Below are 72089 nucleotides of genomic sequence, written 5' to 3'. Positions count from 1 at the left end.
CAGCCGCAAGTTTTAGCGTGAGACTTCTTCGCGACTCTGTTACGTCAGGACCACCCCCCAGCCCATGTTAAAAGATAGAGCCCTCGAGAAGAACAGTATAGATCTTACAATAACACTAAAAGGACCACACCAGCTACAAGTTTTTGCGTGAGACCTTTTTGGCGTCTCTGTTACGTTGTAAACTTTAAAAACATTACCCCACCACGAAAAGTATAACGTTTCTCATTGGATAGACAGAATTTTTGTAGGTGGAGCTTAAGGTTAACATTGATACCCTGATTGGTCAGATGAAAACACAGCCAGATAGATTTTTTAAACCAACTTCGGTAAATTGTGGTAAGGAGAAGTTAGGAGAGAGTTGCTTCCAAAACGGCGAGGTGAGCGGAGCTATGTTGTCCGCCGCCCCCTGACGAATACCGACAAGGTAATGAACGCACGCAATGCCGCATAACAGCGCATAAAGCTTCACTCAGAACTGCAGAAGTCTCATCTGTTACACCCCTTTTTTGCCTAATACTAGTGTTGATCGTCAATTAATGCTCATGGTGTTCACATTTGGCACTTGAAGTAAAAATCTGAAATGCGATGATTTTTCTGTTATATAGTTATTGAGAAGCCACATCAGCCACTGTAATTTACGACAAGTTAGATAAGCAATTAAAGATAATTGAGGGTCACTGTAGACCATTTTGATAGTTTTCTCTTTTGTGAAACTTAATTTAAACCTAGATTATAGGTGTATTATGGCATAGGTCATCCTTCGATCCATTGTAGAACTTGGAAACCCATTCAGGGAATATTCGTTCACATTTTTGTTGAATGCAGTTGGTTTTTACCATCCCGTATTAAACATTTCCTTTTATCAATAGTGCAATTTGTAAACAATGTTTTGTGAGTAGAATAAAATTTCGAATGGTAAACTTAACTGCTTTTTCGACGTTATTTTACCAGCTAACTAGAAATAGGAAAGCCTTGAACCCTTTCCACTAAATATAGTTAGTATTAAGATTCTTTTACAGGGAGTGCAGTGGAGCTGACGCTGAAATAATTAAGTATTTGTTTATATCATCGCTAGTCTCACTGAACTCTTCTGAACTCTACATGTCATGTGTGGTCTGGCGTCTCCTTACCAGGAACAGGTCCCAGGTTCAAACTAGTCAATTCCCTAAAAAACACGCTCAGAGCACCGTTGTGCGAAAGTGGTAGGGAGACATGATATAGAGCAAACAGGCACCATGCAGAATGTTAGAAAATGGCGACCCTGCCAGGATGGTAAAATACCGTGATTGAAGGTCGACCACATGCCTAATTAGGTCAGAAAAATAACCTGTTAAAAAATTTTCGTAATAAAAAAATTTTTTTTTGAAAGGCATAAATAGTTGAAAACAGTAGCTGCAGCGATAGATAGTGAGACATTCTAGCAGAGACAATAGCATAATTAAGTCATGAATTTTAAAAATTGTTACAATTAAGTTTTCTCCTCAATGCAATCGCACAGGTGGCGGATACATCGTTGACAAGTTGGTTATGACCCAACAAGTAAGTGAATGGATTGTCAGTCTTGGGTATAATAAGTGTCAAGTCGGGTGAACAAAAAGTTTATGAAACGCGTGAGATCGTATGAGCGCATGTTGACTCGAAGTAGGGAGCGTGAATTGCTTTTATTACAGAAAATAGGGGATTCGGAAAGATTAGCAATGGCAGATCGAGACCTTGACCGAATTGAAGTAGAGACCCAGCATGAAAATTGACAGAGAATAGAGGACAGTACAACAGACGATGCAGTATCACGAGAAATAGGACATATAACGCACCATAACGAGGATAATGTACGTCAAGGCATAGAAAACATAAGTCAGCATACGACAGAGGAGCAGGAAAGTAGAGAGACGGCCGATGAGGATTCTAGCTTGCGTCTTGAATACGTAGAACCCATAGTACATGTAATCAGAGCTCCCTCACCACAGAGTACAAGGAATACGAGCAGAAACGTGTCACAGTACAGTTCAATGCAATCGGTTGTGAACCAACTCCAGGTCGAAAACACAGAGCGTAGGACATCGGAAGGAAACGCAATAGGACCCACCAATCTGACAGAATTATTACAACAAATTACGGAAACCATGACAAGGCAAAATAAAGACATAGCGAACCAAATTCAAATTCAGAATGCAGAAACCACGAGACAAATGCGTGCGATTAAAGAACAAAACAAAAAAATTCAGTTACACCTAGTCATATTGAAGACCAGCCAAAAGAATCTCGAGAAGTGATAGGAAACTTAATAACAGGTCACAATCAATTGAGAACAGACATTGACAAGGTACAAGCGGACGTACAAACATAATGACATTCAGGACGAGATCAAAACATTACGTAACAACACCCAGGGAGAAGTCAAGAAACTAGAGAAACAGATAAACGAAATTACTAGACAAGCAGCAGGTACAGCGCGTGAAGTTGTTGAAAACAGTGTGTTACACAAACGTATCACAAAAGCAGCCGAAAAGATATGATAACCGCATAGTCAAAATAGAAGCGCAAACGAAGCCACAACTTCAGAAATTGCGAACAGAGTTGTTGCAAACCATTGAAGAGCGTAGTGAACAGGATCGAACAAGCACAGAGTCTGCAACCACATCCGTATCTGTAACAGCACCGGAAAAACAAGCAATTAACGAAGATATTACGCATTTGCGATTCCAATCACAGGCGGAAAGTAACATACGTGAAATCAGACAGCCTGCACAGCAACAAACACGTTTCGAAATTCTTGATGAACAAACGGCATCACAAACACATGCGGAACCACAAATGTATGTTTCAAGACAGTTTGGATCGTGCAATGAAGCAGGAAGGTTAGCCAGACAAGATACCGAACCAATACCTGACAATGGAAAGCCATGCCGCGAGGAGTACAGTACAATGCATTCAGCTACACGTTCACAACCGATGGAAGTAAATTATTGCGTACCACTCCAACGATTCTACGCAAGGGTAGGCGAAAGTTACAGTGGACAATATCCAATGGATCTACCACAACCGGAAAGAACGACGGGAGAAACGATCAGAAACAAAAGTGGCGAAGAATCGCGAATTTCATATGAAACTATGACGAAGTACGACAACGATCATTTCCTCACAGTCAGAAAATTTCAACACTTTCGAGAAGGAAACTCATTACATCCACGAACTTTTATTGATCAATTCCGAGTAGGATTATCAGAACACTGGACGCTAGCACACAAATTAGACTTTATATGTGCACACATGTCAGGAACAGTCGCAGAAACCATGCAGAATGTTGGAGCGTCATGCCGATCGTACGAAGATTTCAGAGATAAGTTTCTCTCACGATATTGGTCCAGCGAAGCACAGAACAGAGTGAAGTACGAATTATTACAGAACCCATATTTTGAAAATTCAGGAGGGAAGAGTCCCGTGAAATTTTTCGAATTAATGGCAAAGAAAAATCAATGCTTAGATGTACCATACAGTGACGGAGAGTTGATTAAATTATGCGCGATGAAGTTATCATTGAAATACCAACAATCATTAGTAGGTCGCGGAGGCAATGACTCGAAGCATTTAAAGGTATTCTAAGGGAACTAGAGTTCATATTTTCGGAAGATGACGCAAGAGAAAGACGAAGAGCACGTGAAAACGAAAGCAAAAAGCAGTGGAATCCACAAGACACAGTACGAAGAAACAATAATTACAAACCATGTGATAACTTCGCACCAAGAAACGACAATAGATTTCAACAAAGAACCGGTTATGGATTTATAAGAGAATATGACAATAACTATAATTCACCCAGGAACGGCAACAACTATTACAGAGGGAATAACGACAACCGGAACGGGTACTGGAGAACCAATAGACCGACAAATAATCAGCAAAGAAACCACTATCAACAAGCTGAACAAGAAAAGAGAATACAGATAGAAGAGGTGGAGGTAAGACCACCAAACCCCGATAAACGTTCGAACTGACAGCTAAGCGCCCATGCCAAAGAGAATGACGCACCGACCCAGGACAATTGCAGCACCTTGAACAGAGAAATAAAAATCTTATCACGAGAAGAGAAGAAGGAAGAAACAAATCCGCAGGGACCAGATGAAAACGAAGACAGGAAAATAACAATATCGTGTTAGGACGAAATTGATTGGGAGAGTACTGACGAGGAAGATGAATTACCAGAGAATGCACAACGAATGTAGGTGGAAAGGACGAAGTAATGAGTATTGCAGAGCTATTTGAGATGGAAACCAGGGAAAGCGAATTCAATACGGATAATGCGCAGTCGACAGAAGTTGAAAATAAGTTACGAGTGGGCACACAACCCAGCGTATATAATGAAGGAAGTTATGAAGCGATAATTAGAGCATTTAGATGCGATTATGTGGAAGTAGCGACGAAGAAGGAGAAGATAGACGAGGATGAGGAAAAAGTAGAGGATGTTGAAGAGAGCGTAAATGAAGGAAGAAATAGAGAAGAGGAAATAAAAGAGAGAGAAGTAGCAGTCGAAGCTTATCCTACAGAAAGTTCGAATTCACAAGGGAAATTCCTAAAAAGACTCATGTATGATTCAGTGGAGGATTCGTTGATGCAAGAAAAAGAAGAACAGAACCAACCCTTTCAAATTCAACCAATTGTGAAGGCCATGGTAAAGCATATCCCAGTCAATATTGTAATTGATAGCGGAAGTGAATTGACTGCGATCTCAGAAAATTTATTCATGTAGTATAAAGCCAATGAGGAATTGCCAGTTCTGAAAACATGTAAGATTAAAGTAAGAGGTCCTATTAGAAACAATGCTGCGGAAGTTACGAGACAAACAAGGTTAACTCTTTCGTGTCAAGGTCAAAAGATCGAAGCCAACTTCGTGATTATACCTAAACTAACTGTAGATTTGATTATAGGTGCAGATTTTTTAAATGAGAGACGAGCGATAATAGATATGGGGAAAGGTAGAGTAACATTCGGGAATGTCACACTTCTCTTTGAGCAAAAGCTAAAATTAGAAGAAATACCAGTTATAAACAAACAATTAAGAATGACGCGAGATAAAGAGGATGAAGAATTAGAATGGTATGCACAAAAGGGTGAATCGCCTCAACTCATGTTAGAAGTCCATAAAGAAATCGACGAAAAACTGCAAGAAGTTCAAGGTATTTCGGAACACAGTAAAAGAGAATTAGAGGGTATTTTACGAGATAAAGCAGAGGTATTTTTACCTAAGACTGGCAGTATTAAACACTTTCAGTACAAGTTTGAAGTAAAACAGCACAAAACATTTAGAGTGCCACCCTATACAATCCCACTAAGCTACAGGAATAAAGTATTCCAGGAGATATCTAAAATGTTAGATGACGATATTATTGAACCAACTACCTCCACATATAACAGCCCGCTCCATATTGCACAAAAACGCGATGGGAGCATCAGGTTAGTGCTTGATTCCAGACAGATCAACACAATCATAATCACTGAGACAGATCGCCCAGAAAAATTAGAGGAATTGATACAAAACTTCCACGGTGCTAAGATATTTTCAGCAATTGATTTACGGAGTAGTTTCTGGAAAATAGAATTGGCCCCAGAATGTAGAAAATTGACAGTATTTATCGTATTCCGTAGATGTTACCAGTTTAAACGACTGGCATTTGGTTTAAACATATCACCAGCAGCGTTTATTAGGGGATTTAACACTATACTCAGTCCTGAAATTTTACAAAAAATTACTTGTTATGTTGATGTGATTATAGCAGAACCCTCTTGGGAACATCACAACGACACATTAAATCAGTTTTTACAGATCATGAAAGAGCATGGGGTCACAGTAAATACAACAAAATCCAAATTTGGAAGGCGAGAGGTCAAATTTCTAGGACACATAATTTCTGAGAAAGGGGTAATGCCTGACCCCGAAAAACTAACGGCAATCAAAGAATTCTGTATTCCATATAATAAGAAAACTCTCAGACGATTTCTAGGTCTCACCGGATTCTATAAAAAAATTTATTTGGATCGACTCTCTCGCAACACCACGCCTATGTGCACTGACTGGAAAAAACACGCCATGGGTATAGGATCAACAAGCCAATGAAGAATTTTTAAAAGTGAAAAACGCACTAACAACAGCACCGACTTTAGCGCATCCTGATCTAACACACAATTTTTGTATGGCCACTGATAGCGCGAAAACAGGTTTAGGAGTTGTTTTGTTCCAAGAATAGGAACAGGCAGGGCTAAGATCATATAGAACAATTGCATTTGCCAGTCGGGTACTCACAAAAAGCGAGAAAAACTATTCAGTCACTGAGCTGAAAGCATTGGCCATTGTATGGGGCTTCCAACGTTTTCGATACTTCCTATTCGGAAGAAAAACAAAAGTATACACTGACCACAAAGCATTAGAATTTCTGTTATCCGCCAAACTAACTCATGGGAGGTTAGCCAAATGGATGTTAATACTACAAGAATTTGACTTCACTATTACACACATACCAGGACCAGCGAATGTATTAGCAGATGCTCTATCACGATGTCCACAGGGTGCATCCAATAACATAGGTTTCGAAGCAGCAGAAGACCAGTTTACAATGTACTATATGAAACAAGTACCTTTCGGAAACTGCATTACGATAGCACTGAAAAACATAGGCAAAGAACAGACAAGGATCCCGAAATACTAGGAATCAAACACAAGTGGAGAAGTAAGGATTTTCCAGACATTCGACAGCACTATCTCGTAAAAAACAACGTTTTATTTTTTAGACGAAATGTTGCAACGAATGAATGGTTAATTTATATCCCAGATGAACTAATTAATAAGTACATATGGTATACACATTTAAGTAATGGCCACGTTGGACCAAAGAAATGCTTTTTAAAAATAAAACAAACAAGCCATTTTCCTAATATTGAAAGACGAATTAGAACAGTATTAGTCAAATGCAAAAAAATGTATGAGGGCTAAACACATCACTTTCCAAACCAAACCACCTATGTTTCCAATAATCCCTAAAAGATTAAAACAAATAGCTGCAACAGATTTGATGGGGCCCCTCCCATCCACAAAAAATGGATATATTTTCATATTTGTCGTTTTGGAACTTACTTCTAAATATGTTACCTTGACACCATTAAAACGAGCAACAGGTCTCACTATAAGTAAAGAATTTAGACAAGATTTTCTCAGACAAGTAGGTCGAGTGGAACGAATAATTTCGGATAATGGCCCACAATACAAATCAGTGCAATGGCAGAACATGTTAAAACAACACAAAATAAAACTCATCTACATATCAAGTACAAACCTAGCGTAAATCCAGCAGAACGATCTATGAAGGACATAGGCACTTTATGCCGATTATATGCAAGCAAAAGACACAACACTTGGGATATATACCTTAAATATTTTCAAGAAGTAATAAATGAAATGCCACATAGCACGACATTACTACCTCCAGTTACTGTACTTAAAAATATTGAACCCGCAAACATAACAAGAGAAAATGTTAGATATCCTATTGTACCACGCAGACAGCACGAACATGTCATAGCAACAGCACTCTCCAACATCAGAAAGGCAGCCATTAAAAGAAAAGAAAGAGGAGATAGAACAGCAATTAAAAGAACATTCTCAGTAGGCCAGAAAGTATCTGTAAAAACACACCATCTCTCCAGCAAACAGAAACACAAAATACATAAGTTTTACGCTGCGTACAAAGGACCTGTCATAATTAGCCAATTGCTCATGATAATGCTGAGGAACTAATGAACCCAAAAACAGGCAAAACCTTAGGACTTCACCATGTGAGCCATATCAAAAAGTTTGAAGATTAATTTTATTACTGGTAAATAATCAGCACAATATTCCAAGATTATGTTGCAGATAAGATCGTCAGGAGAAAGAAGAATGAAGAGAGAGGAAGGTGGGGAAAAGAAAGTAGTTTCAATAAAAACAAAAATAACACCAATAGTACAATGGATTGAGGTGAAGGGTTAAAGCGTAGATAGTCTAACAGCATGAAACACTAAAATGGTAGCAACCATGACACTACACAAAAATAAAAAACGAATTTGAGGATTCTTGTAGATGTTAAGACTCAAAATATCATAGAATTGTAACATGGAAAGGGCGCCGAAATTTGTAAAGCTTTTAAGAAGGTGTAAAACAATGTAGGCACTAAACATATGTTAGATGATTATAAATAAAACTTTTTGTAAAAACTCCAGCAAGGACGAGATGCAATGACCCACAAGTTGCAACGCGAGAAGTATCAAGAAAGGAAAGGACGTAATGAGCAAGACATGATTCCTACAAGGCAGAAGCATCAAGAGAAGGGAAAGGACAGCGAGACCAACAGAAGGCCCTTGTAGCCGAGGTGAGCAGTAAATAAATTTGCTGCCAAGCTGAACCACAGGGTGGCGGAACCCTGCTGGGACAGAACACGGAACCACACAGTGGTGGAACCCTGCAGAGACATGACAGGACACCGAATGCCAGAAGGGTCTCCGAACGCCCTGACTCAGTGGAGCGAGCAAAAAATGGCTAGATGAGAAGACTGTTTGGGCAAGCCACCACTGGCAAAAAAATATGTGTAAAAGTCACACTACTGCTATTAAACAGCACGCTGATGCACGAAACAGAAGAAAACTTCCACAAAGTAAAAATGACATGCCCAAACAATTTATCAAACTGTTACTAAGGGGAGAACTTCAAAGCGACTAGTTATCAATAAATTTTTCCACATCCTGCCCAGAGAAGAACCAAGAAGCAGAGAAAAAGCAGGAAGAACAGAAGTTGAAGATTCAAAAGAGTGAGACCAAGAAAGAAGATGGGTGAAGAATAGACGACATACCTTCCCAAATCCCTATCGTATTGTAAACTAGTCGTCTACGAAGTATTACAACGAAAAACGACCGCTTTCAGCGACACATAACGATGACTTTCTCACATACAAAGTCAGTAAACCACGAGATTCTGCACTCACAGCTCCATTCCATTATGGGACCTCCAAAACAGCAACACACACTTGCAAAGCCAACAAGGAACGACGAACGAAGCTGTACATCAAATACTTGCCCATATCCGTCTCGCTCAAGTCCATCACCTTCATGCAAAAAAATAAACATTCGCCAACCACATGCTTAAGCATTCATAGGATCGTGTGAATGTGTGAAATCAAATTATGTGATATAGGAATTGTGCAAAAGAATTATGTGTAAAACTAAATAAGTTAAGCACACCAGACAGCTAATAAACTACTAAATAACAGTCATAGACTATGGACTTAAGTTAAAAATAGACTATCGATAAAAATAAGTCATTAGTTCTGAAATGGACAGTATATAAAGAACAAAAGTAAGGCATGATAAACACTAAAACTATATGCCACTTATTTTCTCCTTATAAAAATAAAAGAATAACTATATTTTACTTATTTTCTCCTTATAAAAACAAAGAATAAAAAATTATCTTGTTGGATGTTTTCCATTTTTTTTTTTTACATTTGCACCATTTGTTAGGATAATATCTGAATATTTGTGTATGTATATTTCTTTGTCAAAGCAATTCTTGGAAATAATTCTTATTTGTTAGTGTAACAATGTTGAAATGAGTGTCTAGAAACAAAAACATTTTACTTGTGCATGAATTTAGAAAATGTGTTAAGAATAGATTTTACTTAATTACTACATTTATAAAAAACAATATTTCTAAGAAAATCGATGTGAAAGACTCCTCACATTCGACAACAAACTTCTTAAAAAAACAAACTTCACAATTAAATAAAGAAAGAAAATAATTAAAAAATAATAATCATAATGGAATAAAAATATTCTTCCCTTGTCAACATAAACATATTTTTCATAATAATGTGGAAGAATATAGAAATATAAATTAGTAATACAAACTAGCATAGAACAGAATAACATGGCTGAACAGTAGGCAACAAAATTTAGATAACAGAATAGTTTTTTACTGGCTTAGGCAACGATTCAATCATTGCCTAACTTCCTTACATAAATTGAGTTCGAAGGGTGGTGATATGTAAGGTGTCAGGCAAATCCAACACCTTCCATGAAAACCCTGACATGATAAGCAAATCCAGTAATATGTCACATAGCTCCGAATAAATCGTGACATTAAATTAACCAAAGTAATACGAGTGAGCAAATGGAATACCACAGACTAACACAAGAATGCCTAAATGCATGTCATACCTTCCCACCGTGAGACAGACGCAGTTCTGAGGGGAGAAACGAGAACAGAAGCCGAGAGCAGAACCGTGTTAAGCTGAAGGCCCTACGATAAGGGTCGGACACCCACGCTGCCAGCTAACCGCTAGGACCACCCCCCAGCCCATGTTAAAAGCTAGAGCCCTCCAGAAGAACAGTATAGATCTTACGATAACACAAAAAGGGCTACCTCAGCCACAAGTTTTAGCGTGAGACTTTTTCTCGTCTCTGTTACGTCAGGACCACCCCCCAGCCCATGTTGAAAGATAGAGCCCTCGAGAAGAACAGTATAGATCTTACGATAACACTAAAAGGACCACACCAGCTACAAGTATTAGCGTGACACCTTTTTGGCGTCTCTGTTACGTTGTAAACTTTAAAAACATTACCCCACCACGAAAAGTATAACGTTTCTCATTGGATAGACAGAATTTTTGTAGGCAGAGCTTAAGGTTAACATTGATACCCTGATTGGTCAGATGAAAACACAGCCAGGTAGATTTTTTAAACCAACTTCGGTAAATTCTGGTAAGGAGAAGTTAGGAGAGAGTTGCTTCCGAGACGGTGAGGTGAGTGGAGCTGTACTGTCCCCCGCCCCCTGACGAACACCGACAAGGTAATGAACGCACGCGATGCCGCATAACAGCGCATATAGCTTCACTCAGAACTGCAGAAGTCTCATCTGTTACACCCCCTTTTTGCGTAATACTAGTGTCGATCGTCAATTAAAGCTCATAGTGTTCACATTTGCCACTTGAAGTAAAAATCTGAAACGCGATGATTTTTCTGTTATATAGTTATTCAGAAGCCACACCAGCCACTGTAATTTACGACAAGTTAGATAAGTAATTAAAGATAATTGAGGGTCACTGTAGACCATTTTGATAGTTTTCTCTTTTGTGAAACTTAATTTGAACCTAGAGTATAGATGTGATATGGCATAGGTCATCCTTCGATCCATTGTAGAACTTGGAAACCCATTCAGGAAATATTCGTTTACATTTTTGTTGAATGCAGTTGGTTTTTACCATCCCGTATTAAAACATTTACTTTTATCAATAGTGCAATTTATGAACAATGTTTTGTGAGTAGAATAAAATTTCGAATGGTAAACTTAACTGCTTTTTCGACGTTATTTTACCAGCTAACTAGAAATAGGAAAGCCTTGAACCCTTTCCACTAAATTTAGTTAGTATTAAGATTCTTTTACAGGGAGTGCAGTGGAGCTGACGCTGAAATAATTAAGTATTTGTTTATATCATCGCTAGTCTCACTGCACTCTTCTGAACTCTATATGTCATGTGTGGTCTGGCGTCTCCTTACCAGCAACAGGTCCCAGGTTCAAACTAGTCAATTCCCTAAAAAGCACGCCCAGAGCGTCGTTGCGCGAAAGTGGTAGGGAGACACGATATAGAACAAACAGACACCACTCAGAATGTTAGAAGCACTGTGAACCACCGCGAGCGAGATACCGTCACGGGCGCTGGAGTGTAGGAAAATAGCTTTGGGGATGTCAGGAGGACAGTCGTGATAACTCTGGAGGCGCTGTAATGGCACTCAGATATTTATGTAGTCGTACAAACTTCAGTCAGTATGCGTTGGGAAGTTATATACACTCCTGGAAATTGAAATAAGAACACCGTGAATTCATTGTCCCAGGAAGGGGAAACTTTATTGACACATTCCTGGGGTCAGATACATCACATGATCATACTGACAGAACCACAGGCACATAGACACAGGCAACAGAGCATGCACAATGTCGGCACTAGTACAGTGTATATCCACCTTTCGCAGCAATGCAGGCTGCTATTCTCCCATGGAGACGATCGTAGAGATGCTGGATGTAGTCCTGTGGAACGGCTTGCCATGCCATTTCCACCTGGCGCCTCAGTTGGACCAGCGTTCGTGCTGGACGTGCAGACCGCGTGAGAAGACGCTTCATCCAGTCCCAAACATGCTCAATGGGGGACAGATCCGGAGATCTTGCTGGCCAGGGTAGTTGACTTACACCTTCTAGAGCACATTGGGTGGCACGGGATACATGCGGACGTGCATTGTCCTGTTGGAACAGCAATTTCCCTTGAAGTCTAGGAATGGTAGAACGATGGGTTCGATGACGGTTTGGATGTACCGTGCACTATTCAGTGTCCCCTCGACGATCACCAGTGGTGTACGGCCAGTGTAGGAGATCGCTCCCCACACCATGATGCCGGGTGTTGGCCCTGTGTGCCTCGGTCGTATGCAGTCCTGATTGTGGCGCTCACCTGCACGGCGCCAAACACGCATACGACCATCATTGGCACCAAGGCAGAAGCGACTCTCATCGCTGAAGACGACACGTCTCCATTCGTCCCTCCATTCACGCCTGTCGCGACACCACTGGAGGCGGGCTGCACGATGTTGGGGCGTGAGCGGAAGACGGCCTAACGGTGTGCGGGACCGTAGCCCAGCTTCATGGAGACGGTTGCGAGTGGTCCTCGCCGATACCCCAGGAGCAACAGTGTCCCTAATTTGCTGGGAAGTGGCGGTGCGGTCCCCTACGGCACTGCGTAGGATCCTACGGTCTTGGCGTGCATCCGTGCGTCGCTGCGGTCCGGTCCCAGGTCGACGGGCACGTGCACCTTCCGCCGACCACTGGCGACAACATCGATGTACTGTGGAGACCTCACGCCCCACGTGTTGAGCAATTCGGCGGTACGTCCACCAGGCCTCCCGCATGCCCACTATACTCCCTCGCTCAAAGTCCGTCAACTGCACATACGGTTCACGTCCACGCTGTCGCGGCATGCTACCAGTGTTAAAGACTGCGATGGAGCTCCGTATGCCACGGCAAACTGGCTGACACTGACGGCGGCGGTGCACAAATGCTGCGCAGCTAGCGCCATTCGACGGCCAACACCGCGGTTCCTGGTGTGTCCGCTGTGCCGTGCGTGTGATCATTGCTTGTACAGCCCTCTCGCAGTGTCCGGAGCAAGTATGGTGGGTCTGACACACCGGTGTCAATGTGTTCTTTTTTCCATTTCCAGGAGTGTAGATTATGAAATGTAATTTTGTAACCGGGTATGGTCAGGTAAAAGCTGGAAGTGACTGGGAGCAGATTCAGTGCGAGGGTCCCAAATGAACTTTGGGCTTCGTCGAGTCGAATGCAGTAGATCAGTGAGGGAAGACCACAGACGTTGCTGTCGTCTGGAGTTGCTCCAACCAGCACGCTGAAATGATAAGGAACATGTAACTGTAAGCGTGGTTAGCGATGATTTGTCGACCCTGGATTAATCGATAGCTTCATCGGTGTTTCATCTTTCCTCTTTTGGAGAAACTGAGACAATTTGGAATCATTGTTTCAATTCACGTGATTTCCCTGTTAGTTCTGTCAGAAAGACTTGTTTCTGAAATGGTCATTAAAGGATGAGCTACCGAAGCTTTAATTAGCGGAGCTCTAACTTGCCTCCCTCCGTTTGTGTTGTACATGCTCTATAGCTTTCTTTGCTAAAGCATCAGTGCTCACTTTCGTCTCCCATAGATTCCTATAAGGGAATATGTTTCGTACTTGGATGACTGACGTTCCCTCCAATGCAGTACCCGTTTCGTCATTGCACAGAGTTCGCCTCACTCTGATCTTTCCCCCAGTTACTTCTGACTCAGTTGCGAATACATATGAGACAGTTTGATGGGTTAATTTTCAGTTCTCTTTTGTGAAATTCCATGCCAATTGGTCAAGAGAATGTTAACAAATGATGTAGTTTGCAAGGATTCTTTAAAATTATTAGTTACCCCGTCCCACGTAGCTGTAGTTAGTAGTACAGCTGGGAAAGGTATCAGTTGCTTGCAGAGATCTAGCAGTAGTCATCCTAAGGCTGTACCTTGTTAGCGTTACCTTGCATAGGATGAGATTAAGACTTCTACCTTAAATTCAAGGCTTAAGCGATTCATGTTTCTGTGGATAGAACGAGGTACGGCCATTGTACTTGTATTGACGATCAAAAATTGTAAGAAAAAAGTTGGGATGTCTGATGACGAATAACGCGACATACTCATATAGGTCAGGAACGATCCGACGTTAACTATTCACAACTTCTGCCAACTATAGTCCCCAGACATCTCCAACGATTTGTACTGTCTTCAATTATAATGAATCAACAAATACCGTACTCCATCATTTAGCTGATGTATATAAACCAAGTATATACAAATCGAATTAAATAAGGTCTCTGAGAAGTTTTGTTACGAAGCAGGAAATGTTAAGGGTTTTAGGGGTGGATGGATCTTGCTGTATATAAAGTTGCTGGTGTCACGATTCGATAAATATCCTTGGTACATTGTCTTTCTGAGTTATAGGGCCTTCTGTAGAGTAAATCCTTACATTTCCTTATACAAGGCAGGCTGGAATGCACAAGTAAATGAGGCTCGATCTGTCACGGATAATGACGTGACATAAACATGCATCCACATACAACGAATAAGTTGGCATGTTGCTGATGCTTCGCGAACGCCAACACGATGCCAGTGACAGCCATGGCTTACGCCATGAGGTAACCTGATCGAAGAGGTCCATCAGCTATTATGTGACTACGTCTTCAAGTGCTGAACGTCTTCTGAGAAGGCGCGGTGGTAATAGACGACAAGAAGTGCGGATATGGGAGTTTGGTTTCAGATGCAATAAACGACGCACTTCATGTCAGCTTCATTGTAATTGCTGCAGTTCAAATGGTTCAAATGGCTCTGATCACTATGGGACTTAACTGCTAAGGTCATCAGTCCCCTAGAACTTAGAACTACTTAAATCTAACTAACCTAAGGGCATCACACACATCCATGCCCGAGGCAGGATTCGAACCTGCGACCGTAGCGGTCTCACTGTTCCAGCTGTAGCACCTAGAACCGCACGGCCACCATGGCCGGCAATTGCTGCAGTCACTGGTATCGCGTTACACCAGTGTGGCACATGGTACGCGGTCACACGTTTCACACGTGCCACCTGCCACTGCCACAGGAGCTGCATCGGACCGATTACAATCGCAGACTTACTCACTGCCGGTGAGCAGTGAATAATTTCACTGAGCACGCAGTGGAAAATGTTATGATCTCTTGTTGAACCACGTTCACAAATTATGGTCCAGTGAACAGTCAAAATATGCGTTATTAGGCCACTCAGTGTCCTAGATTTGTACTTCATGTCGAGCAATGACGACCATCATAAGGATGCAGAAGGCAATGGAAACCACTGTATTACGTAGGCGTAATGTGTAGCCACAGGACATGTGGCCTGTAGTTGGAAATGTGTCACGATGGTCTCTCCACTGGCAAAGGATTCCGGAATAGGCCCCCTGCTCCGATCTCAGGGAGGGTTTGCCACGGGAGAGATGACAATGAGAAAAAAGACTGAATAACCTACGCAAGGATACCGTACTCGGAACCGAGGCTCGGAATGTCAGAACTTTGAAAAGTTGTAGGGAAGCTAGAAAACCTGGAAACGGAAATGCAATGGCTCAGTTTAGATGTAGTGGGGATCAGTAAATTGAAATGAAAAGAAGACAAGAATTTCTGGTCAGAGGAGTATAGGGTTATATTAACAGCAGCAGAGGATGGTAGGTTTAGTTATGAATGGGAAGGTAGGACAGGGCCTGTGTTAGTGTGAACAATTCAGGGACAGGTTTGTTCTTATCAGAATCGACAACAAACCAACATCGACAACCATAGTTCAGTTACACATGCAGACTTTGCAGGCTAAATATGAAAAGATACAGGAAGTGTGCGGCTATTGAAAGTGTACTTCAGTTCGTAAAGAGAGATAAAAATCTAATAGTCTTGGGTGATGAATGCGGTTGTAGAGGAAGGAGTAGAAGAAATGGTTACGGGGCATTGGTGTTAGGAATGAGACAGGAGAGAGATTTACTGAGTTCTGCAGTATATATCAGCCAGTAATAGCGAATATTCTGTTCAAGGATCATAAGAGGAGGAGGTACACTTGGAAATGGCTGGGAGAAACACAAAGATTTCAGTTAGATTACTTGAAGGTCAGACAGAGTTTCCGAAATGAGATACTGGATTGTAAGGCGCACCCAGGATCAGATATAGACTCAGATCACAATTTAGTAACGATGAAGAGTAAACTGAAGTTTAAGAGACTACTTAGGAAGGATCAATACACAAAGAAGTGGGATACGGAAGTACAAGGCAATGAAGAAATACACTTGAAGTTCTCTAAGGCCAAGAGTTCTGCGATAAGGAATAGCTCACTACGCAGTTAAGCTGAAGAGGACCAGACATCTCTAAAAAGTGCAGTCACAGAAGCTGGAACGTAAAACGTAGGTACAGAGAAGTTAACTCTGAAGAAACCATGCGTAACAGTTGGTCGATGAAAGAAAGAAGTTAAAAAATGTTGACACGGTATATAAAAAGTCAAAACAGCCTTCGCTGACATTAAAAGCAAGCGTGGTATCATTAAGAGTGTAATGGGCACTGTTAAATGCAGAGGAGAGAGCTGATGGGTAGAAAGAGAACATTGACGGCCTCTGTGAGGGGAAAGACATGTCTGATGTGACTGAAGAAGAAACAGGATTCGATAGAGAAGAGATAGTCGATCCAGTATTAGAATCAGAATTTAAAAGATCATTGGAAGACTTAAGATTAAATAAGGCAGAAGAAATAGGTACCATTTCATCAAAATTTGTTAAAATCACCTGGGAAAGTGGCAAAAAAACCACTATTCACTTTAGTGTGTAGAATACTACCTGACTTCCGAAAAAATATTATCTACACAATTCCGAAGACTGCAAGAGCTGACATGTGCGAGAACTATAGTACACTCAGCTTAACAGCTCATGCATCCAAGTTGCTAACAATAACAATATACAGAAGAATGGAAACAGTACTTGAGGATCTGTTAGAGATGAACAGTTTGGCTTTAGGAAAGGTAAAGGCATCCTAGAGGCAGTTCTGACGTTACGGTTGTTAATGTTAAAGAAAAATGAAGACACGTTCATATGATTTGTGGACCTGGGAAAAGCGCTCGGCAATGGAAAATGGTTCAAAATGTTCAAAGTTGTGAGGAAAAAGGGCGTAAGCTATAGGAAGAGACGGGTAATATACAATATGTACTAGAACCAAGACGGAATAAGCGGAAGATAAAGAACGAAGCTCTCTGGTGTAAGACAGGGATGTAGTATTTCGCCCGTACAGATTGGTCTATCCACTGAAGAATCAATGGTGTAAATAAAAGGAAGTTTCAAGAGTGGAGCTAAAATTCAAGGTGAAAGGACATGACCGAGAAGATTCGCTGATGACATTCCATTCCTCAGTGAAAGTGAAGCAGAATTACAAGATGTGATGAATAGACTAAATAGTCTACTGAGTACAGAATATGGACTGAGAGTAAACCGAAAAAATACGAAGGTAATGAGAAGTAGTAGAAATGAGAAAAGCGAGAAACATAACATTAAGCCTGATGCTCACGAAGTTATGGAATTCTGCTACCTAGGCAGTAAAATAACTCATGACGGACGGAGCAACGAGAACGTCAAAAGCAGACTAGCACTGGCAGAAACGGCGTTCCAGGCCATCAGTAGTCTACTAGTATCAAACACAGGTCGTAATTTGAGGGAGAAATTTCTGAGACTGTACGTGGGAAGCACAGCATTGTCTATAGTAAAACACGGTTTGTGGGAAAACCAGAAGAAAAGAGAATGGAATGATATGAAATAATGTGCTACAGACGAAAGTTGAAAATTATGTGGACAGATAAGGTAAGGAATAAGAAGGTTTTCTGCACAAAATCGTAAATGAATGGAATCTAAGGAAAACACTGACAAGGAACAGAATGGTAGGACATCTGTTAAGACACGGTACTAGAGGGAGGTGAAGAGGGTAAAACCTGTACGGAAAGACTGAGACAGGAATACATTCGGGAAAAAAGAAAAAAATGTGCCTTTAGTCGCAGTCTTGATTTTACTTCAGTGCACGACACATTTAGAGCCCTGCTTTGACAGCAGTTTAGGTTAATTCCGGTCCTGGTTAGAGTACATTGGTATATTATAAAGTAGCACATAGAAATCTACATATCTAAGACAAATAGAAAAAATAAATTAATGCTTTCAGTTGTGGATACATGATTCAGTAAAGTGAGAGCAGATATGTTGTGTTCATCTATACACTTTCCATTATGTAGCACATCTGTAAACACAAGTCATACCAAGTCAAAGGCCTTCAGGTGTAAAGAAACTCAATTTCGACAATTACTATTATTGCAAAACTAGGTCCCATCGGACTAGGGAAGGATGGAGATGGAAGCCGGCCGTGGCCTTTCAAAGGAACCATTCAGGCATTTGCCTAAATCAGTGGCTGGACGCAGGTTTGAACCATCGTCCTCCCGAATGCGAGTCCAGTGTGATAACCAATTGTCTCGTAAATCATTTATATAGATCAGTGTTATTATTGCAGAATATTTGTAAAAATATATTTTCTTTACATTTGAAGTTCCTTGACTTGTTCTGACTTGTGTTTACAAATGCGCCTTGTAATGGAAATTCCGCGCGGGGTAGCCGTGCGGTCTGGGGCGCTTTGCCACGGTTCGCGCGGTTCCCCACGTCGGAGGTTCGAGTCGTCTCTCGGGCATGTGTGTGTGTGTGTTGTTCTTTGCGTAAGTTAGTTTAAGTTAAATTAAGTAGTCTATAAGCCTAGGGACTGATGACCTCAGCAGTTTGGTCCCATAGGAACTTACCACAAATTTCCAAATTTTGTAATGGAAAGTGTGTATGTGAGCATAAGCACGTCTACTCATACTGTGCTTCGAACCGTTTGTCTACTACTGAAAACGGCAAGTTAATTATCGATATATCTTAATTCCGTAAATTTATATTCACAATACGCCACTCTTACGAGGGCCAGAATTAATATAAATAGAGGGAAAAATGATTTTATTACGTGATAAGATCCTATGGTACCAAACTGCTGAAGTTATCGCAAAGGACAACACACACACCCATGCTCGAGGGAGGACTCGAACCTCCGACGGAGGGAGCCGCGCGAACCGTTTCAAGGCCCTTAGACCTCGCGAAAAAAAACATATTATACTGTATAAGAACTTCAAGGTGAACCGCCAGGGCTCGAAATGCATATTCCATTGAAATGAAATCTTGATTGTGACTGGAGGCAGTTGTTCATAGTTATATGAAAGTTTGATTTCTCAAATCATTTCTGTAATTGCCTCCCAAATGTATATTTTCCTCAAGTGTAACTGTTGTATCATACTTAGAAATTATTGCGCTTATGTTATGCAGCTGCTTGTACATCTGTGTGAGATTGGACACGAAGTTTGAATGACAGCCTCAGAATATACACTTTGTACACGGTGACCCAGACAGCACTTGGCTGGGAGGGCTAACGCTGCAGTATTTGCCGCAGGATGCTGTCTGGCACGGAAGGGGGTTTGTATTTACGGCCGCTATTAGGGCTGGCGTCTGCCTCATCCCCAGTAACGAGCTAATATCGCGTTGCCGCCGGTGCACTCGAGGCGAGGTGCCTCCGCTATGCCCGCCCGCGCCCCTCCTCTGTTGCCCTGAATACATTAGACCTCGGCGTGGCGCCGGTCAGCCTCCACTCTACCCCTACCGCTGTGCCAAACCCCGGCATTCGTTCTCCGCAGCACCTCTCTCTCTACCCTGCGCCCTCGCAGCCAGGCACAAATAGGTCATTTCTTATCCGCACTGCCTCCAGGCTCCCAGATTTTGCAGAGCAGCTGTATGCGAAACACTCAGAGTGGGATGGAGGTGCTACTTGCGGCCTAGTTCTCCCGTTACCGTACCTTGCAGGCCGTCTTATATTGGTAGGAGCGCGATCGGTATGGTAGAACACACGATATCTTCGAAGAATGCCCATCTAATAAATGTTTTATTGAAGACATGTACGAGACTGGAGATTAGACCTGGCAGTCTGGAAGGGAAAGTAGAAGCACTGTTAGGCGGTAATATTGAGTATTCCTGTTAAGAGGCTATTGCACATATCCGAAATATCAAAATCAGGTAGTATGTACTAACACACCGACCTGTGAATGTGGATAAGAAGGTACCACAAATCGTGTAATTTTAAGCTGGATCTGTTTCTATGTAGAGGACAGTGAAGACAATTAGATTGTGATTCACACAAGTCGAAAATAGTTTCAAATTTATGATTTAGGGGAGAGGGTTGTATCTAGAGGATAGTGTACCTAAGAACACATGACGATTTTTGGTAGGTACTTTTGTCTAGTGGTTGTGTTTACAGTCATATGAAGGCATGCACACTAATGACCGTCGTAAGCAGTTTCCTTCATTTCTTATGGTTTTTGTTTTTGCTAGACATGATGCTGTGTTTTGTTCCTAATTTGTAAATATTTTGCCTTCTACACATTTTAGTGCTGCTTTTTATTTTTTGTTTGTTTGAATAAAGCTGTTTCTAATACGGTGTTAATTGTTCAAGTACAGAATTTTGAGGTGAGTAAAATTCTGTATGCTTTGAGAACTATTTATATACATTATGTCATCAAATTATCCGGACACATCCAAAAACCTACGTGTTTCATATTAGGTACGCTGTGCTACCACCTACCACCAGGTACTCCATATCAGTGACCTCAGTAGTCATTAGATATCCTGAGAGAGCAGAATGGGGCGCTCCGCAGAGCTCACGGACTTCGAACGTGGTCAGGCGATTGGGTGTCACTTGTGCCATACATCTGTACGCGAGATTTCCACACTCTTAAATATACCTAGGTCCACTGTTTCCGATTTTATAGTGAAGTGGAAACGTGAAGAGACACGTACAGTACAAAAGCGTACAGGCCGACCTCGTGTGTTGACTGACAGAGACCCCCGACACTCGAAGAGAGTCGTATTGTGTAACAGGCAGACATCGATCCAGACCATCATACAAGATCCACTGCAAGTACTATGACAGTTAGGTGGGAGGTGAGAAAACTTGGAATTTAGGGTCGAGCGGCTGCTCATAAGCCACACATCACGCCCGGTGAACGTCATCTGCCAGTGTGTGTAGTGCCAGTAGTAAAATTCGGAGGCGGTGGTGTTATGGTGTGGTCGTGTTTTTCATGGAGGGGGCTTGCCATCCCTTGTTGTTTTTCGTGGCAATATCACAGCACAGGCCTACATTGATGTTTTAAGCACCTTCTTGTTTCGCACTGTCGAAGAGCAATTCGGTAACGGTGATCGCATCTTTCAACACGATCGAGCACCTGTTCAGAATGCACGGCCTGTGGCGGAGGGGTTGCGCGACAGTAACATCCCTGTAACGGACTGGCCTGCACAGAGTCCTGATCAGAATCCTATAGAACACATTCGGGATGTTTTGGAACCCCGACTTCGTGCCAGGCCTCACCAACCGTCATCGATACCTCTCCTCAGTGCAGCACTCTGTGAAGAATGACCTGCCATTCCCCAGGAAAACTTCCAGCACCTGATTGAACTTCTGGCTGCGAGAGTGGAAGCTGTCATTAAGGCTAAGGGTGGCCCAATACCATATTGACTTCCAGCACTACCGATGGAGGGCGCCATGAACTTGTAAGTCATTTTCAACCAGGTGTCCGGATACTTTTGATCACATAGTATATGAATGGACTGGTACCGGCTGATGTGCGAGCGGTTTTTCCGCTGTCAATGTTCTGTAGTTCTATGTGTTGACAAGCCGACAGAATGTTCCATGGCCATTCATTGTATGTTTCCTTGTGGGCAAGAAATTCTGGAGCAAACGTTTGTTTTGCTGACAGGTCAGTATTAAGAAACGCGTGCACATGGATAATTTTGTATGGATAGCAATGTAGAATGTTTTGTAAAATTTTATACACCTTTTTCACTGGCACGTTCAAAGTTTGGACAGTTCCCCAGGCTGCATATTTGAGCGACACCGCTCGAATTCCCGCTCCAGCACCTCTCGCTTCGCCGGCCGCGGTGGTCTCGCGGTTCTAGGCGCTCAGTCCGGAACCGCGCGACTGCTACGGTCGCAGATTCGAATCCTGCCTCGCGCATGGATGTGTGTGATGTCCTTAGGTTAGTTAGGTTTAAGTAGTTCTAAGTTCTAGGGGACTGATGACCACAGATGTTAAGTCCCATAGTGCTCAGAACCATTTTGAACCTCTCGCTTCCCCTTGCAATGCTATGGCCGTAGCAGTGAGAGGTTTGGCAAAATGGGTTGCCTAAACACATCAGCAGCACGTAAGGAAAACCAAGCGGCCGCGTTTAAGCACTTCCTCAGCACCTGGGTGGTAGCTGCAGATCATGTCAAGGCAACTCGTTCTCAACAGTCAAAATGTTTACATTTTTCAGTAAAAGTGAACTATTTACACTAATAAAAGAAAGATAGTACACTATATGATACAATTTCTATTTGACTCAGTTCCCAAAAAGAAAAATTTAAATGCACTTCAAGTTCAAGTTAATTCTTTAGCAAGTTAGCGCTGAAAGAAATTTCCGATTTATTATTCAAGCAATTTACTTCTCTTCTTCTTTCAACTTTTCTATCAGAACTAATAAACATATTCCTTAACTCAAGAGAAACTTTAAACCTTGAAACTACTATTTCTTGCTTGAAAAACTTCTTATAGTATATACAAATCCATAATGTACGCAAAATGCTGAAACTACTTACAATAACGTCTTTACTTTACAGTACACATAGAATACCAAAGATTTTTATCTTCTTTTCTGTACCATTTTTTTTTCTGTAGCCGCGAGGTCTGGGCCCCTTGCCACGGTTCGCGCAGCTCCCCCCGTCGGAGAGTCTTCCCTCTTGCATGGGTGAGTGTTGTCCTTAGCGTAAGTTAATTTAAGTTACATTCAGTTGTGTGTAAACCGAGGGACCGATGACCTCAGCAGTTTGGTCCATAGGAACTTACCAAAAATTTCCAATTTTGCTTTGTACATTGACAAATATATTTATATATTGACTCCACAATTCCATTCTCTTTACATGTCTAGCCTTTTATTTGTATTTTATTACAAATAAATTTACTTCAAAAATCACTTGCACCAAATAGAGAAGAATGAAGGTCGATAGCAAAATTTCTCACTGAAAAAGCGGCACACTGGTAATACGAAACAAAAACTGAAGTAGTACTGACAACAACTGAGGTCCCCTCGTGTTTGCCAAACCTCTGACGTCGCAGAGAGCCCTCATATCCTGAGGCCAGTTAACGGCATCCTACTGCGTCTTCTTATTGCTTGCAGTATCGTACAGGCACATCACTTTTTGATCTGAATCATTACCTACTTCTCCAACCGACAGAATTCACGTTTACCACGACAGTATTATTATTTTGAAAATCTATTTTTCTTTATATTTTTGCAAGAAATCCGCTCTTGAGAACATAAGCACACTTAAGGCGTATATAATAAGAAAATTCTGGTACAGTTGTAAATCCTCAATTTTTACAGGTAACGTAACTTCTTTTTTTACTACCTTTTTACTCTTTCCTTTGGGTACAATAATGCTTACTCCCCAGACCGTCCCCGGAACTCCTTCTCTGCTATCAGGGAGAATGTTCAAAAAATTCTGTATTGCTGCACATAAATCCGAATCATTATCGAGTGAACAGTTATTCTGCTCTGCTCATTTTAATCTAAAATCATGATCATGCAACTTTTCACTTACAGATGTACTACATTGTGTTAAGTTAGATTTCCTATACATACGCACACCGAACAGTTCACATTCATCCTTTTCCTCCCTAATTTTATCTTCCAAAATGTCGTGTCCATTATCATAATGCTTTTGAACATTGTCATTATCGTCAGTTTTCTGCTATATTGGCAGGTTCATTGTGTCTTCAATTCATTGCTTCCTTCTTGATGCTACTGTACGTGCTGCCATCCATCACGCCGTACAGGAGCTGAAACCTATTCCTCCCTCACCTCATTTCTCCTTGAACATATGCTTCTATGTTTATGGGCCCTATTAGCGTACAAGCTGTGTGGGGAGATTGGAGCGGCAGTTTCCCGCAGCTCCAGCCGGAGTGGCCGAGCGGTTCTAGGCGCTTCAGTCTGGAACAGCGCGACCGCTACGGTCGCAGGTTCGAATCCTGCCTCGGGCATGGACGTGTGAGATGTCCTTAGGTTAGTTAGGTTTAAGTAGTTCTAAGTTCTAGGGGACTGATGACTTCAGAAGTTAAGTCCCATAGTGCTCAGAGCCATTTCAACCATTTTTTCCCGCCGCAGAGGACGTGGTCGGCGGTTGCTACGGAGCTGTGGCGAGCGGCTAGCGTTTACGTGGCCTTGGAAAAACCTGAGCGGAAGCCTGGCAGGGACGTGTATGGCCGTGCTTCCATGCTTGGAGGAATTTATATGCCAGAGAAAAATTGATAAAGACAAAACTAAGAGCAACACGGAGGTGCGAGTTGGCACTCATGCACGGAAAAATATGTAAAGCTAAATTATCCAGAAGCGCTACAAAAATATATAATAGTTAAAAAGTTATTGTTGTCTTAAAAATTGTAAATTAATGAAGGTTTAAAAGCTAATATCTCGGTAATGCTTTGGCCGATTAATATGAAGAAAGTGTTTACGGATGTAGGCATGTTCGGGGACTAGTATGTATGTATCGACGATCAAGTTGAGAGCGCAATATAATAGATAGGACACCAGACAACAGTGTATTTTGTGAACTGTAAACACACTGTTCAGTGTCGTGATCGCGACGTATGAATTTTATAGTGAAGTGTTGTCTCATCAGTTATTAATGGCGTCTCTTATGTAAAAGCCCCTCAGACTGTATTTTAAGTGTTTAATGAATATATTGAAGACTTTAATAGAAAAATAGTAATAAACTACTTGTTCAAATTATAAATCAGCGTGAGTTTATGACAGGTTTGATGTGGAGCCATATATATATATATATATATATATATATATATATATATATATATATATATATATATATATTCGTGCCATAGCACGTGGAGGCTCGAGCCAAACCATTCAATCCAGTTTCGTTTCCTTCTTTTTATTACAGCCAGAAACTGTCTGTGCTCACGCACTCTTCTCAGTACCACTTCATTTTTTACTCTATCCCTCCAACTTATTCTTTTCATCCTCCTTCACGTCTAATTTCAGAACTCCGCACCCTCGCTCTATATTTCTTCCTTAGACTACACATTTCATCACTATACAGAAGGACATTCCATATACAAAAAATTACCTTTTCCCAAAATTTTTGTCCACACTGATGCATAAAATTCTCCTTTTTTTATAAAATGACTTTTCCGCCATTGCTCTTCTGATTGTCATTGCAGTGTAGCTCTTTCAGCTAGTTTCTATTCTGCTTCTTTGGTATTTAAATCTTTGTACATCTTCTAATACTTCTAATACTTCTTCATTCAGCAATATCTTTACTTCTTTATTTCCTGTTAGTGCCATTGTTTTTGTTTCCTTTGTATTGACTTTCACTCCATAAATCTTTCCGTTAGCGTCAATGGTCTCCACTACTTCTGCAATTCTTTTTCACATGTGGCTTGGAGAACCATGTCGTCTGCAAACCTCAAACACCATTTTCTCATTTTCTTCATCTGAAACGTCCCCTTGGAAAAATTAATGAATTACTGTGCTGATAAACCTCTTACATTATTTGATTTTCAAACAGCTGAGCAAAACTGAACGTGCACAGGCATTTCTCTCTTTACTTATTCTGATCAACACTAAACTGACACACAATATTTTTAGCGCAACGCAATCTGACTTTCAGTAATCTCTACAAAAGAATAGCCCTGACTAACAATAACCTATACCTTTCATGAATCACTTACTTCACAAAAATCTTCGTTACTCGAACTACTGCAATACAGCAAGCGCCACTACTGCCAGCTAAATAAAAGATTCTAACTACTGAAGGCACTAACTACTGATAGGCATAGTTAGCAAATGAAAGATTTTGATAGATAACAAACAATGTATTTATCTTAATAGTGTTCAAAAGTCTTAATATATATATATCAGTTCATGACATCCAGTCTTACAAATTTACTGTCTCTGATGGACACACGTCCAGATCATCTGCTCACAGAAATCCGCCATTTCTCTCCCCACATGCACCACTGCTGGCGGCTCACCTCCAACTGCGCTGTTAACAGCCATCTGCTCAACACTACAACAGCAAATTCCAACAATGCCATCCAGCCACAGACAGCACACAGCACAGCCAGTGATTTTCATACAGAGCGCTACGTGGCGTTACCAATATAAAAACCTAAACAGCCTACTTACACATCCTCCAATTTTTACCCCTTGTCTTTTTCTGCACAGTTGCCAGTCATATTTTCTAAGCATAGGCTGAAAAGTGTAGAAGATAAAAAGCAGCCTTCTCTTATTCCTTTTTCTAGTTCTGCAGTTGGCACTTTCTCCTCTCACTTTCACAGATACTTCGTTATTTAAATATAATGAGTTCATACGGCTACCCTCTTTTCCGTCATTCTAGTTGCAAGTTTATGCCAAGCCACATTATAAAAGACCTTTTCCAGGTCTATAAAGCACATGTATGGATCTCTTACCTTTTCAATAAATCTCTCTCTCAAAATTTGCATTTCTTGTGCCTGTATTTCTTCTAAAACCTGACAGCTCTTCAGCCACATTCATTTCCATTACATTTTCCAGTCTTCTGTTAGTGGTCCTTAACATAAATTTGTCTGCATGTGGAATGAGGCTAATTGTCCTGTACTCACTGCATTTCTTGGTTCCTTGTTTCTTTGTAAGTGGAATCACCACTGTTGTCTTCCGGCCGTTCCACCCTGTCATATATTTAGTTACATAAAATCAATATTTCTCTTATTATGTCTCAGTTCAAATATTTTAGTATTTCTCTTGGTATTGTATCTGAACCCACTGCTTTCCTATTTTTAAGTGTAGCTATTGCGTTCTTTACTTTTGCTGTTATGATTGTTGGTCCTTTCTCGTCATCGTTTACACTGTTCATGAATTCAAGTTCCAGAGTTGTTGTTTTGTGACCTGTGTCTAGTCTTCTCATCTCTGTAGAATGCCCTCATGAGTTTTGTACACTATATTTTCGTCTTAATTGAGAATTTCCGTAGTAGCACTTCCTGGTCTCTTTTGGTCCCATGTTGCAGTTTTTATTCTGTTGTACAGTGAATCACATCTTCTTTTCCAGTTCTTCAACTGAGTCGCAATCTTCTTTTAGCCATTTTTCCTAGTCTGCTATGCTTCTCAACGCAGTTTCTTCAGTACATTCTTCTTGCATCTTCATTGTTTTTATTTTTTAATTTTACTCTTGTCTCCATCTTCGTAATTATTTCCTGTGTAGCCCAGGTCCTTTTTGCCCGTTTCCCTTTTACGTATCCTATACTTTTCTGCCCTGCTTTCATGATTCTTTATTTCAACATATTCCAGAACTCGTTGACATTGTCAGAGGGTTCTTTCTCTCGTAATATGGTAGTAATTTTAAGCGATAGCATTTTCGTAATTATTTTTTTCCTAGATCTTTTTTTAGGTTCGACTTCTTCACCATGGTAGCCTTCTTCAGGCTTTTTTTTCATTTTTGTTTTTGTATCTGCCATATGTAAATTATGGTCGCTGTTAATACCTTCACCTGCTAATGTGTACACCTACTTGATTTCGTTCCTTTTTCTTTCTTCCACCAGTATAAAATCCGTCTGGCTTCTATTTATCACTAGATGATTTTCAAGTCTAAAGTCTCCAGTGATTTCTGAGCCGTGTATTTGTCACTACGTCTTTCTCTGCAGAACTCAATAAGCCATTAACATCTGTCTTTCGTCTTTCAAAGACCATGACTGCCTACTATGGTTCTCTGCCTCACTTTATCTGCAGTGGTATTGCAGTCTCCCATTAGGTCAGCACTTAATTGTTCTCCACATTCTTTGCTCTCTTCAGGAACTTGCTTTATTTGATTTGTTAACTCACTTTTCACTTTACAACAGTATCAGTTCATTTGTTTTTACTTGACAAATGTATCCTTCCAAGCTATCCTTAGTTGTGACACATAATTTTCCCTTGAATCTCTTAAATTGGATTGTCTATTTTCCATTTCCTCCTGTATTTCTTTTTTAAAAGACTTTAAATTAGTTTTATGTACTGCTGATTGTTTAGTAAATCTTCGGTCACTCTCAGAAACTAATCGATCCATTGCAGACTCCACTCCACTCATAATATTCTTCTTCTTTTCATCATTTTTCTCCATAATAATAATATTATTATTTTCGCTAATCTGCTTCATATGTTACTGCCATACCATCCATCTGCTCATAAGCTCAATCTCAGGGTCCCCTTTGATTTCTGGAACAAGGCATGATGCAAACTTCACAACAGCTTCCGCTATGTCATGTTCATTAATTAATCAATAATAATTAGGAGAAAACGAATTTGGGAAACCTCTATCATAGATTTAATACTTCAAAACTAAATGCATCGCCCACACCATCGTTTGCGAATATTGTCACACTCAAATCTACCACTCCTTTTCTTCCATTATTACAGAATTTTTGGTTTATCAGTGTTCACTCGTTTCTTTACACACACACACACACACACACACACACACAGACACACCGAACGAAGTAAAACACTATTTAGATTTTCCTTCTCTTTGACAGCACAGCGAAATGATTGTGCGCGTCCGTCCGCTCAGTTCTGGCAGCGGTGTTGTAGAAAATGCATCCCCGCGCCGTCCACTGTTGCCAACAGCGCATGTCTCCCTTCTCGCCACGGTTCGCCGCTACACGCTGCTTTGCTGCTTCCGGCGTAGTAGCCCCACAGCTGTCATTCGACACACCGCTATTACTTTTCACTTCGCAGTATACCTGCACCGATTTTAAGTCCTTTATCTACCTTTCATATCCCTACGTCTGTCTGCATACGTGTGGCTCTCTCTTTTTCAGGTTTTACATTGCTGCTTTTAAAGGTCACAGGCACTTGAACACGACTTTTCCCGGCCGCTAAATGCACCACATGCGATGGGATTTCAGATCACAGTTCGATGTAAGAGTCCGTGTTTGGTGCAGAAATTGCAGTCCACCAACGTCGACAGACCTCGCTTCACTCTGTGTTAATATATACTGGTTCAACCGACGAAAAGCAGCGTTCAAGAAACGGCGACTAAATCACTACCAAATAAAAGCCGCGTAACTCAAGCTTGGAGGCAGGATCTATATGTTCATAAGAAAATATCGGTGTTCAGGATTCTAATAATTTGTATAAAACGTTTGAAGTTCAATCAATTGGGCTTCTTTGTCTCTAAAACAAGATCTGAAAGGCTTTCAAGTTCGTGTTTACTATCGAAAGCTATTATCGTTCAAAATTTGTTACTGTTGTTATACAAATAGTCACATGAAAATATCTAGAATTTTATAGGTCCGACCTGAATAAATTGCAAGTTCTATACCTTCACTGGCCCAAAGCTATTTGTGAGTTGCTACGCGCAGTCGTTTGGTGGTTTTCTTAACAGGAAATGCTCGCCATAGTGTTCTGAGAATGTTCACGAACAGAAGTAGTTGTTGTACAACAAGAAAGTACTCGCATAAATAACTTCCAAACAAATTCGCTTAAAATTTCTCAGGTCCACTAAAATATTTAAATTTGTGGTCGCTTCATACTTACTGCGAAAGAACGAAAAAACGAATGATTTTCTTCATCTTAGCTAAAATTTTTGTGGCGCGGTTCCCCATGTTGTGCACAGTAAGCTGGTTCCTGAACGACTCCTCCAATGAACTCCAGCACACAGCACTACACCAAGTGCGAGAAAAACTTAATTTCTATTGGCTGATGATTCATACAGTCCATATGAAAAGATCTTGCTCTCGTACAGCTACTGTAACTAAACAAAAAATGGTAGAAAAACAGTTTCTATGAACTGAATCCCTTTATAATTTCAGAAAAGTTGTTATAGGTTTTGGATATTTACAGCACACTTGTACTGTAAAAAGTATAGTTTTAGTATAAACAAAAGTTGTATCGGAGTAAGAAAAACAATGAATGAAATTCAACGCTGTTTCTTTAGACTCATGGGGAACGCGACTAACGTATCGAACTCACATGACAGCCCATTGTCCAAGCACCAGCGTCATCTGGGTGGAAGTGAGAAAACTATTTTCTCTCCCAGTTTACAGAAGAAAACACACTCTACGATAATTTATATCACTGTGAGGAAGAAAGACACGGAATAGCCTTTCACGTTACAGTAACTCACTGTCTTCTTCTCCGTACAAAGTACGAAACCAGCACAATCTTGAGAATCCGCATTCTTCATGGTAGAACAACATATCCTCAGTCCAGAAGCAACACAGTTATCGTTGAATCAAATGAGGGTTCTTCACGCGAACGTTTGTTACAACTTTCCCTGTCACATTGGCGTTGGTAGTAAAGATGGTGGGCTCGGTCGAAGATCCTGAAGGCCATCTTAGCAGAGAGCATGAACTATCGATTATGTTAGAACAAATCGAAGAGTAACATGCATGACCAAAAACCTGTAAGATTTTACCTTCACGTATCATGTTACTTGTATTGAACTTGCAGGTCTTGATGGGATTACGCTGGCTGCAGCGTTGAGGAGAACGCCTGTTCGTGCACTGCCTTTGTCACAGATAACTTTGTTCTTCTTGAATGGACAAGAACTGATTTAGTGGCTTCTAATTATTAGTAGATTATTATTATATATCTTCACGACTAGTTCCGCCATTTTGCTGTTTTCCAGTGGTACACATTACGTAAGCACGTATCATTTAATTGTTATAGGTAAGCTCTTCATGTCATGTAGACACACACTGATGGAAAAAATTGATCTTGGCAATGTTGGACATTTTCACAACGCATGCTATCATACAAGGAACATTTTCACAAAAATTACTTCACTTACAACTTTCATGTTTTGGTAGGTAATTCTTAGTTATCAGATAATCAAACGTGTGGAACAGTTTTTTAATATCAGCTTTAGAGCTCTTACAATTTATTTTAAAAAAATTATGCGCATGAAACAAAGCAATTTCAATTTCACAGAAAAGTAAATTACTTTGACAGAAATATATTTATAAAAATTTGTACCACATAAAGTTGTGATACACTACGAAAAAAGTCTGCAGAAAATTTCACTTTTCTATCTCCAATGATTCAGGAGAAAATTTTCTTTATGCACTGAAAGATTTTATAAGGATTTACACCATAAACTAGTACCTTAATGTTGACCATAACCTTACATTTGGTCTTATTGCTCTTCGTGTACCTGTTTCCTTTTTCTCTTAAGTTTCTGGCGTACACTTTTGGCTGTATCCTTCACAGACAGTCAAGAACGTGCAACAGCGCCGTATCTGTCTTCTTCAATAGCGTCTCGGTGAAGCAATCTGCGACAAATCGTAGTCCAGTAAGGGTCCTTATTCATCCAATGTTACCATCATTAAACACCAGACATGTCTCATAAGTGGCAATTTTAACAACAGTAGATGAGCTAAATGTTGTTTTTGGGGTTCTCTTCCAAATAAGACTGTTGAAGCTCTTATTCGAGTTTTGTGTACACCATGGTTACATTTCTTTAACAAATCTGGGTGAGCTATAAGCTGGAATGTTCGCTTTACGGTGTTTAAAACTGCTTCAGGAAGACTGTGTTTATGTGAGTAGGTTTTGTGTTCTGCATTTGCCAGCTTATATTTGCACCAGGATATACCACGCACTTCATGTATTGGCTTTTCATCAGTTGACAACTTGTGAAAAAATATTGACCACACTGCCTTCTGCATTGCCTTCAAGTCTCCAGGGTTTTGCCTTATTGCTTTGCCATAATATATTTGCAAATTGTGGATCTCTTTTGTCAGTCAGGCGTTGTGACCCACCCAGTGGCTTTCCATCTTTGACTTTTGCACCTTTTTGCTCTCGTTTCAGTTTCAGAAGTCTCCCGCCCATCCTCTTCTGAATGTATCCCACACACTCTAGCTTTTTAATGTTGCATCCACTTTCATATGGCTTTCTTTGTACCACAAATTTAAAAGCACTAGATCACAAAGATATTTCACATATCTAACTCCATGCCTCATTTCACTCCGATGAAATTTTAATTTCATTTCTGCTGGCTCCATACCACCACTAGAACCATCACTATTCTTGCTGCAAATTATTTTGGTTTTACACTCCTGGAAATTGAAATACGAACACCGTGAATTCATTGTCCCAGGAAGGGGAAACTTTATTGACACATTCCTGGGGTCAGATACATCACATGATCACACTGACAGAACCACAGGCACATAGATACAGGCAACAGAGCATGCACAATGTCGGCACTAGTACAGTGTATATCCACCTTTCGCAGCAATGCAGGCTGCTATTCTCCCATGGAGACGATCGTAGAGATGCTGGATGTAGTCCTGTGGAACGGCTTGCCATGCCATTTCCACCTGGCGCCTCAGTTGGACCAGCGTTCGTGCTGGACGTGCAGACCGCGTGAGACGACGCTTCATCCAGTCCCAAACATGCTCAATGGGGGACAGATCCGGAGATCTTGCTGGCCAGGGTAGTTGACTTACACCTTCTAGAGCACGTTGGGTGGCACGGGATACATGCGGACGTGCATTGTCCTGTTGGAACAGCAAGTTCCCTTGCCGGTCTAGGAATGGTAGAACGATGGGTTCGATGACGGTTTGGATGTACCGTGCACTATTCAGTGTCCCCTCGACGATCACCAGTGGTGTACGGCCAGTGTAGGAGATCGCTCCCCACACCATGATGCCGGGTGTTGGCCCTGTGTGCCTCGGTCGTATGCAGTCCTGATTGTGACGCTCACCTGCACGGCGCCAAACACGCATACGACCATCATTGGCACCAAGGCAGAAGCGACTCTCATCGCTGAAGACGACACGTCTCCATTCGTCCCTCCATTCACGCCTGTCGCGACACCACCGGAGGCGGGCTGCACGATGTTGGGGCGTGAGCGGAAGACGGCCTAACGGTGTGCGGGACCGTAGCCCAGCTTCATGGAGACGGTTGCGAATGGTCCTCGCCGATACCCCAGGAGCAACAGTGTCCCTAATTTGCTGGGAAGTGGCGGTGCGGTCCCCTACGGCACTGCGTAGCATCCTACGGTCTTGGCGTGCATCCGTGCGTCGCTGCGGTCCGGTCCCAGGTCGACGGGCACGTGCACCTTCCGCCGACCACTGGCGACAACATCGATGTACTGTGGAGACCTCACGCCCCACGTGTTGAGCAATTCGGCGGTACGTCCACCCGGCCTCCCGCATGCCCACTATACGCCCTCGCTCAAAGTCCGTGAACTGCACATACGGTTCACGTCCACGCTGTCGCGGCATGCTACCAGTGTTAAAGACTGCGATGGAGCTCCGTATGCCACGGCAAACTGGCTGACACTGACGGCGGCGGTGCACAAATGCTGCGCAGCTAGCGCCATTCGACGGCCAACACCGCGGTTCCTGGTGTGTCCGCTGTGCTGTGCGTGTGATCATTGCTTGTACAGCCCTCTCGCAGTGTCCGGAGCAAGTATGGTGGGTCTGACACACCGGTGTCAATGTGTTCTTTTTTCCATTTCCAGGAGTGTACTTGTCACTGTCTCTTTTCTTCCTTATTGTCTAACGTCTACCTATGTGTACAAATAGAGCAATATTTTGACATCACCTGCAAATCCAAAACTTTACCTGTGTCAGCACTTATAACTGATGAAACAGCGTGTAGGAAGGTTCAAAAAAATGGTTCAAATGGCTCTGAGCACTATGGGACCTAAGAGCTGTGGTCATCAGTCCCCTAGAACTTAGAACTACTTAAACCTAACCTAACCTAAGGACATCACACACATCCATGCCCGAGGCAGGATTCGAACCGGCGACCGTAGCAGTCGCACGGTTCCGGACTGCGCGCCTAGAACCGCGAGACCACCGCGGCCGGCCGTGTAGGGAGGTGTGGCCCCTTTTCAGCCATGTGCTATCACATGAAACACATAGATCTGTAGAAGGAAAAGGGTCATTCGCTTCTGCCTGAATGTCTTTGTTAAATAAAACTGCCTCTTTAACTGCTGCTGACAAACTGCTAGTGCATTCTGTTTCCAGGGCGTTTAGAAGATGATTGTTTAGTGTTGAGTACAAGGCAGACGGAGATGGCATATTCATTAATGCACAATACAAATTGCTACCTTCCCTTCCAACACCAACACATCTCATCCCATATCAGAATCTTATGTTGGCTTCATACGCCCAATTCTTAGTATCAGATGTATTGAGTTGAATGTCAGATTGACAGCTCTCACAAAAAAGTGCATATTACACACAATACCATCTCTGTCATTGCTGTCATATAATCTTAAAGATTTAGTGCCTCAGTTACCACGTCATACGAATTTCTAATAACAGGACACATAATCTGTAAATCAGTTATTCTAAAACCACTATTCACTTTGTCTTTAGTGGACTGAAATTCTAGACCAGTTCCAAGTTTCTTCTGTGAACTGTTCGTCGTTTTAGCTTCACAATTATCTTCCGGTGAATTATGTTGACTCACTTGTAGCGACTGTTTATTCACACATAAATGGCGAACTTCAGCAACTTTCTAAAATACTTTACCACTATATCTTGGTATTTTAAACGGTAAATCATACATAAAGCTTGAACACTGTCGTAATTCTCACACAAGCAGCACAACTGAAATTTTTATATTTCTGCATCACAGACAATAACAGCTGCCAAAGGTCGCTAGTGGAAGGTAAAAATAACACCATGTAAACGGGGCCACAGCGTTGTATACTCTTCCGATGCTTTTATGACAGCAGGAAGTAATAAAACATCACAAACAAGAAGAGTGTCGCCTAGAAAAGTGGGTATGGCGGTGCTCGTTGATTGAAACAAGAAAACTTTTTTGTCATTTGTAGTTCCAATTAATTTGTGAAAATTGGAGAAAATATTTCTAACATTCAACAGAGCTATCTGGTGGCAATATTTTTTTTATAATTTTTGACCAGTTTTGCCTACGTCCTCCCCCCCCCCCCCCCCCCCCACCCTTAAGCGTGAGCGTTAATTACCTTTGAGACTGGACATGATGAGCTGATGTTAGTTAAGAACGCCTTTAAGGCCAATGACCTAACTGAGTTTGAATGAGGCAGTGTAATAGGTCTACGAGGTGCTGGAAGTTTCTTCCGCGATATTGCAAAGAGACATGGCAGGGATGTAGCCAATGTCCATGACTGCTAGCAGCGGTGGTCACGAGAATCGACAGTCGCAAGAAGATTGGGCTCTGGACGGCCATTTGATACTGCCAAAAGGGGGGACCATCATGTTTGTCGTATGGCACTGGCACATAGTACTGCATCATCAGCAGCAACTGGAGCAGTAGTTGGCAACACTGTGATACAACGGACTGTTAGAAATCGGTTACTTCAAGGACAGTTCCGACCCGGACGCCCTGTAATGAGTATTCCACTTACTCCAAATCGCCGCCGTTTGCGACTTCAGTAGTGCCAAGCGGGAGCTCACTGCAGGACAAGGTGGAGATATGTTGTGTTTTCTGATGAAATCTGGTTCTGCTACGGTGCCAGTGAAGGTCATTGAAGATGCCCAGTTGAGGGCCTCCAACCAGTATGTTTGTGGGCTACATATACTGGACCTACACCTGGAGTTATGGTGTGATGTGGGATTTCGTATGAAAGTAGAGCACTATGGTGGTTATCCCACGCACCCAGACTGCAAAAATGTACCCCAGTCTGCTGTTCGAACTGATTTGCTGCCATTCATGAACAGCATCCCAGGGGGTATTGTCCAACCGGATGACGCTCTCCTAGACGCTGTTGTAACTCAACATGTTGCCTTGGTCTGCTCAATCATCAGATCTGTATCCAATCGAGCACAAGTGGAACATCATTAGGCAACAGCTCCAGAGTTATCCACAAACAGCACTGTACTGGCCGACCAAATGCCACAGTTCTGGAACTCCATTGCACAAACTGACATCCAGCTCCCGTCCAACACAATGCGCGCGCGTTTGAATGCTTGCATTCTACATTCTGGCGGTTACAACGGTTATTAACGCATCAGAATTTCAGACTTGCAATGGCTTATCTCGAGCTTACATTAATCTGTGATCTTGCAGTGTTGATCAGTTTCATATGTTACCTAGACAATTGTATTCGCGAAATTCCACAGTCTTCATTAATTATTTTTTTGAGGTTGGAATTTTTTCTGTCAGTGTATAAATAACATTTCTGTTTGAGTTAGAATTTTATTTGCTGTGCACTGGTGATACATGCACACATTGTGTGTATCGGTTGAAGTTGTTTATGGCCGAGGTGGTGGTGGTGGAGGATTTATCTATGAGGGCTTTCTGTAAAGAATGGACATAACTATTTGTCAACATATCTTTACTGACTTTCATGCTTTAGATGGTCCTTCTAAGAGTAGTCTCCTTTGCATGTGATACACTTGTCCCAGAGTTCCTGACAGTTAGGAAAGATGTGCTGGATACCATTTTGAAATGTCCTTCGGAATCGCCTCCGCTTCTGATAATAGAAAATACGTCTCAGGGGTTACGGTATAGAAAAGTGACACATAGGTCCTAATCCGGGCTGTAGGAGAGTGAGAAGGGCATTTTACATTGATTTTTGCACGATCTTCAATAGCAGCATTTAAAATTTGTGGCCCTTGCACTATTGTGGTGCAACATTCAGCCTGTTAAAGGATGTGTGATCTTTTGCGCCTGACACGGACTTGCATAGTTCTCAGGACATCTCTGTAGTATTGTCCGGTTACTGATGCGTGTACAGGTACAACATGATGATGAGTCATTCCATGATTATCAGAAAAATGAGACGACTGTAAGTTTTTCAGCAAAAGCCACCACTTTTTCTATCTTTGGGCGGTGGTGATGAATGAGATTTCCAGACTAAGCTTTGCCGTTTGCTGGAAGGATCAAAATTTACTAAGTTTCATCAGCAGTTATTACGTCACCTACGTTACTTAGATGACACTTGATTACGTTGTTTATTTCGCTTCAAAATGTCATAGGGACGAGGCGGCAGTGGAGTGCTTACTTACAATAATAAGATGATGCATCCTTACTGCGTGTGTATTGTTTGAAAATATGTATGTGACCGAAGTGAGAATGGAGGGCTTGACTACAGTACCTGTATGACACATGTTACCGTTGCGTGTAACATCTGAAAATGTGCATATACCCAAGGTGGTTGAGCAGAGCTTATGTAGAATACTTCTTTGCAATACTCAGGAGAAGCGCACTTACAATGTATGCATCACTAAAAATATGCTTGTGGCCAAGGTGGTAGCGGAAGGCTTATTTACAATACTTAGATGATGCAGGCTTACTTTGTATCTATTGCTTAAAAATGTGTATCAGTAGAGAGATGATGCAAGCTTTATTGTGCATATCACTTGGCTATGTACATGTTACTGCTAGAGTAAACAAACAGTGGTTTCAGTCTGTTTCAATAAGGTTGTAAATATGGTACTGTCATCGTTTACATGAGAAGTGGCAGCTTTGGAATCCAGCATGAATGAAATACTCCTTGTGTGAGGCACCTCCTGTAGCTTGATATATGTGGCAGCTCTTGTCGTAGATAAACACAAACCAAACCACATTTCTGTCGTGTTGGACAATACTGTACTGGTGGTAGTCTCAGTGGAAGGGACGATTTAAGCTGTAAGTCAATATATGCTTTCGGTGTGTTATGTAATAATCACACACAATATCAGATTACAAAAATTCACTTCAGTTTTAACACACACATCAAAAAAAGTTTTGCATCACCTCGGTTCCGAGAGTTCCGGAACCTGTTCAGAAAATTGGAATAGAGATCAACATAAACATCACTTCCTCCCTTTTTATTGCTCATGAAAACCACACATAGCATGTTGTACCACCACTGAGGCATGCCTGTATTCGCCGTGGTATACTTTCCACAGGTTCATCAAGGCACTGTTGGTCCAGATCGTCCCACTCCTCAACGGCGATTCGGCGTAGATCCCTCAGAGTGCTTGGTGAGTCGCTTCGTCCATAAACAAGTCTATCCCAGGCATGATCGATAGGATTCATGTCTGCAGATCATGCTGGCACTCTAGTCGAGCGATGTCGTTATCCTGAAGGAAGTCATTCACAAGATGTGCACGATGGTGGCACGAATTGTCGTCCATGAAGACGGATGCCTCACCAATATTCAGCCGATATTGTTGCACTATCGGTCGGAGGATGGCATTCACGTATCGTACAGCACTTACGGCGCTTTCCGTGACCACCAGCGGCGTACGTCGGCCCCACATAATGCCAGGGAAACACCATCTTGCTGCACCCCCAGGACAGTGTGTCTAAGGCGTTCAGCCTTACCAGGTTGCCTCCAAGCACGTCTCAGCCGCTTGTGTGGTTGAAGGCATATGCGACACTCATCGGTGAAGAGAGCGTGGTTCCAATCCTGAGCGGTCCATTCGGCATGTTGTTCAGCCAATGGGTGCCACGCTGCATGGTGTCGTGGTTGCATAGATGGACCTCGCCATAGACGTCGGAAGTGAAGTTGCGCGTCATGCAGCCTATTGTGCACAGTTTGAGTCGTAACACGATGTCCTGTGGCTGCACGAAAAGCGTTATTCAACATGGTGGCGTTGCTGTCAGGGTTCCTCCGAGCCATAATACGTAGGTAGGGGTCATCCACTGCAGTAGCAACCCTTGGGTGGCCTGAGCGAGACATGTTATCGACAGTTCCTGTCTCCCTGTATCCCCATGTCCGAACAACACCGCTTTGATTCATTTAGAGACGCCTGGACACTTTCCTTGTTGAGAGACCTTCCCGGAACAAAGAAACAATGCGGACGCAATCGAACCGCGGTATTGACCGTCTAGGTATAGTTGAACCACAGACAACATGATCCATGTACCTCCTTCCCGGTGGAATGACTGGAACTGATTGGCTGTCGGCCTCCTCCGTCTGATAGGCGCTGCTCATGCATGGTTGTTTACATCTTTGGGCGGTTTTAGCGACATCTCTGAACAGTCAAACAGATGTATCTGTGATACAATATCCAATGTCAACGTCTTGTTCTGGGAACTGGGGTGATGCAAAAATTTTTTTCATCCGTGTAAATACCCTTTACCGTTACGTAAATCGACAGGTCAGGTAAACGCTGTTCTTGCTGGTACACAGCGTTCTGGTCATCCATCACAGCCACCTTACCACGCTGGCTATGGATGACGGAGGAGTAGCGGCGCTCCCACTAGCAGTGGCTCTGTGAGGTATCACTGGCGCTGTCACAGCTCTACTGAGGCAGCCTTTCAAACTCTCACGGAGGAGTGAATCCTGGTGATGGAATTGTTTGCAAGCCTGTTAACATATGGCGGCTTACATTCAATTGGGGCATAATCTTAAAAATTATGTTATATGAAATCAGAAGTAAAAGTCATTGTGGAACAAAAACAAAAGAAGGTCAAAGGTCTTCTTGGTTCTGCTGCAGATATATTAATCTTTGACTCCGTATCACTCTACTACCATGACATACATCAACGGAAGGGTGAGATGACTCCCCATTGACGCGCAAGTCGCCGAAGTGGCGTCAAATCGAAAGACTGCCTCGCGGGATTAGCCGAGCGGTCATGGACTGTACGGCTGGTCCCGGCGAAGGTTCGAGTCCTCCCTCGGGCATGGGTGTGTGTGTGTTTGTCCTTAGGATAATTTAGGTTAAGTAGTGTGTAAGCTTAGGGACTGACGACCGTAGCAGTTACGTTCCATAAGATTTCACACACATTTGAACATTTTTGGTGAGATGACTGTGGTCCAAGAGGGAAATCCCGGCCCCCAAAATCACCAATAAGGATTTTAGCGTAAGGACTGAACGCCAGGTTTATGGATCGTCACTTCCCACTTATTACACACAAAATGATTTACTCGTGAAAAGTTTCAGAGTTAAAACAAACAAGGAACTTTGCATGAAAATGTAAAGATTCTCTAAACTCAAAGATTACTATTTAAAAATAAAGAAGACAAAAACATAATAAGATAATTTAAAGGAAAAAAAAGTTCAAATGTGTGTGAAACCTTATGGGACTTAACTGCTACGGTCATCAGTCCCTAAGCTTACACACTACTTAACCTAAATTATCCTAAGGACAAACACACACACCCATGCCCGAGGGAGGACTCGAACCTCCACCGGTGCCAGCCGCACAGTCCATGACTGTAGCACCTACGACCGCTCGGCTAAACCCGCGCGGCAATTTAAAGGAACTTCAAAATTTGTTTGAATGACTTTAACAACAACCCCTCTGTGGAAAAAGATCAGTAAGTAATATTTCATTTCAAATGAACCAATAAATAACAATTTTAACAATTAACAAAGGTTTGAACAAATAATGACAATACCCAAAATTTATTTACGACATCTAACACTCGGCAAGAAGTGGCAGCAATACCAATGACAATTCGCTCCTAGAAAAGACAAGATGATGGTAACAAAGGGCAAGAACTCGATCCAGAAGATTGAGGGGATCACAACCCCTGCTTATTAAAATAATTTTGAAAAATACCTGATAATCGCTATTAGCAGGATAAGAGACCCCCATACTCTTAGTGAGTACCATGAATGAAATTCTTCATGCCTACCAACATTTTCAGGAAAACGTTGACTATGAACTTTTTTCCTTTCATAAATATAAAAATACGACAAAATTTAAAAAAAAATTAGCAATCTCAATATACAACCCGAAGTAACGCTTATATAAAAATTAAAACCTTTCTCTTTAACACATAATATAGTGACTGCTTGGAGAGCACAAGCTATTAAAGTAAACAGGCCAAAACTGTGTCAGAGGCTTTGTGGGATAGTACAAAAAGAGATAGAACATATTTTGCATACGAATTCCGTGCACGGAGTGGGCTCCGGTAACACCGTCGCACGCAACAACATACACAGCTAATGCCCTGCCAGCCCAAATGCTCGAAAGCCGGCGGAGGGACAAATAGCGTACCGCTAGACTTCTGGCTTGCGGAACGAGGATCACAAGCTGCAACCAGTGTGGAACACTCAAGCCAGCGCATAGCAGTACAAGGCCCACGAGCAATCAAGTTTAGCTTAGTCACCTGGAGTACAGAGTATACAATGGCAAATATTAAATAACGGAGATTGTTCAAATGGTTCAAATGGCTCTGAGCACTATGGGACTTAACATCTGTGGTCATCAGTCCCATAGAATTTAGAACTACTTAAACCTAACTAACCTACGGACATCACACACATCCATGCCCGAGGCAGGATTCGAACCTGCTACCGTAGCGGTCACGCGGTTCCAGACTGAAGCGCCTAGAACCGCACGGCCACACCGGCCGGCAAATTACGGAGACCCCACCCGTGTGCACACAAAATAAAATCAACAAAACTACACCCAGAACACCCCATTGAACTCCTATTAGGTGACGCAACTTCAACTGAGTGTACAAAAGGGCCAACTCAAGTGAACAAGAAACCTGAATCTTAAAAGGCTTGGATCAAAACCACATCAAAATTGCCATTAAACTAGCTTCATCCTTAAAAAAAAAATCTTTATTCTTCAAACTACAAGCTATGTGTTAACCCATCATCTAATACATTTGTGGGTCCTAATATATATACTTATTTACAACACTGCAACTCATTTTAATCAGTAACTAGGAACATTTGTTATTTCTATTTTTACTGTGGGCATTTCTAAGTCCTACTGGTGTCTTATTCTACATATTTCTTTCATTGCTACGTCCTCGGAGTTGATATTATTCTGTATCTACTACTTTGGTAACTACTCTACTCTACCTGCAGCGTTACAGGTGTGCCAGCGTGCTATAAACCTACGTTTTGGCCGTGCCCACCGAGATCCCAGTGGGCAAGCCTCTGGCACCGGGCTGGCCCAGAATATTTGAATCGCTGCAGTTCTATGCTAATGGAGTTATTCTGTCTTATGTTACGTCTAACCTAATACTTATTCCTACTGTCAAGTTCGGTGAGTGCCTTGATCAGTTTAAATGTGCACCCTCCCCCTAGGCCGAGACGTGGCGAATCCCAGCCGTGAAGCTGCTGGCCATGTCCACGTCGCGGCGGAAAAGGACAGGTGTATGGAGTCTACATCGGGTTTAGTCTGGTTTTGATTGTACCTTAAGAAATCTTTTAAAACTTTGCTCGATATTTCATTGGCAAGTTTGTTTAGGGTTTGAAAATGGTCCTCTTGCGTGAGCAGGTGGTACGTGTCGTAATTTGGTAATTATAGCCTTAATTGTGCCGCTACATCGTCGAAGAGGTGGCACTCATACGCCACATGGTCTGGGGTGCCCTGTACGGCCCCACAGTCAGACGTTGGTGTAGACCGCTTCCCAAACCGGCATAGGTATGCCGGTAGGGTCCATGTCCGGTAAGTAAGTGCTGCAGTCCTCTTGATGGTGTGAAGTATTTGAGCTGTAATCGCTCCATAATATTGGGCGGCAGTTCGTGCGTTGTACGTGCCGTCTCGTCGTTATCCCACTGTTCCTGCCAAGGTTCCTCCCCACTATGTTTACTGTCAGATTTATTCCCCACTTGAATCCCCAGTAGTTCGACTATTTTACCCCTCTTCTCTTTTTTTATCCAGTACCATGCTGCCTGTTCTCTGATTCTTATATCAGGAGGACAGAGTCCCTTTAGTACTAATAATGCTACCGCCGGAGTTGGCCTATATGCCCCTACAGATCGCAAGAGCATATAAACTAGTTTACGAAACATCCAGTTATAAATCTTATCCGGTGCAGAGGCAACATCCAAAACTCCCGAGAAAACATCTGGCGGAATAACAAGGCTGTCGACCACGATCTGTGCTCAGTAATACACAGTGCGTCCTGGAACAGACTAAATTACAGTACTAACAGAGTCTAAAACAAAAATAACCGCAACGATCACAGACTTTCAAGACAACGAAGTCAGAGAAACACATCAAAACCCTGGCAAAATAACTTGAATCACGATTCGGTAGCTGTCTGTACTTAATGGGCCGTAACGCTGGCCCACACAGTAAATCATGAATATGAATTCACAGTTCAGGAGTAAAGAGCAAACTGCACTTAAAATAAATTTGGGGTCAACACACCTGCAGATGTTGAGGGCAGAAAATATGTTGCAATAAAACCACGTATGCACTGAAAAACACATTGAAACAGTTCAAGAGTCCACGTCTGACAGCATAAATTCTGCAATCAGCAGATAAGTGAACCTGATTCACATAGCAACAGCCGTCAACGGCCGCCACGCACCTAGGCTCGGCCACGACACGCCACCAAGTACTGCCGACGCCGACCAAATCGACGACCACTTCGCGGTCCACTTGTGAGGCTCGTAATGATCTCACCTCTCTCTCCAGCGACCCCTTTTCTCTCCACAAGGGCGCGCCACCTCACGCTCGAGTAGCAACCGACTACCAAAGACCAAAACAGATTGCAAGGGTCGATATCCGGGGAGCCGCCGCGGATCATGTGGTACTAGTTCAGCACCTTGGCTCCCTCGCTATGCTGGATTTCAAATAAGGAAGACAGATGGTTTAACTTACAGTCTACGATTGTACTATTGGATCACAATGCCGGAGGGGATTTATCTTGATCGAATAAATCATATCAACTACGGGTTGTGAGGTCAGCTGAGTATTCAAATGAATTTCCATTGTATAAATTTCCAGTATGCTCGGCCGTTGTGTGAACAGTATCAACAACATTCATACGCTCGATTATCAGAACTCATTGTTTCGTTTGTGCAGGCTCCCAGTACCACGAAATTCAGGAAAAAGCTCGCTGTTTGCATAGGCCCTTTGACGGCGGCGTGCTTTTTCCAGCAGTGGCGGGTGTGTGTGAGGTATTCCGGCCCCAGGAATGTGGCTGGCCGCGAGGGAACGCCGCAGCACGCTGCACGCAGCACGCAGCAGGGCTGTGGGGCCCTTTGTGCCCGGGCCGCGATCGCAGCGCTCGGACAAATCACAGGCCCGCCCTCACCCGCACACATGGCCGGATGGACAGCCAGGCTGGCCAGCTGCACAGAGTGGGGCGGTGACCGGCGGTTTCACACACACACACACACACACACACACACACACACACACACACCGCAGCCGGCGGAGCGCGCGCGCGCCTGTGGACGCGTGAAAAGTCGCGAGGCGAGAGCGCTGGGCGCCCAGCCGTGCCCCCCAGCCACCTGCAGCGCTATTTTCGAAACCCACGCGACCACCACCGACGCGCACCGGCGCTCTCCATTTCCGGCGCGAGCTGCGGTCACTTTGCTCCGATTCAAAAGACTGCTTACCTGCTTCTGACTATATTAGTTAGGTCGCCTCGGCGTAGTAAATGAACCTTTTCCCGTGTTTTTGCTAAATTTCCACTGTAAACAGACCGTAGAAAGGTAACTAACTGCTATAGTCTCGAAAAATTGACAGGCAGAGGTAATCTAGGTTTCGCAGCTGCATATAAAGTGCTGTTCATAAAATTGCAACACCATTAAGGGCCGGCAGCGGTGGCCGAGCGGTTCTAGGCGCACAGACCGGAACCGCGCGACTGCTATGGTCGCAGGTTCGAATCCTGCCTCGGGCATGGATGTGTGTGATGTCCTTATGTTAGTTAGGTTCAAATGGTTCAAATGGCTCTGAGCACTATGGGACTCAACTTCTGAGGTCATTAGTCCCCTAGAACTTAGAACTAGTTAAACCTAACTAACCTAAGGACATCACACACATCCATGCCCGAGGCAGGATTCGAACCTGCGACCGTAGCGGTCTCGCGGTTCCAGACTGCAGCGCCTAGAACCGCACGACCACTTCGGCCGGCGTATGTTAGTTTTAAGTCGTTGTAAGTTCTAGGGGACTCATGACCATAGAAGTTAAGTCCCATAGTGCTCAGAGCCATTTGAACCATTGGAACCACCATTGGCAAATTGGCATGAAACGCAATACATGCGAAGGATAGGCGTTTCAGCCCAACCGACCAGAGCAGGTGGTAACCACGCATTGGGTTTCTCATTCAGAAATGACATTTCAATCTTGAGTGTTTTTTCGAAAATCATGTTACGCCTCCTGTAAGAAGGATAAACGTCTGCCAGCATATGGCGGAATCCGATTTCAGACTTGGTGGTTAAGGAAGGTAGGATTCGGTTACGATTGTGGACGGGGCCGTAATCAGTTACTATTGGTTGGCTTTTCTTTTAATCACACACAGTTTATTTAAACTCAACAACAAATTAAAATAATGGCAACAATTTAAGAGTTGTTTCACGGCTGAAGGCCTTAATGGCAATAAATTGATAATTCATTGAACTTGCTGCAACTTACAATTACAGTTATTAAAATATAAAAGACGAGTGACCAACGTCTAAAAGCTAGCTGCAAAAATACAACTGCCAAATTAAAATTTTAAGACAAGTAACGACACTCATGGTTGAAGGCCTTAATGGCAATAAATTAAGAATTTTTTAACTTGTTGCAGCATACAAACTACAGTTATTTAAATATTGAAAACAAATCACCAAGGTCTTAAAGGTTAACTGCTAAAATACAATTGCCACATTAGAATTTTAAGACAAGTAGCGACAGTCACGGCTGAAGGCATTTAACGCCAAGAATGACAATTATTAAAAACAAATTTAACAAACATACTGTCAAACAGCAAGGCAATAGCAAAAGTTAATTTAAAAGACAGGCAACTGATCACTAAACAGGTGAGACAAAATGATAGTAAACTTGGTAGTACAACCGTTTAAACACCAAGAATGGGAATTACATTTTTAAAATTTTAGAAATATACATTAAAACAGGAAATATAATAACAATGTTAATTCAAAAGGACAAGCAACTGACCATCAAACACGTGAGACAAATTATGGTAACTTGGTAATACAATAATAAAATAATAACAGAATAATAAAACACAAGGACTAGTCACAGACGGTGTTCCAGGAATCGACCTCTGAGTAGGTCAGGCTAAAAACACTTTCGCGAGCGATGAGAAAGACAGCCAAGAGTTAAATTCACTTCACAAGATAGTAACTCAGTCTAAAGGCAGGCTAACCAATGAATAATGATAATCTGCTGAAGCTGCCTAACGTCCAATAACCAATGCAACGATGGAACACCATGCCAAAGCCGGAACTGCCGGTCAGCACTACGGCCTCAGAATGCTGTGTTTAGAGCGTACGAAAGGAGAAAGGAACCACTACTACCAGAGTAGAAGAAACACCAAGCGACCTACAAATCAAGGAACCTGTCAAAACTGCACCCCTTACCGGACAGCAGCGGCAAGGCGAGGAAACGTACACTGCCGTTACATACACTAATCTCCAGGGCAGCTCACTGGGGCGTTAGCGACCACCAGACAGGAAAAATACCGGTGGTTGAACTTAACAAATAGTAACACATAGAATGCAGCAATTAGTAACACGAGGTCGATGAAAGCTAACTAGATTCGCTTTCCCCAAGTACTCCACTCGCTGCTCTTCGCCTCGGCGATACAGCGAGCAGCAACACGAACCCAAGTCACTGGAGAATCGCGAGATCTCACAATGGTGGAAGTTTCACTGCTAGGATTAAAAACCACTCAAAGCTTGTTGGATTTGGTTGACGACTCGGTCGTGTACCCTCACGACCACAGCCCTTCCATCCGGCAGTGCAGGCGTGACGCCAGCAGTCCAGAAGCGTTTCGCACTGCCCTCTTGGCTCCTACGGAGTCCCCAAGCGAACTGCTCACTCACACGACCCGGAAGAACAACGACGTCACCCCAAAGAAAGGGCCACAGTTACTACATATCGATAACGCCGCTGCTGCCACTAGTGGACAGGCAACGTTTGCGAAACCAAGTGGCGCCAGTCAACACAATAAGAATGCAAGCAACCACAACCATGTCAACTGAAAGATACTGTCTGGCATCGAACAGAGGACAGAAACCTATAACAGCACAAACGCCAGCCGTAGTACGGCTCGCGATTACCATAGCGCCTTATGGAGTCATTAGCCACAAGTGAGGCTAAATAATGCCACATGGGTTAGAAATTATGGATTACCCACCTTTACTATTTTTGTTGGTATTATAAAAATGGTGTGGTGTTTGTTTCGGCAAATAGGTTAGTAGTCAACAGACTGAAACATTCTCTATGATGATTGTATCAGCATAGTAAGCTGAGAGTGATTAGAGTATAAGAGTGAGGAAAACTTCGGAACAGCCCGATGCTTTATGCTAGTATTATGTGGAGGAGGCAGAACAGAGGATATGTTTTAAGGTGGACTACTAATATCTTTGTATATTGTTAAATTACAAAATATTTATGTGAAAAATGGAAAAAATGAAGTATTCCCCAAGAATTATCAAATCTTGATACACCAAATAACTTCTTGAAAGCTTATGATCCTCTTAGAAATTTTGAAAGAATAACCCAATAAAATAATGATGCAAATGTAAGTGCATTCCATTTTGTTGTAAATTATCCTATTTATGTAATTAATATGTCTAGAATAATGAATTTTTTAACTGCTCGAAAACCAACAATGAAATTATGTGCATTCTTTAATGAAAATATCCCATTGCTACAATTGCATATATTATAATGTTTGGTAAAAAGAATTTCTTGTATGATTCACTGAAGATTTATAGTTGCATAAATATATAAAAAATTAGAAAAAATTAAAGAACCATTAACTTCAAGTTGTCATTTACTTTTGAAATATTTTCAGGAATCTGAGAAGGTTAAAAATTGAAAACTTCAGATTTTCAAAAATTAAAACATATGGAAAACATTTAAATTTCTTATTCCTTAATTTTTTTCTTTATTAATAGAAATGAACATGAATGGTAACGTAGTAAATCAATTAGCTGAGCTTTACAATTATAGTAATGGTTGTTCAGAGGTGTTCACTAAATTATCACATCTGAAAAAAATTTTACTGGCTACATTTGGTGAGAAAGCTTTATTTCTTTTAGATGATAAATATAATGACTCTTCCTGACTGAAACTTGACGAACTATGGTGATAAATTGGATAAAACTTTTGCATTGCATTTTATTTATTGTGGTAAAAGAAACAAATCAAGATCGTCAAAGTTACTGAATCTGAATAAATATTTAAAAGTTTTGTATTTTTATTTAAATTAAAAATTTCCTTTACTACTGTTTTAAAATTTTTTTAAATTGCTCAGGATTGTAGTTCATTTTCTTTTGCTTGTTTTTATATAGAATTTGTTTGGGAAATACTGCAAAATTAGATTATTGGTTTGCAACCTGGAATTTTTAATCCAAAATGCTCTTTGCACCAGAATCGGCATGAGTATACTATATTCATCCTCAGCGCCGCTGGTGGCGGTAATGAAACTCGCGCAAGTGGCGAGTCTCTATGGCACTGGCAACATCTTGCATCTTTGCGCCTGTTGTGCTTTTGCCCTGGATTTGTCTTATTCGGCTGGCACAGCAGATGTAGCACGCAGAGAAGTTATCCACAAATCACGTGAACTTGCGAGTGATCCACGCCAATATGAATGGCTATAATTATACAAAATAAATAACATTTTCTCTCTGTACTTCACAGGTTGTCACTGACCTGTAGTTTTCTCTGTTGCACTACTGGTTCTAGAAATGCTGTAATGTTAACGTTCAAGGTAGCAGTTCAACACAGAGGGAATGGATTCTACTTGACTATTCAGCATAACAACGTTCTGGTGTAAACTGATTTGTTATATGAAAAGTTACTTCACTTGGCTACACCATTTACTTAAAGTATTATAAACATATTCTAATCCTTATCACAGTCATATCACTGAAGTTCATTAACTAATTTCAAGTGAGTATAACGATATTTTATCCCTCTCGGTAACCACTAAACTCTACTTCAGGTATCATAATAACAGGTTTCTTGTCAGCATACATCGTAAAACACAATACCTTCGCTAGTAATCCTCATGATTTAGTTCACAGTTTGATGCACAGGGTGTACTCAGCGTGTCGCTCCTGGTATTCACAAATAAAAATCATATAGTGCATGAACTATTACAAAATTAAAACGGAAGTTCGTCGTCTAGTCGTTTCCTTGGCGTTAATTACTTATAGACACCATAACAGGAATTTTATCTCCACGCTCTGCTCCATGATTCGACAAACGAGCTCCAATAAATTTTCAACTGCAGCTATTTGTTGGTTCATTACCATCGAACTATCGATAGAGGCGTAAGACTACACACTGCTTAATCACTGGACATGATTTGTTACTCTCATCGTTGCTATACTAATAGCTACTGCAAAGACATTAAATTCTCCTAGCTTGTAATGCCGTACAAAGTAATATAGATTTTAATAGCTACGGGAGAAGAGGGGAAAGAATGGCGTTTATGTGAAGTAAGTATAAAACGCAGAGGCTGTCATTAATGTTCTGTCACTATTGCTACTTCTCTATCTAATGACTGCCTTGCAATTTAGGTTAGGTGGCTGGCAAAGGGTTCTGTGAGCCACTTTAACATTACTTCTCTACCGTTCCACTATTGCGTGCGGGAAAAACAAACATAACAGTATTTCCTTGCTAGCTCTGATTTCTCGTATTTTATTACTATGATTATTTGTCTCTATGCAGACGGAAGTAAAAATAAAAATATTTTCGCATTTAGCGAAGGAACCTGGAGAACGACAGTTCGTGCAAAGATCTCGCCGCAACGAAAAACGTGTTTGTTTTAATGATTGACACTCCAACTAGCGTGTTACTTGGATGGCACACTCACACACAATTTTTTTTAATCTTTTCGATGTCATCCGTCAATCTTACATGGTAAGGATGCTTATGCTGTACAGCACTATTCTGTCAGGCGAAGGACAAGCGTAGTGTGGGTAGTCCCTTTAGTGAATTTGTTGCATCTTCTAAGTGTTCTGCATATAAAATGCAGTCTTTGGTTCACCTTCCCCACAACATTATCTTTGTAATCGTTCGAGTTTAAGATATTTGTTACTGATATCCCCAGATATTTAGTTGATTTGACAACCCTTAGATTTACGTGATTTATCGTGTAACTGAAATTTTTCGGATTCGTTTTAGTACTCATGTCGACGACCTCAAACTCAATATTTAGGGTCAATTGCCAATTTTCTCACCATATCGATATTTCACCTTAATCATTTGTGTGATTTTTCGATTTTGCTAGACGATAAATGACAACATCATCTGCAAACAGTCTAAGGGGGCCGCTCAAATTGTCTTCTAAATCGTTTATGTGGAGTATGAACAGCAGAGTGTCTATAACACCTCCTCTTTCAGATATCAATTTTGTTTTTCTTGATGATTCTCCGTCAATTACTACGAACTGTTACTTTCTGACAGAACGGCACCGATGCAGAAACACAACTGACATGATACTCTATAGGCAGGCAATTTGATTGAAAGTCGCTTGTGAGGATCAGTATGAAGAACATTCGGGAAATCTAGGAATACGGAATCAATTTGACACAGTCTGTCTATAGCACTCATCATTTTACGATAATAAAGGGCGAGTTGTGTTAAACAAGAAATATATTTTCTGAATCGTTGCTGATTACTTGACAAGAGATCGTTTTCTTCGAGGTAATCCATAATGTTCGAACACAGTGTTTGTTCTAAAATGCTATTGCAAACCGTCATTGACACGGGTCTGTAATTAAATTTTATTTTCATATATACGTTTAACAAAGAAATGAAATTTCAACACTTGAAAAATGTATTCTCTTAGTGAATGTAAACTGTGGTATATAGTTTGTCAACTCAGGTAATAAGTCAGTAATTTCTAAAATAACATGTCACAGATTAACACTGCAAAGTCTTAATATTCTGTCACAACACTTTCTAAATGAATGAATAATGCTTTTTGGGATGTAATTTCGATTTATAACAGCTTTCAAAAGCTGTTGGACGTTACCAACGATTTTTACGATGTACACAACCCACTTAAGTCTTACATCTACATCTACATGTACACAGATACTCCGCAAGTCACCATACGGTGCGTTGCGGAGCGTGCCCTGTATCACCACTTCCTTTCCTGTTCCATTCGCAAACAGAGCGAGGGAAACACGACTGTCTTTATGCCTCCGTATGAGTCCTAATTTCTCGTATCTTATGATCGTGGTCCTTACACGCAATGCGTGTTGGGGGCAGTAGAATCGTTGGTCAGTCAGCATCAAATGCCAGCTTTCTAAATTTTCACATTAGTGTTTATCGAAAAGAACGTCGACTTCCAGGCATGGATTCCCTTTTGAGTTGCCGAAGCATCTCCGTAACAGTTAAGTGGTGTTTAATCTTACTCGTAACAAATATAGCAACCCGGCTCTGAATTGTTTCGATGTCTTCCTTCAATCCGCCTTGGTATGGTCCCAGACACTCGAGCAGTATTCAAGAATAGGTCGCACCAGCACCCTATATCCGATCTCCTTTACAGTTGAACCACTCTTCCCTAAAATTCTCCCTATAAGCTGAAGTCGAACATTCGCCTGCCCTACCACAGTTCTCACATTGTCGTTCCACCTCAAATCGCTTTGCGATGTTATACCCAGATACAGATATTGAAACGAATTGACTTGACACTACTAATACCGTATTTGAACGTTACACGTTTGATCTTCCTACTCATTCACATTAACTTACATTTTTCAGATCAACATCTGAGATTCCCTGATCCTTTCATTAAGTTTTCCTCATAAATTTTTTATGAGACTATAGCTGGTGATTGAACTGATGTACCACTAGCTAATATTTTGCAGGTTGTGATGTGTGCTCCGAGTCATCTGCTTGGAAAAAAATATCAGGTAGACCTAATCCCCGACTTTTCTGCAGAACTGTCCAAATTTTTCGTTTGAGGTGTACCACCTTAAATTAAGTGCAGTCAACAAGGTAATCTCTCTCATGCCAGATGAGGAAAGACATAGAAATATAAATACAGTTCCCAATTAATACAGTACCCCTCCAGTGCTTTTTACAGCACTTTCCAAATGTTTGCCCTGCAACACGTCGTTTCGTTCACCACACTGTAGTAATTCCGTTTGCTGGAAAGTCGTTGAATTAGCGCACATCATTTGCTCTAACGATACGTTAAAGTACTTGAATAATGATAATTGAACCCAACAACTATATTGCAATCCGAAGTCGTTTGTCTATTCAAAACATACTGCCAGTTTCGACTCCGAAAAGCGTCATCTTCATGGCCCAAAGGTATTCTGCCATCGCTGTACGAATCACAATGATAAAGACCAACGGAGTCTTGAAATGGAAGCAGCACAGCTTACTAAACACGTCACGCCAGAATATACAACAAGCAAAGTCGAGTGCAGGAGGGTCAAATCCAACTGGATTCCGTAACTTTCAGGAACAAGCCCAGCAATGGTCAAACGCTCAGATGACGCTTTTTGGCGTGGAAACTGGTAGCAAGCACTGAATAAATGATGTTGGATTACAATACAGCTGTTGGTTTCAATTACCATGATAGAAGTACTTCTGGTCCAGTTACTATCCCAATGTTCTCGATGGATTACCGGGCATCTGTTAACGTGTTCCATTGCAAACTCCATTGTTTGGCCTTAATTCACTTTGTTGACGTATGGCGCTCCCTTTTCATTTTCTTGTGATTAATCGCCTATGCCTTTCATCTGGTTTCGTTGGCTGTCCTCAGGAATAAATTCTATGCGATTCTCCCCACTGCACTACTGCCATGCTGCATTACTGTTCAGTAAGCACATTTGTTGTAACCTGTTGTGACCACGAACGGAAAGGTCGCGTGGTGGCCGAGATAGCGCGGCGGGACCAAACAGAGAGCGGCCCGCGAACAAACAAACGAACGGAAAGACGGTCACGAAACAACGACGGACGATGGAGAGAGACTTTACGACGACAACACGCAAGAAGCAACGGAGTGACAGAGACAACCAAACGATTCCTAGACGTCCACAAGTCATGAAAACAAAGATCGATAGACACGCCGTCTGTTGTCGAAGAGATGTGTCGAGACTCACGCAACGATTAAACTCTGGCTGAGCTTTTTTTTTCATTATTGTTAATTTCACACCTGATACAGGTAGACCAGCAGCGGCATATTACGCCGCTCTTCGGCCACAGATAAAACTAATGATACAAAAGAAGACAATCGCAGGACAGACAGGGTGGATATACAAACGTAGACATACAAAATTAAAACACGCTGAGCCGTTCATGGACGCAGAGTCCAAAATAAAAATGTTCAGACACGTGGACACGCACAGAGATGACAAATGGCACACGCGAACGTTGGAGCATAAACGAGTAACACTGGGACACTTGAACACGAACACGACGACACACACAAACACTAGGCGATGATTTCCGGCGAGCGAAAGTTCACTATACGTGTGCGAGTCCGGGGACCTGCCAAAAGGGGAAAAGGGGGGGAGGAGGGAGAGGGGAGTGTGTAGATGCCAGTGGCAGAGGAGGTAGAAGGGGGAGGAAAGAAGGTAGGGGGGTAGGGGAAGCCTGGGGGCAGGAGGGTGGGAGGAAGGGAGGAGGCAGAGAAGGTGCCCTCGGGAGAAAACACAGGGTGCAGTAGAGGAGGATCAAAGTTGTTAGGAGGGGTAGATGGAGGGGATGAGGCCATCTCAGGGAGGGGGAGTTGGTTGAAGCAACCTTGGGCGAGGGTATGGAGAGTGGAGAGATGGAGAGCAGGTGGGATGTGGGAATGCAGACGCAGCAGCGGACGGAGGTGGGAGAGGATGGGAGAGACAAGCGGGTGAGGGGGGTCAAGTTTGCGGGACGTGTAGAGGATCCGTATCCGTTAGAGGAAAAGAAGGAGGTGCGGGAACGGAGTAATGTCATAGAGGATCCGCGTGGGCGAGGGGAGATAGATGCAGTAGGCGAGGCGGAGCACATGGTGTTCGAGGATTTGAAGGGATATGTAAAAGGTAGGAGGCGCGGCGATCCAGGCGGGATGAGCATAGCAGAGGATAGGGCGGATAAGGGATTTGTAGGTGTGGAGGATGGTTGAGGGGTCCAGACCCCATGTGCGGCCAGAAAGGAGCTTGAGGAGACGGAGTCGGGAGCATGCCTTGGCTTGGATTGTCCGGAGATGGGGGGTCCAGGAGAGGCGACGTTCAAGGGTAACGCCAAGGTACTGAAGGGTGGGGGTGAGGGCGATGGGATGGCCATAAATGGTGAGATAGAAGTCGAGGAGACGGAAGGAAGGGGTGGTTTTGCCTACAATGATCGCCTGGGTCCTGGAAGGTTGGCTCAGAGAGAGGCAGGCGCTTAAATTATCGGGGCGCCGCTATTGGCCGCAGGAACCACTTGTTCCACTGTGGCGCCCTCGCGCTAAATGCGGCGCAGGACGCGCACGCCGCCACAACTTACGACGCGGTGGTGCAGAGACCTCTAGGGTTCTTCGACGTCTATGACGTCTGGCGGGGATTTAAATTCCGCGGCGCGCGGTACCAGAATATCGAGCAAACTAGCGGTTTCCCTCAGACTTCGATCAATGGCACTGTGAAATATGGCAAGCTGCAGCTTTTCAACGTCACGTTAGAACCCCACTCCGACCTTAATAGAGCATGCTACAGAGAGTAGCAGTAAAGAAGCGGATAGGGAGAAACGGGGTGTTTTGCGCCGTATATATTGCGGAATTATACAGGGCGACGTATGCCATGCTCTTATGTGACAGGGTTAACTAACCTTACACACTGTCTCAGTGACAATTCTGCGCAGTAGCGGCTTCCGTGAGTGTGCACGCGTGATCCTACTGGCACCGCTTCCGCGCGTTCCATTGATTCTGACCCTTGTGGTAGCATCTTTTCTAGGTTATATCTTCCCTCTGGGGCTGTGTGGTGGTGAGTGGTGTGCCTGGATATTCGGCATCCTGGCGATTGTAGCCACTTAACACCATTGACCGTTGGATTATGGGTGCCTGCGTTTTCCTGCAGCGTTGAACGTTGCCACAAGCACTTGCCCTTTAGTGGACAATGAACGGCTCTCGTCGTGTGCAGCATGGTTACGTCATGCATCAGTCAACTGTGGTGTGCCAAATACGCCGATATGTACTGAACAACTTGTTAGCAGCCACGAGCAGCAGGGCAGTAATATCTGGGGCTTACCTGGAGTCCTGAACCTATTGGTCTCCTTGGCATTTGTTTTAAATTGTTTGAAAACTGTTTACTAAGTACTATACTTAAGATTGTTAATTCCGCTCGGTGTGAGCTGGCGAGGAATCCAGTTTCTTTATGCATTTCGATGATCCCTTTGGGGCTGTGTATCTCAATCTGAAGTTTCTGTATACACAAAACTAATATTTTGTAGTATTAATCTTGTACTCGAACTCATGGTCTGTTACTATTGAGTATTTGTTACTATTGATTGCAATTTATGTTTGTTATATACCCCATGGTCCTCCTTCCTGGGGTGATTGATAAGATTTGGCCTGTAACTAAAGTTGAGTGAACTCAGCCTAAAAGTACGCACGTGTGGGTCACGTGTGTGTGTGTGTGTGTGTGTGTGCGCTTGTATTTGTACACTCTCTTATTCCTTGTTGAGGATCCCTTCGGGTTGTAATTGTACAGTTTAACCGGCTATCTGGCATTTGGTTTTTGCCCCAATTACAGCGTCTGTTAGCTGCCAAGAAGCCCCAGTAAAGGTATACCTCGAATTTTTAAAACCTGTTGGAATTACTATGTAATTATTCTTTTAAATGAGCTTGTACATTGATTCTTGTTATTGCTGGGAAGGTTAACTTGTAATGTTGTGAGCGGGGCTGCTCCAATACTGAAGTTTTGGTTGTTGAATTTTCAATTGCCTGTTTAAGAATTGCTCTGTAGATTAATTTTTTGTTTTGGTGTCTGTTGTGTGTCATAGGTTGACAGCATTGCATCGGCAGCGGTTGATGCGTTGCTATTCTGCTGGTCCGGGGCCGGGACACGTTTTTTTTCTGCTTCGGCGGCCTTCCGGCCATCGCACGAGACCTAAGTGTTGGCAAATCTCTCGTTCCACCCTCAAGTTAAGTAGTTTGTTGTTATTATTCTTTTGGTATCTTGACATGGCCGGATTAGGGATTAATTGACAGTATTTCTGTTATTGTAACGCCCTTGTGGGCGTGTGATGAAAGTCTTTGGGCAAACTGAGCACTAAGTTTCTACTTTTCTCAAAAATTTTATGTGTTTAATTGTCATTATCATTCGAATTATGTTTTTGAGTCCTGGTAGCTTATTTACGTACTTAACGTGATTTATGTGAAAAGGGTTGTGGCCAATCAGTGCGAACGACTGTTGCTTCAGTTTTACACGTAGGTAACCTTTGGGCAGCTTGGTCGTTTCTCATCTACATAAAGCAGAATAACCAGTGGAGACCCATACATGTTAATGGTTTTTATTTAATGTTTGTTCAACTTGTATTCGAGTCATGTGGTGGGATTAGCCCACAGTTGTGATCTAGTTGCCGGGGGCAGAGTGCCGCCGGAGGTTTATTTAATTAATTAACCGTTTGTAGTCGGGCCTCCATTCTGTTGCATTATTGACTTTTTTGAGTACCATTTGTAATTATATGTCAAATACAAATGTACTTATATGTTGTAAATTTAATTTAAAAATCCGAATTATTTGCATTTACTTCCAAAGAATCTTGGTAACGGTCTGTTGATTCATTACTGAATTCCTATTAAATAAAAATACTTGTTCGGGAATGATAGATGACGCATCAAGCTGGGCTACCTTTCCATGAGTTTTCCTCGTATTAATCTCGATCGTTGTTCTTGGTCTCATGTTTGTTGTTTCATAGGTATCTCTCTGTTAATCCGAGCATATTTTTTACAGTTTGACACGTTATCATTCAGCTGCCTAGGAAATTAGTGAAAACAGTATGTGGAGGAATATTAATGGCAACATCAGTATGTAGTCATGTTTCGTCCAAACATACATTTTTTCTTGCTTCTTAATATTTTATTTATTTATTTTCCTAACGAGCTGAAATTGTCATGCGTGGAGGCTCTAGAGCAACATTCCTTCCGGAAGCGCCAGTACAAAGGCTGGGAACTTTGCGGCAAACTGGCTGCTGTGAACGACAGCAGAGAAGCGTCCCTGGAGGAGCGTCGCGGGTTGCGGGCCAGCTGCTCTGCAGGGGCGACATTGGAGCGCACGCACCTGGCGCTGCTCTCGCTTTAATTTATTCCGGCGACGCGCGTGCGGTGGCTGCATCAAATATTCACCGGCATTAAAGCCAAGCGACGCCAGTAATTGACACTCGAAGCTGAATAATTAATTGTATCATGCTTAATTGGCTGTTATGGCGCACCGCCGAGACGGCGCAACCACCGCGAGCGCGCGAATTAGCCCATCCGCTGCTCATCCCCGCTAAGTAGTGCGCTTTTCATCACGTCCCACAACCGTTGACAATGCCAGCACGCGCCTGCAGCCTTTCTTAGTTCACTTCATTCCACGAGTACTGAGGTACATTCTCATACTGGATTGGTAGATCCCATTTGTGCCAATATTTCTAGAAGAATTATCTCTTAAAGTTAAGTGTTCAATAGTCAATTAGCTCTCCAATGACAAACGTGCAATGGTAAGATATTATCCGACATTTCGTGTTCAAAGGATGAAAATTAATGAACATGGAGGACGAATTTGAGAGAAGAAGTTAAGTGGTGTGGTCTTCATCGACAGACAACTGCCAGTGACACCATCCTCACACCAGGAAATTCTACGTCCGTCTTTCAGGGAAAAAAAATCAGCTAAAGGCTAACTGCAATAAAGCGTTCCGGCACCAACAGTTTACCACTCGCACACAAATGACCACCAGTAACAAATGACATCAAATTATTTATGGTATGGATTTTTGACACATTGAAAAAATATGCATAGAGTGTAGGGAGTAAAATTTATAATACAAAACCTTATAAACAAACATGTAGAGCATTTATAGACGTTGGAGTCGCCAGCAGGAATTCTGGTCTACCAGCGTATGATTTTATGAGGCATTCTTCTATGATTTATCTGATGGTCTTTGTTTCTCCGCAATGACAAAGTACAGATATTTGCTTACCCCATCCATGCAAAAAAAAAAAAAAAAAAAAAAAAAAGAAAAAGAAAAAAGTAAACGCATGTGTGCTGTGTTGGGTTCTAATACTCTTTTGCATTGACGATGTTTTGTGTGACAAGTCAGACCCTGCAACTTTCTGGGCTATATACGGCATATTATTCTCTTGTTGTTGAGGCCATTCTTAAATCCATACATTAGCAACGTCATATTCTTCTGACACAGCGATAGTTGCTGTTATTGTTAGTGGTGATCTGCAGCGGAGTTGATTATAATTTGCGTCATGAACGTATTCATGTATTAGCCCCAGAGCAGAAGATCGTAGGCAGGGTGCTGATTCCCCCTAGGTTGTACCATATAGCTTCTAAATGATGTTTCTCACTCTCAGTTTTCCGGCTGTTTTGTTAGATCCCCCGTGAAAGAAAGATTTGTGTTAGGGGTTACCGCCAGGTACTTTGGTGTGAGTGAGTGTACTGTTTTCAAACTCTATGTCGAGTTTTCTTCCAATTTCGGTGGGAGCAGGGTTTATCCGTTTTGGTGGCTGTTATCTGGAGTTCTAGTTTTTGGAAGTTCTTACTCACTATAGCTAGGTCCTCCGTAGGATTTCTTCTAAGTGATTAGTTTAGTTTACGTACACCTTGTTGCAAGTACCCATCGTGAGCGTAACGAAATGTCCTTGATTTTGTTTTTGGCATATCTACGAATGCAAGCTGAAGAAAAGAACTTATCCCCATGGTACACAGTATTTTTTTATTTCCTTGGGGAGCTGATGCTGTATCCTATGGCTGCTTGGAACAGTTAGTCGTGTTTAGTATATTGTCGATTAGGTAAGCGATTGGCTTGCAATGAATTATGTGAATAACCTTGTATATCATGCCTTCTGTCCACACTCTATCGTACGCTGCTGGTAAGTGAATGAATGCAGTTGCGATTGTAAGTTTGCTTTTAATCCTGTTTCATTGTAGGTGGTCACTGTCAGAGATCGTTGAGTGCAGTGGGCAACGGAATGCCTAAAGCCAATATGTAGGAAACCTACCTAAACGCTCTCATTAGGTGCTGGGGCTTTCTGTCTTATATGGATACAGTGAAGATGTAATTGGATGACAGACTCACGACGATGTATCGCTATTACGATGCAAACATTCTGAAGCCAGATCCCATCGAGACACAGGTCTACACTATCCACTGATTACCAAGGCGAGAAATCAATGTCATGTGACAAGGGGAACAACACAATATTGCCCACTGTCGAAATCTATGCGTTAATCTTAATTTAACGATGACATTTAAACAACACTGGATCAAACCAACGTCAAAGTCTGTGCCAGGAACAACGTAACGGGGTAACTGACGAGCAGGACACGGGGAGCCGATCCACGGCTGTTGGGGACATCAGTTACGGTGCTCTGTCTCTCTGCTGCCAGGTTACTCCACTCCTAAGTGAAGCGCATCTGCACGCGTGAAGAAAGTGTGGATCATCGAGGGCCGAGATCAACGAAAACGGATAGCAACGGAATGCCTATAGCCAACACTAGTGCACACACTCTACCCGCTCACTGGCATACGTTGCTCCGTGACATTGCTCCTGATACGGATAGGACGATCATATAAATGGATACGTACAACCCAGTGCACGGATTTGAGTGCGCTAGGAGACGCGTACAGGCGAGGAACAGCATCATATAAAAAATGCAGATCTCGAGAATGCCAGTCAGAAACACCGGATGGAAAATTGAAGACGGAACTATAGATAGTAGACATCCCCCCAAAAAAGAGCTGGCATGCGACAGTTGGCTCCTTTACCACGTGGAGCGAACTTGGAAGTGATGAAGGTTCGAGAGCCACAGGTCCAACATGCAGAAGTGGGGCGACTTCTATTTCCACGGAAAGCAGATGTTCTGTGCGAGGGTGTGGAGAGCTGCAAGATGAGGGTCACCTGCTATACTGCTGCCGACTAGATGGACCTTGGATCTTGAAAGAAAAAAACAGTTGAAATCATCCACTCCATAACTACCACGGTGGCACTGATGCAGAACCAAAACAGATCCTTAGATGTAGAACAAACAGTCTTGGTTGCATCCAATTTATTTAATCTTCACATGTGACGCGTTTAGCCTGTTCTAGGTTTCATCACACAATTAGCGAAAATTATAAATTGATGAAAGTATAAATTGCTGTTAAAGATAATAAAAAATTAATGAATCAAAAATTACAGAAGGAAGACAAACATCTATTGGACTATGTAGCACACGACCTCATTTATGTTTCAGGAGTTAGTGAGGGGTATAAAGTACAACTCATAAAATATTGCACCATGACCGCTTACCGATAAAAACTCTTGCTAATCGTGATCGAGGTGTCGAACGTAATTAAAAGTCCCATAGAAACGAGAGGTAACAGCCAGATAGCTACATTTGATGCTTCATTACATCACCGATAAAATTCTTCCTACTCGTATCCGAGGCGTCAAACGTGATTAAGAGTCCCAAAGAACTGGGAGGAAACAGCAACACAGCCTCTGTGTGTGCTTCTTTACATCACCTAGAAGCAAGACGAAAGAAACCTACTAGGTCGTGCAAAGGGTACCTAACTTAGGAAAATAGCGAGCGCTCAAAGTGTTGTGAACAGATCATATTTGTGTTCAAGGAGCGGTTTCTTCATGGATAAGTTATAAACGTTGCAAGCAATTTTCCGGTTTAGTGTTGCTTATAGGTTCATATTTTACTAAAAAACGTTTTTGCAGTTTTTATATTATTATTAGTGCCAATTCATTTGCCAAATTTGCATTAGCCTAGCCGTTACAAGCGTCTGTTTTGCACTCGTAGCCCTTTTTTGCTCACTGAATTTGCCTGTTTGCCTAAGCTAGGTACTCCTTGCACGACTTAATAGCTTTCTTTTTCCCACTGTCATTACCTTTTTCGTCTTGCTTCTAGGTGATAAAAAGAAGCACCCACAGTGGCTGTGTCGCTGTTTCCTCCCAGTTCTTTGGGACTCTTAATCACGTTTCACGCCTCGGATACGAGTAGGAAGAATTTTATCGGTGATGTAATGAAGCGTCAACTGTGGCTATCTGGCTGTTACCTCCCGTTTCTATGGGACTTTTAATTACGTTCGATGCCTCGGTCACGATTAGCAAGAGTTTTTATCGGTGAGCTGTCATGGTGCAATATTTTATGAGTTGTAATTTATACTCCTCACCAAATGTGGCCGTGTGCTCCATAGCTCAATAGATATTTGTCTTCCTTCTGTAATTTTTAATTAATTAATTTATTTATTATTATCTTTAATAGCCATTTATAGTTACACCAATTTATAGTTTCCCCAAATTGTCTGATGATGCGTAGAACAGGCGAAACGCGTCACATCTGAAAATTAAATAAATCTGTCTTGTGCAGCCAAGGCTGCTTTTTCTGCGTCGAAAACATGAGTGGTGAAAAGAGAATGCAGTTTATAATGTGTACTGCAAAATATTAATAATGATGTTATTTTGCGTGATGGTCTTGTTTTACGCCAACCTCTTCATATCAGATTATCACTTTACCTCAAAGTCTTCAATTATTTGTCGGATATGTTCAAATCTCTTTTCTGCGCTACAGTTTTTACCATCTACAGTTCCCCCTAGTACCATGGAAGTTATCCCGGATGTCTTAACAGATATCGCATTAGCATCTCTCCTCTGGTTGTTAATATTTTTCATACATCGCTTTTCTCGACAGTTCCGAGGAGAACCTCTTTGTTTCTTATCTTATCAGTCTACCTACTTTTCAATTTCATTCTGAAACAACTCATCTTAAACGTTTCGATTCTCCTCTTTTCTTATTTTCCCACAGTTCACAATTCACTACCATAGCTAATACTTTCTCTACTTCAAGGTACCCAGCTTTCGTTCTTAGTTTATCGCTACTGCTCATTACTTTCGTCTTTCTTGGGTTTACTCTCATCTTATCATTGATATCCTCTCAACATGCTTTAATCCTACTCTTCAACGTTTGTTTAATTTCTGCCATTGCTTCATCAATATACTGATTTAAAATTAGTGGCGAGGAAATACTGCCGAAGAACTGTATCGATACCCTGCGCTGTTTTTAATTCTATACATCGTTCTTGAAGTTCGATTCTCAGTTTCCTCTCTTGTACAGATAGTACAGCATATTATCTGGCTTTAGATACAGCTTCTACTTTTTTCATAATTTCGAATGTTGTGCAGCCTAAACTACATTAACTACTATACACATGTTTGTATTTAGTTTGTCGTATGTTTTACTACCAAAGTTTTTGTTAAATCTATTTGTGGAATTTTCTAAGCTTTATAAATACTGGAACATTATTTCGCATTTCGTTTTCTATCACTTAACCCTGTGGAAGATACTGTCCATTACAGTGGACAGCTGTTAATGGTCACTCTTTTGGTATTTTCAATCAGACCTGAGAGTGTAAATGCACAGAGTCTACTCCAGTGCGCACTCCGTACTGGTATTATGTCCTGCATGCATTTAAAGCCTCATAACTGATTAAAACGGCCATAGACATGACCATTAAAAGCTGTCCACGGCAGTGAAAATTGTGCACCATGGGATTAAATTCATATCAGTAGAAATATTCAGGGAATATGTCAATAAAGATATGATTGTCGAACATTAGTACACTCACTCCCTTATTCAGATTAAAACCACTGTATCTTTGGTACAGGGAAACCACTAATTACGTGGAAGCACGCTGCAAATTAGCGCGCGTGCTGGAAAGCTTAGCAGTCAGTCGTGTGCTGTGTGTTGGAACTTAGCAGTGTCGTGTGGTCATGTAAGGTGTGAGGCGAGAAGAATTTTGGAGTAAATAAAATGTAGATGATCCATTGTATAAACTGTAATTGGTAGCCTCGGATGGATATTTTATGTCACATACAGCTGGTGGAATAATAATTGCACATAATGGTGTATCCACAGAAGAAGAACGTGCAGAACTTACGTGAGCAACATAATTCGCGCACCTTTAATCTGAGCATAAAATTCATCGTTTTTAACCATTAAAGGCAAGATTTCAACACTGTGTAATGATACCGTTGTATCAGGTTATAGAATCATGTTTTTACTAACTTTGAACAATATTAACAGAAACAAAAATTCAGTTTACTTTAAAAGTTAAATACTTTCCTGTTGTTCCAGTCCTGGAGAGCTATTTCATGTGTACGTGTAACGTACTTTGATTTGAGTATTGGTTTCACTCACAAGTGAAAAATAGTATTAACAGTGCACCCTTTACCATTACAAACGCAAATGTACATCATTAAAGTGTCAGGATTCATACGTTCTGTAACTAAAATATTGCGGTCTTTAGCCATGCATTGTGCAAATAATTTTTATTAATGAGGTAAACAGCACCTTTTCAGATGAAATTGCAACATATTCTGACAGCGAGAGCAGTATTTTATTTTATTTTATTTTATTGTGATTTCCGTTGATCCTGATAGCTAAGGAGTAGCAAAAATATGGAATGAATCAGTATTTTTACAGTCTTAACAATACAGCATCACACAATGTGGTTAATTCATGATAAGACTCGTAGTAACAACATGGAACCCTAGAAGAAATAAAAACATTATGTACATCAGAATTAACACTTATGTATACACGTTCAGATTAACAATATCAAAGTATTTGAGGGACAATATAACACTACAGCAACAAATAGTTTACATTTATTCTTACACTGAATGGCTAACTCAGTTGCATAGTAAAAACTGGCCCCTATGCACTAAAAAATTCATTAACTGAATAGAATGACTTTCGTATTATGTATTCCTTGAGTTTGCTCTTGAGCTTTCGTTTTTCAGATGCAATACTTTTGATGACAGTGGGTAGAGCTCCATTCTGTACAAAGGTATAGTTAGACTCGTTACTATGAAAGTCCTCTTTTCACCTTGTGTTGTGACCATGATATTCACTATTGGTTTTAAAGAGAGACTCGTTTTTATTAATGAAACACACAAGGGAGTAAATGTACTGAGATATCATTGTGAATACCTGTGGTTTCCTAAACAGTTTCCTGCATGAGTGCCTTGGTTGCACACCACTAATGATGTGTATAGTTCTCTTCTCAGCAAAAAAAACTGTTTTTGCCAAGAGCTGGTTGTCCCGAAAGATGATTCTGTAAGAGAAAAGTACATGAAAATATCTGAAGTAAGCAATCCTTATGGCCACCTTATGTGTGGTTTATGCAAATATGTGTAAGGCAAATGTTGCAGAATATAGCCTTTTTGTAGATCTAGGATATGGTTGGACCAATTTAGTTCGCAATCTATGTACACACCCACCCTGAGTAGACGTGCTTTATTTGTTGTCCATTACATTATCCTCCAGTTCTTTATGTGCCATATGAAACTGTACATAATGAGTTGATTTGATATTCAGAGAGAGTCCATTGCAGTTAAACCATTTAGAATGTCATCAAATGCGCTGTTCACAGATGTTTCCCAGTTCTTCCCTATTTCTTTACCAACTAGGGGAGAAGTATCGTCAGTGAATAGGGTGATCTTGCTACTGGCGTGGTGTAGTGTGGGAGGTCATTTTTAAATGAAAGAAGCAGTAAGCGTCCCAATGCCGAGCCTTGAGGCACTCCAGTGTTGACTGTGCCCCATTTCGATAAAGCTGGGATTCTATTACCATCAGTAATTATTACCTTTTGTTTCCTATCTTTGAGGTAGGATTTAATCCATGTCCCCATTATTACACTTAACCTATAGTAGCCTGCTTTATTTAGCAGAATCTCACAGTCAAAACTTCGGATAGGTCACAAAGGATTCCAATTGGTGCCAATTTTCTGTTAAGAGGTTCGAGAATTTGATCAGTGAAAGAGAAAATAGCATCATCAATTGACAGGCCTTGCAGGAAACCAAGCTGACATTGGCTGAGAATTTAATGGCTTTTCAGGTGATTAACAATTCTCCTGTATACCAGTTTTTCAAGGACCTGTGAAAACTTTGTTAGCAGGGATATTGAATGGTAGTTTGTTACAACAGATTTTTCACCTTTCTTGAAAAATGGTTTCACACAGGCATATTTTATTCTAAGTGGAACAATACCTTGCTTTTGGCATACATATCAATGCGACACAAAACTTCTTTTATATAGCCATCACAGTGCTTAAGTAGCTTAGCTGAAATATTATCAACCCCACAAGAGTTTTTTTGACTTCATCTCTCTGATTGTCTTAGCGCTGAGGCGATTTTATTGCTATAATAAAAGACACTGCGATTATAACGAAATTAATACTTCTGTAATTATATTATCTATGTAATTTAAGTGAACAAGGACTCACAACCTTTTGTTCTCTCTCTTTCTGGTCACCCATTGTCTGGTATGGACGTAATAAATTATTGCTTGGTCAATGTTATGTAGAGATTTTGTTAATTGTGCTCATTTTGCATAATAATAACTATTTAATTTCATTGTGATTGTTATTACAACTAATCATACATTTTTCCTCAGCTTTTTTCATGAATTTGATAGTTAAATGTGGCTTACCTTGTGTGGGGATGTCTGTTAGTGAATGATCGCATGTTAATGGCACCAGTCAGTGTAATAAGTTTGGTTTGCTTTCAGAATAGAACCTGCATCTAAAGTTACATTTTTCACAAAAATAAGTTTGATAGCTTTTAGACGTAAATCATGTCCCAAAATTATATTCACCAACAGACAGATCCCGGTAGAGGAGCCTAACTAAAAAAAGTATGAATCGTGATGATGGTATTTAAATTCCAATTTCAATATTTAAAAAATATTTTACATGATTTTTCAAGTACGTAATTTTTGTGGATTTAAGTGAAGAATCAATTAGCCAAAGATAATTTTAATTTGACGCAGATTTGCATTGGAGCTCAAACATTTTATAAGCCAGAATAATATAAAATTAAATAATAATAAAAATAATAATAGAAAAAGCCACCATTAGAAATGTCTCCCTTAGTATATATATATATATATATATATATATATATATATATATATGTGTGTGTGTGTGTGTGTGTGTGTGTATGTGTATTTCTGTTACATGAAAAACCACTGTAACGAGATACGAGACAATTTCAACAAGCTGGGTAATACGAGACGTGGAGCACGATCCTTAAAAGAAAATACCACGACTCGAGACGTTGCTCAACCGCAGTAAGAAAGGAGGTAAGGAGGACATTACTGTTTTCCTTTGCCTTGGTGTGTAAAAGTCAGTTAAGAAGTGCCAAAAAAAAAAAAGGAAAAAAGTTGCTCACAATAGCTTGCAAATTTTTTTGGTGAATTATTTTGCACAACGTAATGTCGGCAAGATGGCCGTTTTCTAGAACGCCTGAGAATCGTCGCTAGATTGTTTTATCATAAACCGCAACACATTAACAGTAATTATTATTAAATAACATTTGACTTGTGTTACATGAGGAGAATTAACGGACAATCTTATTTAATTCTGTGAGGTGTATTTTTTTTTTAAATTCATGGCAAAGTCGGTAGAAACATAAAATGGCTACACCACCCGGAGTAGAATCAGACGTAGACAGTGACGAGCAAAATATAGCGAGTCACGAAACTCAACGTAATGAATTATCGCCGGGTGAAAATGCACCCACGGCCGGACATACTGAAGAACCCACCCAGAGTGAATCATTGTCTACTAATTTCGTTGAACTGTTCTCATTTTTCAGAGAACAGGTGCTTGGTTTACTTCACGCTGTTCCTGAACAAAATGCACACTTCGTAGAAGTTCAGAAAATTGTGACAGACAGTTTATAAGCAAAACTACAAAATGTGACTGACAACTTAGAGGGAAAACTACAAAATGTGACTGAGAATTTAGATGCAAGACTGCAAACAGCAGCCACTGAAATTAAAACTAGTATGACTGTTAGTTTAGATGCAAAACTTCAAAATGTGACTGACATTTTGAACAGAAAATTCCACACTGCGGTCACTAAAATTCAAAATAATATAACCACATTAGTAAATGAAAATTTGAATGCCATAGCCCATCAGATTCAAGAAAATGTTGTCACACAAATTCGTGACAACCTTGATAGAAAATTCAGTAAAACTGAGACTAACTTCAAAGATATTAGTTATGAATTTAAAGAAATGCGATAAACGTATAAGCGCAAGCCCGAAGCTGTCAATGATGTAACGAAGCAGGTCGTGCAAGTTAAGGCAGCACAAAGTACATTAGAAAATTCTATGCAGCAAATAGCTACACAGGTGCAGGCACTCGCTATCGAACAGTAGAAATATGTAGAAGCGAAGTTTGTAGAGAAAGGCAATCAGTTTACTCTTGACTTTATATGCTGGTTGAACATGAAAGACAACCAATTTCAAGAATGCCTGTAACCGTAAAGGAAGCGACAAACGAAGATTTGTCTGCAGCAAACATGTTAGGTGAAAACACCGAACAGGTTTCCGAATGGAAACAGACACTTACACAAGAAGTAGACACGTTAAAAAGGGAGCTGAAGCGATAAAAAACGCAGCAGGCGAGTCTGATTTACGTACCAATAAGTTGCCAGAGACGCAGACTGTGACATCTCGAGTAGCAACACCAATCAGCTGTGCGTCAACAATGCCCAGTCCGCAACCCGTTCAGGTAGCTTGTGAACAGGGGGCAGGCAGTTCTCTTTCCAACATACTTGCGGATGAGAGTTTACTAAAATACAGGCAATTCCAAAGTTTTACACCGGATCGCAAAATAACATGCACTGCAATTTGTATCAAAAGCTTCCGTGGTATACTACCAAAGTCATGGACGATAAACAGAAAATACAGTTTGTCACCACCCATATTCGAGGTGATGGAGCCTTATGGGAGAGTGAAGTAATAGATTATTGCCATACTTATGAGGAATTCGAGAAAGCTTTTCTAAATAAGTATTGGTCAGCAAAAACACAAGAACGTTTAAGGCGTGAGGTGTATAACCCGAGATGCACAATAGAAAAGAAGGTACACAGCGTAAATATTTCGACAAGTATATAAATAGGACGAAATATTGGGATCAGTCAATGCCCAAACAAGAAGTCATATGGCAATTAAAATCAAAATTATGAGGGCAGTTCAATAAGTAATGCAACACATTTTTTTTCTCGGCCAATTTTGGTTGAAAAAACCGGAAATTTCTTGTGGAATATTTTCAAACATTCCCGCTTCGTCTCGTATAGTTTCATTGACTTCCGACAGGTGGCAGCGCTGTACGGAGCTGTTAAAATGGCGTCTGTAACGGATGTGAGTTGCAAACAACGGGCAGTGATCGATATTCTTTTGGCGGAAAACCAGGGCATTTCAGATATTCATAGGCGCTTGCAGAATGTCTACGGTGGTCTGGCAGTGGACAAAAGCACGGTGAGTCGTTGGGCAAAGCGTGTGTCATCATCGCCGCAAGGTCAAGCAAGACTGTCTGATCTCCCGCGTGCGGGCCGGCCGTGCACAGCTGTGACTCCTGCAATGGCGGAGCGTGAGAACACACTCGTTCGAGATGATCGACGGATCACCATCAAACAACTCAGAGCTCAACTTGACATCTCTGTTGGTAGTGCTGTCACAATTGTTCACCAGTTGGGATATTCAAAGGTTTGCTCCCGCTGGGTCCCTCGTTGTCTAACCGAACACCATAAAGAGCAAAGGAGAACCATCTGTGCGGAATTGCTTGTTCGTCATGTGGCTGAGGGTGACAATTTCTTGTCAAAGATTGTTACAGGCGATGAAACATGGGTTCATCACTTCGAACCTGAAACAAAACGGCAATCAATGGAGTGGCGCCACACCCACTCCCCTACCAAGATAAAGTTTAAAGCCATACCCTCAGCCGGTAAAGTCATGGTTACAGTCTTCTGGGACGCTGAAGGGGTTATTCTGTTCGATGTCCTTCCCCATGGTCAAACGATCAACTCTGAAGTGTATTGTGCTACTCTTCAGAAATTGAAGAAGCGACTTCAGCGTGTTCGTAGGCACAAAAGTCTGAACGAACTTCTCCTTCTTCATGACAACGCAAGACCTCACACAAGTCTTCGCACCCGAGAGGAGCTCACAAAACTTCAGTGGACTGTTCTTCCTCATGCACCCTACAGCCCCGATCTCGCACCGTCGGATTTCCATATGTTTGGCCCAATGAAGGACGCAATCCGTGGGAGGCACTACGCGGATGCTGAAGAAGTTATTGATGCAGTACGACGTTGGCTCCGACATCGACCAGTGGAATGGTACCGTGCAGGCATACAGGCCCTCATTTCAAGGTGGCGTAAGGACGTAGCATTCAATGGAGATTACGTTGAAAAATAGTGTTGTGTAGCTAAAAGATTGGGGAATAACCTGGTGTATTTCAATGCTGAATAAAACAAACCCTGTTTCAGAAAAAAAATGTGTTGCATTACTTATTGAACTGCCCTCGTACTAATCTCAATAAAAGAAAAACTACTTCATGTACCAGATTCAGCGTTGAACTTTTCATATCAACGCTTGATTCTATTGACCAGTTGCATGAAGAAGCGAAATTGAACGGGGGCAGTAATGCTCAAGTATCGAATAACAGTAATCACTGTTGCCAATATCACAATAAGAACGGTAACGGTAGTAAAAATGGGAATAGTTTGCCTCAGTCTTACAATGGTAATAATAACCTAGGGCAAAGGGATGGAGGAAATTCTCCTCCTTTCAATAAGAGGCATAGGCAAGACAACGGGTATCATCCAAGGTACAGTATTTGCACTAGTAATAACAATAATCAGCCAAACCGCTGGCAACCACCCCCACAGCATTCAAACAGTAATTGGCATCCTAAAACAAGAACCAATACGCCATAAGCTGGCGCTTCCGCACCACCGAACAGTGCCGCTAAACACAGTAGTTCTGGATAAAACAGGAGGTAACAGCCATTCAGAGGCGTTGAACTAAATGCGACCTCATGCAACCCCCATATGGCAGTCGCGGAAGAAGCGGGGGGGGGGGGGGGGAAATGTGAGAGCGTATATTTAATAAGGTATAATAAGGGCAAAAATATGGGTGATGAACTTTCCGAAGAAAACCATTTGTTGTAAACTAACAGAAAAGGAAACAATCCAAGCTTCATTTCACGCAGTAGTAGGCGGAATATCAACCACAGTTACTGTTGACACGGGCGCGGCTACAAACTGTATGGCTTTAGAATTCTATAATAAGATTTGTGAAATTGAGACGCCACATACGCTGCCGGTACACAATTGTAGGCTCACTGGTGCGTTTGGAAATAAGTCAAAGGGAGTACGTATGCAGTTTCATGCATTAATTGTGGCAGGTAATGGAGCTATGGAGAGCACGTTCCTGGTTTTTGAAGGTTTATCGGTGAGCTACGTATGGGGGGTAGATTTCTTATAAGATAGAGATGCAGTAATTTTATGTGACAGTCAATTTTCTATGTTGCCAGATCAAACACAGCTCAGTCAACAACAATTTGCTGTACAGTCTTGCAGACTAGAAATACAAACCGAAGTTTATGAATCAGTTTATTTAAGCACGGTACAACAAAACGAAAGCATTGACCTTTTAAACAAATATATATATATCTGTTTTTGATGAAAATTCGGGTGTAATTAAAGGATATGTATGTACAACGCAAGCAAAGCCTCACGAAACATTCTGCCATTCGACCTGTTCTGTCCAGTCGGCCATCAGAGAAGCTGTATCAAATGAAATCCGTCACATGTTAGAATGAGATATTATAGAACAATCCATGTCACCATACAGTAGTCCACTACTTGCAGTGGTTAAACCAGGGTATAAAGAAATATTTTGCTGAGTAAACATTTCCTAGAGTGGATAGACCTATGTAAATATTATGAGAATTTGTAAATGTGTTAGTATGCAAGACATTTCACAGTGTACATAGTATCATAAGACAAATTTATTTTCTCCATGTACATAAGTAGATCTTAAGTAAACCTTTCACTGAACGACGATGTTTCACATTAGTAGTAGAAGTTCAGGAACAATCTTTCAAGTAAAGTAATTTCATTAATATTACGAAGAGAAAAGTAACAAGAAACTTACTTTGATGTAATCGTAACAGCATTTTCATGGATGCAATTATTCCATTTCTTTTGCTATCCAATTCCAAGTAAAGAAAGTAAGGCAGAAGCCGTAAAGATGATAAAGTTTTCCTATCAGTAGATTTTAAGTTTTGTAGAGACGCAATAATTTGTAGTATAAAATAATTTTCTGTTTATGCCTAGCATGTAGCTTGCAAACATAAACAGCAAGCTACTGTGGGTCGTGTTTTTAAAGTGAAGTGATAAAACTATTGAGATTTTAGTTCGTTAGTAGTGAAACGACAACGTTGTGCCATTAACAGATTCGTATTCTGCACTAATTCTCACTACTAATTTTAACGGTACGCACCAGTTTGTGTGAGGTAAAAACGACCAGTGATGTTATTAGCTGAAGTAGTTATGACTAAAGTCACATTACATACTGAAAAGCGCTGTAAAGCTGGGCTTCACTACTGCAAACTGCCACACAACGAAATTAATGTCGCGGAGAATTGTCAGAGGAAACAGTTAGAAAGTTATAGAACATAAACACTATGTAAATCATACAGTTAGTACCTACAAGAGAGTACATAACCTGTGGGATTTTTCTTTGACCACATTTTTAATATGACAAGTACCGACAGGGGATGAGTAATAAGTTGTCAATGGCAGACAGAACTGTAAGTGGTGAAGTAGTGCAGGTGAATTTGCATTTCACGGGAGGATTCTTTATACAAAACCAAAGAGAAATATGTGTTATCATGAGACGTTATACGCGTGATAGTACAATTTCGATTGATGAAATAAATATAAACACTTTCCATTAATATGCGCGGCCCCCTTAGTGA

This window comes from Schistocerca americana, chromosome 1 (assembly GCF_021461395.2).
Source record: "Schistocerca americana isolate TAMUIC-IGC-003095 chromosome 1, iqSchAmer2.1, whole genome shotgun sequence".
Taxonomy (NCBI): domain Eukaryota; kingdom Metazoa; phylum Arthropoda; class Insecta; order Orthoptera; family Acrididae; genus Schistocerca; species Schistocerca americana.
This window is presented reverse-complemented; position numbering follows the sequence as displayed.